We start from the raw sequence: 72,089 nt of genomic DNA on the forward strand, positions 1-72,089 counted from the left end.
TAATATAAAAAATGTTAGACCATCACATAATTAAGTAGGTTATGCTTACATATTAAATATCTACCAATTAGTTCGGTATATTTCTCACTTATTTTATTATTATTATTTAAAAAAATATATACTTCATTATTTTAAATACTAATTTTCTTAGTCACACAACTCTATATAAACATAACTAGGACTACACAAGTTTTCATTCCTTTTAAAAGAAAAAAAAAAGAGTGAGTGAGTGAGTTTAGAGCTTTTGTTAACATGAGGAGTTTTTCAATTTTTGTGCTTTCTTTTTCTCTTATATTGTCATTGAGCTTTTGTAGTGCACAACCTCTTGGTGGTGTCAACAAAACTCACGCGAGATGTGGAGAGTTACAACAATTACAACCATGCACAGCCAACATATTTAGTTTTCTCATTCAAAAGCAGCCTATCAACTCTACATGTTGCGATACTATACTCAACATAGCCAATGAATGTTCAGGTGATCGGATGCCTATTTGGTTTCTCAAAAGCCAAAAGTATTGCACTATTGTAAATATTACTAAATCGACACCACCACCCCCGCAGACACCGAAACAAAATTCTTTTTTGCTGAACTTTACATCTCCAATCGTTGGTGGTTTCAAGCAAAATTGTTTACATGAACTACGTCGCTTAACACCTTGTATTGGTGATATAAAGGCATATATGAGGACAAATAGTTCGATCAACTCTACATGTTGCACCACAATTCTCGATGTAGGCAACCAGTGCCATTGGGGTTCATGGCCATTATGGTTTGCACGAAGCCAAGACTTCTGCAAAAAGCACTAGGGATGTTCATCTCCATCAAATGATTTAACTAGTTTAGTTTTTTTTTAATAGTTTGCTTCTATGTTTCCTTAGTTTTATTTTTCATTTTTGTTCTTTTAGGGATTTTTTATATGTTAGATTTTTTGTTTTTTTACTTCAATGTTTAGTTTTTCAAGTTCAATATTAATGGATTGTTTCAGTGAGTGAATATAATTATGTTTTTATTTTAGACTTATATATGTTTCAATAATTCAATGATTATTTTGTGATAGGTGATAACTCGTTTTCAAGGTATTAAATAATTAAAAACACATAATTCTAATTTTTAAATTATTATTTTCAAAATAAAAAAGCTAGTTAAACAACTATTTTTTTTAATAAGTATATTACCACTAAACTATGTCTATAGGCACTAATTAAACATCTCAACTCATATGCTACAACCAAACATATATTGATATTCCACATAATTTAATAAAAATCAACATACATAATAAAACTTAAAAGTTAGGTATTTACTCTTTAGCCATAATAGATCACACTAAATTCTATACCTAACTTTTAATTACTATACAAGTGTCACTCTAGAACTTACGAGTTCAAAAGACATACTTAACCGTTTAAAAAGAGTCCCCATAAACAGTTTTCGACGCAATTTTTTTTTACGAGTGTATATATTGTAGTTATTTTGAGCATCTTGCAAATTTTCAAAATATTCCAAATAATTTACAATGTCGAAAACTAGTTTAAAAACAGGTTGTTGCACGCGTGACTAAATTTTTTATGCACATAGAAAATAACATGTTTGTACCTAATTTTCGGCACTATAAATTATTCGAAATTTTCTAAAAATTTACAGGATGCTCTAAATAACTACAATATGCACGATCATAAAAAAAAATCGCGCTGAAAATTATTCACGGGTCGGAAATACAAAAGAGCCCCACCAGTGGACTCTTTTTGAAAGCCCTACCATAGAATTATCCTAACTCTATAATGTAGTTTAGTGACATATTATTGTACTTAGAATCCCTCATTTTTCCTAATAGCTAATAGAATTTGCATATATTTATTAAGAGAGATGTAATATGAATCAACTCAGGTAAATTCTTTTCTCATAACTTCAGCACAAACAGTAACACCACAAGGTTCATGTAGAGATTTATTGACAAGACACATAACCTCAATAAAACGTATTGAAGATTATAATGGAAGATGCTCTGCTCTGCCTACTGCTGCTTACTGCTGGTACCGCTTCTTAAACTGTGACTCATGGCAATGTGGGTCAAGCCAATCTCTTGTAGTGTTTTTAGCCATGCTGCCATTGCTAACCTTCCCACCACCACCGACAAGCTCTCGAAGATTTTCTAGCTTGTTTTCTTGTCCCGTTCTGTCAACTCTCCTATCTGCTTCCTTCAGTTTCTGCTTAAACCGCTACTTTCGGCTAGCAGAAATGGGTTCTTGTTGTTGCATCCAAAGTTTCAACAATTCATTTAATATTTATTAATAATATACAAAAATTTACATATTCTTTATTTTTATTATCCAAAAAAAATTAAGTAATTAATATGGTTAGTTATTAATTGTTAATTAATAAATTAGCATAATTAGTGTTAATATAATAAAGAAAAATAACAAATTATTGTGTCAAATTTAGCACAATTTTTAGAATACCATTATGTTAAATATGTTAAAATATAGCAATACACCACAGCCCCTTGCCAATCATGTATTCCATTGCTAAAGTTTTAATTTCCAAATAATTTTAGTAACATATATAACCATAGATTAGATATATTAAGTTCATCAATATGCATACTGCAAGTAAACAAATCAAAATTAATTAAAAGTTTTTTTAATTAAATTAATAAATAAAAAAACTAAAAATGACCGGATCTCTATTGGAAAAGAAAACAAATAAGATTAAAGGAAGTATGGGCACTTAGCTATAATAGAGATCTCGTTTGAGAGAGATCAATAACCAAACATAGCTTATAAATAAATAACGATATGTGTACTTAAAATATATACCAAAACATGTTACTGTTTTAATGAATCTCAGTTTTCATAAATATGATTGATTAGGTTAAACTGTCACATTAGTATGTGTAATATTTAAATGTATATTTTAAGTACAAATATCATTATGTCGTTTATAAGTTTGTGTATCTCTAAAATAATGCAAACTATTCAATCCCTCAATGGCTTTTGAGGGATTTGAAACCTCAAAATGTTTTCAGCCATTCGATTGGATTTTAAATTTGTGTTTTGGCATCCAATGATTGGAATTTGCCTAGTTAGGGGTAAATAGTAAATGACAAACTGGTAACAAGCTGATTATTAATTTTTTTTTTGCACCATTTTTCATTATAAAATAATATAAATAGTTGTTGGTAAAGTAAAGAATTGTATACTTACACTCTCGAGTCTCAATTGCATTTGAAGTTGAAGAAGGTCCAAAACTCAGTTAGAATAACACAACCGTCAACTCTTAATAACCTCTTTGTCAAACAAAACATCAAACACTTGGTACTCAAAAAGAAAAAAGTCCTGCGAAGGTATTTTTTCTTTTCTTTTCTTGTTTTTTCTTTATTAAATTTCTGTGCTCTGTTACATTTCTGTTTCAGTCTCTATATATATATATATATATAATTTGATTTCTGATTTCTAATTTGATATAACTAATGGAGCAGCATAAAAGTAACAGTGTCTGAAATTAACTTAATCCTTTCATGTTTATGGCTATGGCTATGGCTCTCTTTTACTAGGCTACTCATGCTAGCAGTTTTTCATTATATTGTTTTTGGTGATAAGCTTTGTTAGTTAGACTGGTCTCCTAATTTGAATGAATACCACCATTCACTGAAGGCAGCGATATGAAAAAGAATAAGAATTGTTTTTGGGTTCATAATTTATAAATAATATATATATACGCTTCTGAAGATAGTTATCAATAACTATACTAGCTCTTACGTCAACTTAGTTAGATACAAATATTCAATATAGGTAAGCTTGATTACCAACCAATCAAGTTTTTTCTTTTTTTCTTGGGAAACTTCTTGAAACCATAGCTAATTGGCACCATTCAAAAGAAAGAAAAAAGGAAAAGCAATTGCCGTTTAATCTTATCATGAATATGCACCACTCATTTATAAACTTTTCCAAACACGTAAACTGTTACCAATACCACTTTGGTTCTAACCTTCTTACCATACACTTGTTCTTTTTCTCTCTTCTTTCATCTCTGAAAGTTTTCTTCTCCACATCCAAAAACTGAAACCATGGCTGACTTACTGGTGGGAGGAGCTCTTCTCTCTGGTTTCATCAATGTCCTCTTTCATAGACTAGCTTCTAAAGAGGTCCTCAACTTCATTAGAGGAAAGAAAGTTATTCCTAAGTTGCTTAAAGAGTTGGAGATTACATTGATGTCTGCTAATGTACTGCTGAACGATGCCGAGGACAAGCAACTTGGAGACAACAATGTGAAGAAGTGGCTTGAAGATCTTAAAGAAGTACTTTATAGAGCTGATCATATGGTGGACAAGATTAACACTAAAGCTTTGCAACTCAGGATGGAGAAAGACGAACGCAAAAGGGCAAAAAGTAAGTTCACAAACCTTATTCCAAACATGTTTAGTTCGTTTGACAATGCTGTGAAATCTGAATTAGCAGATATCCTCGGTACATTAAACCATCTTTTAGCTCAGACAAAATTCCTTGGTTTGAAAAAAGTTGACCAAAGAACAACATTACATAGATTACCTGCTCCTTTGCTGGAAGATTCAGAGGTTTTTGGAAGAGATGATGATAAGGAGGCTATCATTAAGATATTGTTGTGTGATGATGTTGGAGACCATAAGATATCTGTTATTCCAATAGTAGGGATGGGTGGTCTTGGCAAAACTACTCTTGCTCAGCTTGTTTACAATGATAGCAATGTCCAAGAACATTTTGACTTGAAAGCTTGGGTCACAGTTTCAGAAGAATTTGATGTTTTTAAAATAACTAAACTTATTTTGGAGACAATCACTTCTAGTGGGTGTGGAATTACAGATCTATATCAACTTCAGAATGAATTAAAGAAGGTTTTGACTGGGAAGAAATTTCTTTTTGTTCATGATGATGTTTGGAACGAAAAATATGAGTTGTGGGACTCTTTGAAAAGTTCTTTTCAATCTGGCGCACTTGGAAGTAAAATTATTGTGACTACGCGTAGTAATGTTGTTGCAATGAAGATGAAGACCGGAAATGTTCAACCATACGAACTTAAAGAAATATCTAATGATGATTGTTGGAAGCTGTTTGTAAAACATGTCATTGATAATACATGCATAAATGATTTCCGTCAAGACTTGCAAGAAATTGGAAAGCAAATTATTGAAAAGTGCAAGGGCCATCCTTTAGCTGTAAAATCAATGGCTGGTCTATTACGATCTATGTCAACTTGCGAGGAGTGGACACATGTATTGCAAAGTGGTGTATGGGAATTGCCCAACTCTCGCGATATTGGAATTTCATATAGTCAAGTCCTTTTGTGACCAATTTTTTTTACAGATTTTCATATAGTCAACTCTTTTCATCAAAGATGTATAGGAGTGGCGTACTATTTAGTTTGTGATTGCTATTATTATTGCTCCTGTTTTAGATGATTATGCTGCTGCTCTTGAGAAAAGTTATACTAGAATGAGAACTGTTCTTGTTAACAGATGACAATGTTTAATTCTTCAGTGATCATTTTTTATCATTTGATTATTGCCTTTGATCTTTGTTTTGATACCTTTTTTTAAAAACCTTTATTTCATGTCAAAATATGAAAATAGAGAGAAAAATGCAGCATGCAATGTAGTGTTGAATTAAGTAAATGTATCCATATATCTCAGGTAAAAACTATGTACGTATGTACATACACATATCTATCATATAAACCATGTATGTATATATGTATCTTATAATAATTGCATGCATTTTGAAAACATAACTGTCAACTCTAAATCGTCTCAAGTATATGTGTGTTCTTTGGTATGTGCATTTTGAACTATATATATAGTTATGTATATATTGTTTTCTTCTCTTTATGTTATAAATTATTCTCTATTCCTCTTCTCTTCACAATATGTGAGTACATCAAATGTATTCTTTTTTCATAACTAATAGACTTAATAGTTAGTTAGTGCTCTGAATATGAAGTTCTGAAGGTTCCTATATGTGCAACTTTTCTTGGCAACTTCTAGGAAATATCGCAATTTAATTGACAGTTTTCAAAAGGAGAAATTATGAGTTAGTCAATGAAGAAAAAGAAAAGTCTCTTGCCAGTAGGCTCTCGTTCATTTATTAATCCATAGATTATTTAAGTGTGTTGGGCCCATGAATAAGACTTAATTAGTTCATTTTAAAGTGATCAAATATATATTTTTTTCTTGACAGCTGAGCTTAACTAATAGACTTAATAGTTAGTTAGTACTCTGAATATGAAGTTCTGAAGGCTCTTATATGTGCAACTTTTAGGAAATATCGCAAATTAATTGGCAGTTTTCAAAAGAAGAAATTATGAGTTAGTCAATGGAGAAAAGTTTGTTGTCAGTAGGCTCTTGTTCATTTATTAATTCATAGACTATTTAAGTGTGTTGAACTCATGAATAAGGCTTAATTAGTTCATTTTAAAGTGACGAAGCGAGAAATTATTTTCAATGAGGGTTTGGTAATTAATTTTTTTTTAAATTGATTGGTTTTATTGATTATTTTATGTTTTTTAATGAATAATAATTAAATATTTGAATGTGTTAGATCAATTATTGAGTGAGCCTTATCTTCTTTACTCAATTCATGGATTTGAAACTCAAGGTTACTTTTGCAATGCTTGAACACGTGAGCTAGTAGAAGAGTCAAAGTCAGAATTACCACTACCCAACCCAGTTTTAAAACTTTACACTATGATTTTTTTTAAAACTGCAATATCATAATATTTTTCTTTAGGCAGGTATTAAATGTGATATTTCATATTCATTCAAACATTTTCTCGGTACTTTTTATTTAAGGTTGAAAAAAAGTGCAAAGAAGACCTATATTTATAGTAGAGCCAAGTGCAATTTTTTTAAAAAGAAAACTAAAAATTATATTTATTAAATTTGAGTATAGGCTAGAGCCTATAGACATCACTTTGTGGCTCCGACCCTTTTTAAAATAGTGTGAAAGCTGAACTAGATGAGATCCTTAATTGGTTCATTAAACCATCTTTTAACTAAAACAGAGAATATTAATTCTATGGTTTTGAAAAAGTTAACCAAAGAGCAACATTTTATAGATCACATGTTCGTTATTATACTGGAAGATTTAGAGGATTTTGGAAGACATGATGATAAAGAGGCTATTCCAAAGATATCTTTATGTGGTGATTTTAATTGTTTATTTTTTTTATGATTTTGTTATTTCTCCTTCTTTATCATGTAGTAATATATACATTTTGTATCTTTTTTTGTTTCGTAATAACTTGGATTGAGTTTTAATGCTCAGTGACCACTTAATATTTGAGATGAATCGTATTTGTGTGATGTGCGTGATTAAAGAGAAATGTGTGACTGTGTGATTTGAGTTTTAAAGCTCAGTGACCACTTAATGCATTCTAAATCTTTTTTTATAATTTCGGTTAAGTTTGGAACGTGTGAAATGGCGGAAGACTAAAGACTAGTCCAACTTCCAAGTGTCATGTCAACATAAAGATTTGACATGTTATTATCTATATTTAACATTTATAAGACTTTTCTTGCAAACACTTATTTATTACTTTACCAATATATTGGACATTCTTTCCTTGTTGTGTATATGTGTATGCCTCCATCAACTAAATAAAAGAATAATTAAATGAAAGTCGATATACGTAGTTAGAATTGAAAGGTTGAAAACTTTTCGGCCTTCTGAGTCTACTTCCAAAATTGCGTGTATTTTGTGCTAAAATAAATGAAAAGAAAAAGCATTTATGAAATGCAGGTATTTAAAATCTACTCATCTTTTACAACTTAATTTCACAACTCTCACAAACAATGGAAAATCGTTTGCTCTTCTTCATCATGTTTAGCTTCATCATGATCTTCATCACATGTTGCTCTGTGACAGCAGAACAAGCTCTGAATGCATCTTTCACTTCCTCTGGAGTGAGATGCCTCCCCCACATAAGCTCTGCTTTGTGGCAACTAAAGCAAGAGTTTGTATTTAAAAAGCCCAATTACACTGATCATCATTATTATTATTCTCCAATTCCATCCAATGAGACCCTTTCTTACCCGAAGATGAGGTTTTGGAAGGAAGGAAAGGACTGCTGTGAGTGGGATGGTGTCACGTGTAGCAGCAAAACAGGACAAGTAATAGGGCTCGATCTGAAATTAAGTTGGCTTCATGGGCCTTTGAGTTCCAATAGCAGCTTCTTCAGATTAAGTCAACTTCACTGGCTCAACCTTGCCTACAACAACTTCACTCTTTCCAATATTCCATCAAGCTTTGCTCAGCTTTCGAGGTTAACCTATCTCAACCTCTCTTACTCCTTTTTTTCTGGTCAAGTCCCTTCTGAAATCGCTTTGTTGTCCAATTTGATTTCTCTCGATCTCTCTTCTAATATTCGCTACAATTATGATCACTACGGTTATTATAAAGGTGAGATTAGCCTTTTATATAGTCCAATGGTGACATTTGCTCAAAACATGACAAAATTAAGAGAACTTCATCTGAACAGTGTGAATCTTTCTTCACTACTACCCGAATCTATGGCTAACCTATCCTCCTTGACATCTCTATCTCTTAGTGATTGCTATTTGTATGGTGAATTTTTGCAAAACATTTTTCATCTACCTAATATTCAAGTCATCGATGTGTCATCCAATCTAAACCTCAATGGAATATTACCATATTCCATTGGCAATCTTAGGTTCTTAAGTGTTTTAGATCTCTCATACTGTAATTTTTCAGGGACCATTCCATCTTCAGTTAAGAATATATCACATCTCTCAAGTCTTGACCTAAGTTCCAACAACTTTGATGGTCAACTTCCACCAGCTTTGTTCATAATGCATTCCCTACAGTATCTAAGGCTTGACTATAATCACTTTAATGGCCCTCTAACCATTCCATCTTCAACTAAGAGTTTATCACGTCTTTCATATCTTCACCTAAGGCATAACAATTTTGATGGTCAACTTCCATCAGTTTTGTTCATAATGCCTTCCTTACAATCTCTAAGTCTTTCTTCTAATCAGTTTACAGGCCCTCTAACCATTCCATCTTCAGTTAATAATTTATCACGTCTTTCATCGCTTGAATTAAGTTCCAACAATTTTGATGGTCAACTTCCACCAACTTTGTTCACAATGCCTTCCTTACAATCTCTAAGTCTTTGGTATAATCAGTTTACAGGCCCTCTAACCATTCCATCTTCTGTTAAGAATATGTCACATCTCTCAAGTCTTGACCTAAGTTACAACAATTTTGATGGTCAACTTCCACCAGCTTTGTTCATAATGCCTTCCTTACAATCTCTAAGTGTTTCTTCTAATCAGTTTACAGGCCCTCTAACCATTCCATCTTCAGTTAATAATTTATCACGTCTTTCATCGCTTGAATTAAGTTCCAACAATTTTGATGGTCAACTTCCACCAGCTTTGTTCATAATGCCTTCCCTACAGTATCTAAGGCTTGACAATAATCACTTTAATGGCCCTCTAACCATCCCAAATGTCTCGTTATCGTCCCAATTGACAAACCTTATTTTGGATGGGAATAAGCTAACTGGAAAAATTCCAAGGTCAATTTTTGAAATGCGAAAACTTGAAGATCTGGGCCTTGGCGACAATAACTTAAGTGGCATTATAGAGATGAGCATGTTCTCAAAGTTGAGTCAGCTTCGAAGTCTTTCTCTTTCACGTAATAGTCTAGTTGTAATGGAAAACACAACAACAAATTCCACTCTAATCTTCAAACTTAATTATTTGGGTTTGGCTTCATGCAACATTGAAGAATTTCCCAAGTTCCTAAAAACCCAAAATGAGCTACAAGAATTGGATCTTTCCAACAACAAAATTGAAGGCAAGATCCCCAAATGGTTCTTCACTATAGGGGCAAAGACCTTGGGGACTTTAAATTTGTCTACAAATTTCATCACCGGTTGGGAACAAGTGCCGAAAGTGCTTCCGTGGAAAGCGTTGTGGACTCTTGACTTAAGCCACAACATGTTTCGAGACACATTACCAGCTCCACCATTTTCTGTAAGGTGGTTTGACATTTCGAATAACAACGTTAGTGGGAAAATTCATCCATTGTTCTGTAACTTGACTAATTTGGAATATCTCGATATGTCCAATAACAACTTAAGCGGTGAGATTCTTCCATGTTTGGGTTCCATTAGCTCCCTTGATCAGTTGATATTGTCTAGGAACAAATTTGAGGGAACTATCCCATCATCTTTTGGGTATCTGACTTCGCTTCGTCTTTTGGACCTCTCTAAGAATAGGCTCTCTGGTAGAATTCCTCGAGTGGGAAACAACTCATCGTTCTGCAATTTAAGAGATCTTATTGTTCTCGATGTCTCGAACAATCAATTAAGCGGCTCTATTCCACAATGCTTGGGAAGTTTCAGCCATGCTCTTCAAGCGTTGATTATGAAAGAGAACAATTTTAGTGGAGAAATGCCTCAGACACTTCTGGATGGAAGCAGTCTAATTACTCTCGACCTCAGTCATAATCAATTAGAAGGAATGGTTCCACAATCTTTAACCAAATGCAGTGCATTGGAAATTCTAAATCTCGGATACAATCGACTATCTGGCACATTCCCTTTTTGGTTACAAAATTTGGCAAGTTTGCAAGTTCTTGTGCTGCGTTCCAACAAATTTCACGGTCCAATATGGGATCCCAAGAAGTTTATGGGCTTTGAGAAACTACTGATTGTCGACCTCTCTTTCAATAAGTTCAATGGAACATTGTCATCAGATTACTTTGCCAATTGGAGTGCCATTAATACACACAATAATAGTGTCAATAAGTCAAAGCCAGAGTACATCGATGACGACAAGTATTATCTTCTCGAGTCTGTAACTGTGACTAATAAAGGCTTTGAAATGGAATATGTCAGGATCTTAACCATCTTCACTTGTATCGATCTCTCAAACAATAATTTTTACAGCGAAATTCCAAAATCTGTTGGGGATCTTCAATCATTAATTGTGCTGAATCTATCGAGTAACAATTTTGAAGGCCACATTCCACAATCGATTGGGAATCTGAAAGAAATTGAATCATTGGATCTCTCAAACAACAAGCTCTCTGGAAGAATACCTCAGGAATTGGCAGCTCTCACATTTCTTGCGTATCTCAACCTTAGTAATAACCAACTTACGGGGCCGATACCACAACGGACACAGATTAGTACATTTCTGAATTCTTCATTTTATGGAAATGAAGAATTATGTGGCTTTCCATTATCAAAGGAATGTGGTAGCAGAGATGAGTCTCCAAGTACACTTGTACATGAATCTGAATTTGAGAGTGGTTTTGGGTGGAAAGCAGTGCTTGTGGGATATGGATGTGGCTTTCTTGGTGGACTGTTGGGTGGACATCTCTTCATTTCGAAGATATAAATCAGGTAACTAACTTATTATGTTTATGTTATTGAGATGACAAATTATAATTACTCATCTTTTCATAATGTTTAGTGTAGTTCACTTTTATTATTATTTTTAATGTTTATGATACAAATAAATATATAACTATATTAAAACAATACATAATTATATAAACCAAATATTAAAGAAAAAATTATAGAAGAGTATAGATTTGTATGTTATTTGATCACTTGGTGGACTGTTGCTGGTTTTATTATTTGAGACTCCAAATAGATTTGGTATAAAGTCATCAAAAAATAGTTTTGCATTTGCAGAAGACTAATCAAGGAAAATCAATGTCTCATGTCTAAATTCGTCTCTTTTTTTCCATTGTTTTTGCTTTTGCTGATTTTCTTATAGAGATTTTCTTTTTAGTATTTTGTTGAAGCATACTAATTAAAATTAGAATTACTGATTTCTTATGCATGATGCAGAGTGAATGAAGGGAGTTTCACATGGGAATGATGAGAGAATATTGTGACATACATATATACTTGTATATATATCAGCTTTGTTTAATTTGATTGATCTGACTCTTTGTTGCCATTATTATGTTAGAGTGTTTAATTTGTGAGAATGTCAGTGTTGCAATTAATCTTTCTCTTTTGTTTATCTATGTTAAAGTATGTAGCTTCCTTTTATTGCAGCAAATATTATTCCTTTTACTAAATTATTTTTAGTACTTTTTTTGTTTAAGAATTCTGATTAATAGATTTGGTGATTTGCTATATGCATTATTCACTCAAAGCCCATATCAACTATACTGATCTTCACCTAGCTACTTTTATATGCACATATATACATATATGTATGTGTGTTTACTCATGTATCTATTATATAAATTCTTGACTATAAATTTGTCAACAAACACACAAAACCAAAGAGAAACAGAATAGGAAGAAGAAAAAAAGGCAAAGTAGTTCCTTGGTTCCAAGTCTAATCCAATAAGAAGATCAAGTGTACACCCTCAAACACTCTCCAAAGAACACAATGAGCACTCAATTTCAAACTCAAAGAACCACCAGAGTTAACCCAGCAGAACTCACTAAAACACTCCTGTTTTCACTCACTAGAACACGTGCATATATCACCCAACCACAACCATCTCTTCTTGTCATTAAACACCCACTTGTTAATGGAAATGAATTACTCTTTCAAAGTAGTCCTAAAATGATTCAGAGTTGCCAACTCCATTCACAAAATGAATTTGAAACCTTCCATGCTAGCTTTCGTGTTATATTGTTTGTTATTCCTACTTTTCTTCTTTGGATCCACCTCATCCCAAAGTCATCTTCATTGTCATGTGTTTGGTTGCATAAGTCAGACACAGACAACCACCATGTGCTTGTATTATTCTCTTGAACTTCTTCAGAAGAGTGAGTATCAGCTACACCCTCCATGTACTCTTCTTCCTCCATAACAAAGCCATCAACATTTGGTTCATCTTCACCATCTGGTTCAGCAACTTCATGATAATTTTCTTTGTCATATACTGGAGGAAACTCAGGATCATCATTGTTATATATTGGGGCAACTCAGGGCTTTATCGATGGCTAAATCTTCAAATAGATGGCACCCATCAGCCACATCTGGTTCAATGATGCAGTTGTGTTGAGTCAAGTCTTGTAACACATGTGTTACATAAAGTGATACAGAAATAAGGTCAATAGTAATGAGATAAGAAAAAAGACAAAGCACACTGCCCAATCCATTCAGAGACTCCCTCACAAACTTACAACAAACCATATTCAAATAGACTTAAGAATTTCACATGCATTATAGTCAAACTTGAAGACTCACTTTTTAATACAAATTCTAATTGTGGCAACAACTGGTAACTACTACCCATTATACCAAATGCATAATACAAAGTTGCATATAATCTCAACAACCAAAAAAACCATATATATACTATTTCAAAACATTTCACTCCGTCCTCTAGTATTGAAGCTTTGATTTTTTTTCTTTTTTTTTTCAAATGATATTTTTTTTCTACTCTGTATTTCAATTTTTTTTTCCGATTGTAGGGATTTCAAACGTTTTATCACCTTTTTTAATTTATTCAAAAAATAATTTTTTTCCTAATAAACAAATATTTTAATTAAAATAAGTGTAATACACAAGACTCCAACATGGAAGTCACATGTCATCAAACACTTTCCATCTCAGGCCCATTAGTACGAGTAGGAACGAAAATCACCTTTTAAAAATATCAGTGATATTTACCGTGAATACAAAAATTTGGTATAAAAGTACAATATTTGAAGTCAATAAGTCATTATTTCGAGTCTTTGGTGATGGGACAATTCAACTATTGCTCAATAATGATTGTTGGATATCATCCGTAGTCGTAGACAAGTCAGATTTAAGTTAATTTAAAAAATAAAAGAGTTCCCATTGACGTCTTTCAAAGCCTATAAGTTTCTCTCCTTTAGCTTCATCATCATCATCATGTGGTGCTTCGTTACAACACCACAACATATAAATCAGATATTTTAAACTATTGTGCAATTTATTATTAATATATATATATATAAATCAGATATTTTTTATAACTAATTTAAAAAAGATATTTTAAATAATAATTTAAAAATCAAATTATATATACATCTTATTATATAAATCTTAATTAATTATAATTTTATTTTAAATGAGATATTTTTTTATAAATAATTTAAATAAGATATTTAAAAAAAATTAAAAATCTAGGAATTAACCAAATATGTTTAAAGTTAACGGAATATGTTAAAGTTAATATTAAAAATCATTAAACCTGATTTTGTTAGATGCACTTTTTTATAAATAAATAATAGTGTTTATTATTTAAACAAAAAATTCCACACTTTTCATTAGATGTAGCATAATATATATAAAGATATATTTAAAGAAAAAAGAGAGAGATTTAAAGAAACAACAAATAAAAAATAAAAATAAAACGACAAAAGGTTGCAATAGAGCATGCAAGGTGGGCTTAAAATTATTTGAAGTTTGGTGTGGTGTGGCGCATTATTCTTACCAAACCCAGACTAATCAAAACACCTTCAAAACTTAAACATTAGGGGAGTTTCTCATAAAAATAAACATAGTTTCTATATTTATAGAAAGAAAAAAAAATTGTATAAAATTTAGTAAGTTTTGAAAAAAAAAATGTTTAAAATATGGTAATTTCATATAATATAAAAAATTAATTACCATAATCATAAATACACAACTCTTTCTTTTCTCATTTCTTCCTCTCTTCTCTCTCATTTGATTCTCTTATCTCACCCATTCGCCGGCAATGCTATCTCCACCCCGACAACGACGCACCTCTGCCCCCACCCTTGATGACGACGTACCTCCCCCTCTAGTTCTTCTTCTTATCTCTCCCATTTGGTTCTCTCATCTCAGCCATTCGTCGGCAATGCTACCTCCGCCCCCGCCCCTGATGACGACGTACCTCCCCCTCTAGTTCTTCTTCTTCTTCTTCTTCTTCTTCAGATCTAGTTTTATTTTTATTTTTTTTGTTCTTATTCTTCTTTTTCACATCTGGTTTCGTCATTTCAAATCTGTTTTTGCACTTCATATTTTTTTTTCCTTCTAAACCTAACTGTAACCGAATACAGTCACGATCTGTTATGATTTCTGGATTTTTTTTTTCCAGAATTGTATAAGTAACCGGGTACAATGACGTCTGATTCTTCTTATTCATAACTGATATTTGTTTAGATCTAGTTGTAACTAGTTACAATAACGAATAATTTAGATTTAATTTTCTTTCCAGATCTAGATAAGTAACTAGTTACCGTCGTAATTTTTTTTTCAGATCTGATTTTTTTTTCAAACCTAGCTGCGACCAGTTACGATTATGATCATTTTAGATTTTTTGTTTGGATCCCATTTGTTTTTAGGTTTGGCTAGGTAACCAGCTACCATCGCAACTAGTTTTTTTTCAAACCTAATTATAACTAGTTACCTTCTCAATGAAGTTAGTTTATATTTTTCATATAAGTTTTCTTTCTCCAAATCTCACTAAGTAACCAGTTACAATTCAACTGGTATTTTGATAATAGTACATTACTAAAAAATCAAAATTATTTTTATAGTTGTAACCAGTTACTACAACACCACTTAATAAATAAAACAGATTTTTAAAGAAATAACTAGTTACCACACATCACTAAAAAATTGACAATGGCAAATGATCTACCACAAAAAAAATATCAAAAATTTCCTGATAATGGTAACTAGTTATAGCGGAGAAAATGTTGATTGAAGTTAATAAAAAAGAAAACAAAATGTTTTTCAATGTCTGAAAAAAAAAAATTAAAACTAATACCTACAATTACTGAAATACCCTCCCAAAAATTCAAAATTAGCCAAAATAATCTTATCTCTTCTATATAATAAGTGTGTAGATAACGGAAATTCTTAGTTTTAACGGTTTTTTATTTTTTTAATGTTAACTTTAATAGAATATTCTTATATTTAACGGTAGTTTGTAAATTCTTAAACTTAAATAAAATAAAATTAAAAAATTAAAATAGGATGTTTTTTAGATATTTTACAATGATAATTATTTAAAAATAATAAATAATTAAACAAATTAAAATATGATATTTTTCAGATATTTTACAATGATAGTTATTTTAAAATAATAAATAATTAAACAAATTAAAAAATAATAATATTTTTGAGATATTTTACAATGATAATTATTTAAAAATAATAAAATCATACATTTTATAAATTAAATAAAATTTAATTAAACTTAAACTCACTTTATTATAATAATATCATATTAAACATATAACATAATTTACAGTAAATTAGCAACAAATTGTTTTTTTTTTTAGAAAACTAGCAAGAAACTTAAATTTAAAATCCACTTATAATATTTAATATTACATTAAATATATAATATATAATCTCTTGTTGTAACTCACAAATTCAAATACTAGAACAAACATAAACTTAAAGAAAAATAAATAAATTATTTAATTAAAATAGGATATTTATTTCAAAATTTATATAACATTAATTTAAATTTAATAAATTCTATAAATAAAACTAAGTAAACGTGCATATTACACGTTGCTTGTATATAGTATAATTAAATATGATAAAACTAATAATTATTATACCAATATGAAAAAAAAAATCTCATAAAAAAAGTAAGAAAACATAAAATAATATATAAAATGCACACACAAAAAAATGTCATATTTAATGTAAATTCCTCTAAACATTATCATGCTATTTGATTATTTTTATTTTAACTAATAACAATAATAGTTTAAATAATAAATAAATCACGTCCATGTTATTTGAAATTTTATATTTAAATCTGAATAAATATTTAAAAAAATATTATCGTGTTATCATAAAATTTATATTTAAATTAAAAGATCTCAATCATATCACATAATTAATTAGTTAGGTTATACCTACGTATTAAATATCTACAATTTAGTTGGATATATTTATCACTTATTTTATTATTATTATTATTTAAAAAAATTAAAAAATACTTAATTAATTTTAAATGCTAATCTTCCTAGTCACACAACTCTATATAAACATAACTAAGACTACACAAGTTTTCATCAAGTTCTCATTCCTTTTCAAAACAAAAAAAAAAGTGAGTGAGTGAGTTTAGAGCTTTTGTTAACATGAGGAGTTTTTCAATTTTTGTGCTTTCTTTTTCTCTTATATTGTCATTGAGCTTTTGTAGTGCACAACCTCTTGATGGTGTCAACAAAACTCACGCGAGATGCGGAGAGTTACAACAATTACAATCATGCACGTTCAACATATTTAGTTTTCTCATTCAAAAGCAGCCTATCAACTCTACATGTTGCGATACTATTCTCAACGTCGCCAATAAATGTTCAGGTGATCGAATGCCTATTTGGTTACTCAAAAGCCAAAAATATTGCACTATTGCAAATATTACTAAATCGACACCACCACCTCCACAGACATTGAAACAAAATTCATCTTCACTGAACTTTACATCTCCTATCGTTGGTGGTTTCAAGCAAAATTGCTTACATGAACTACGTCGATTAACACCTTGCATTGGTGACATAAAGGCATACATGAGGACAAATAGTTCGATCAATTCTACATGTTGCACCACAATTCTCGATGTGGGCAACCAGTGCCATTGGGGTTCATGGCTATTATGGTTTGCACGAAGCCAAGACTACTGCAAAAACCACAAGAATTGAGATAGTTTATAATTTTTTTCTTAATTCTTTTGCTTTTATGTTTTTTAGTTTTATTGTTTATTTTTGTTTTCTTTTACGATTTTTTATACGTTAGATTATATGCTTTTATTGTTTTTTTTATATTTAGTTTTTCGACGTTAATATTACTGGTTGTTTTTATTAGTGAATATAATTATTTATTATTTTAGAATTACATGTGCTTTAATAATTCAATAACTAATTCATGATTGGTCATAATCTTGTTGTTGAGTTTCTAATAAGTTTAAACTCGTTTTCAAGGTATTGAGTTTCTAATTAAATTACCAAAATTTTGATAATATTGATACCAAACATAAACAGTTTTAACTACACAAAATATTTAATTCAATTGACCAATATATATACACAAAACAACTCAATTTCCACTAAATAATAATGGCTTAATTCTGGATTTGAAAACGATTTTTTAAATTTGAAAATTAAAAACACATAATTCTAATTTTTAAATCGTACAATTTAATATTTCAAAACTATTGCTACAAAAAAAAAAATCAAAAGTATTGTTTTCAAAATAACAAATAATTAGTTAGTTTCTAAAATTTTATCTATTAAAAACATAATTATCTTTGCAAGTCCAAAATCACATTAACATAAACCACTTAAATGACTATTTTTTTTTTTAATTAAGAGAGATTTGAACTTGTGAGCTCCTATGTCTACAAGTAAACATATCTATATTAAATTAAAATTTAAGATTTTTTTTTTCACAATTAAGCAAGCCTTGAAAATAATCAAGTGTTAAAATTCTCATTTTAAATCCAAAAAAATAAGGGATAATCATAGATTGAGAGCTCCAATATATGAAACCTTTTTTTAGTAACTTCTTATATTCATTCATTCAAGAATCACAACACAAAATCCCAAAGTTATTGGAAGGAACTTAGAAACTCAAACATCAATAATGATTTTCACAATGTTTAGTGTAACTATTTATAGGCTAGTTCTAGCTAATTAAACACATAAGCCAATTAAATAAAATATTCTATTGACTCCTAGAGTATGTAATTAATGATCTGTGTTTCTACATTTCTTAAGGATTCTATGAAAAAAAAAGCTATGTTGATGTCCAAAAAAATTGTACTTTTTAATTTTCACTAATTATGATAGGGTATGATTTTTATTGTAATAGTACAATCCTAACCATTCATCAATGATGGTACGCTATGATTATATTCATTTATCGTAATCGTACACTTTAGATGAATAGTCAAGATCGAATCATACGTCCCTATAATCAAAAAAATATTAATATGACACTAATATATCTCTTCTATATAATAAGTGTGTAGATAATGAAATTTTTTTGTTTTAACGGTTTTATATTTTTTTAGTATTAACTTTAACGAAATATTTTTATATTTAACAGAAAATTTGTCTATGTAACTGTAGTTTATAAATACTTAAACTTAAATAAAATAAAATAATTAATTAAAAAAAATTAAAATATGATATTTTTGAGATATTTTACAATGATAATTATTTAATAATAATAAATAATTAAACAAATTAAAATAAAATATTTTTCAGATATTTTACAATGATAATTATTTTAAAATAATAAACAATTAAACAAATTAAAATATGATACTTTTTAGATATTTTACAATAATAATTATTTAAAAATAATAAAATCATATGTTTTATAAATTAAATAAAATTTAATTATACTTAAAATCACTTATTATAATAATATCATATTAAATATATAATATAATCTTCTGTGAATTAACAATAAATTACTTTTAAAAAAACTAGCAAGAAACTTAAATATAAAATCTACATATAATATTTAATATTACATTAAACATATAATATATAATCTCTTGTTGTCACTCCCAAATTCAAAAAATAAAACAAACATAAACTTAAACAAAAATAAATAATTTATTTAATTAAAATAGAATATTTATTTGAAATTTATATGACATTAATATAAATTTAATAAAAATAATTAATAAATTCTATAAATAAAGCTAAGTAAACGTGCATATTGCGTTGCTTGTATGTAGTATATCTCTTCTAAATAATAATTGTTAATTTTAACGGAATATTCTTATATTTAATGGTAGTTTGTAAACTCTTAAACTTAAATAAAATAAAATAAATAATTAAACAAATTAAAATGAGATATTTTTGAGATATTTTATAATGATAATTATTTAAAAATAATAAATATTTAAATAAATTAAAATAATATATTTTCAAATATTTCACCATGATAATTATTTTAAAATAATAAATAATTAAACAAATTAAAATATCATATTTTTCATATATTTTACCATGATAATTATTTATAAATAATAAATAATTAAACAAATTAAAATATAATATTTTTGATATATTTTACAATGATAATTATTTAAAAATAATAAAATTTTTATAACTTAAATAAAATTTAATTAAACTTAAACTCATTTATTAGAATAACATTATATTAACATATAATATAATCTACTATGAATTAGCAGCAACTTGTTTTTTTTTTAAACTAGCAAGAAACTTAAATTTATAATCCACGTATAGTATTTAATATTATATTAAACATATAATATATAATATCTTGTTATCACTCCTAAATTCAAAAACTAGAACAAACATAAACTTAAACAAAAATAAATAAATTATTTAATTAAAATAGAATATTTATTTCAAAATTTATATGACATTAATATAAATTTAACAAAAATTATTAATAAATTCTATAAATAAAACTAAGCATATTGCTCTATTTTCAATTTCCCTTTGTAAAGAAAGTAAGATTTTTTTTAGGTGATGTATTAAAATAAATATAGGGGATTTTTCATAAATATGACTTTCATGTCATTAATGTGCAAAATATAGGCTTATATTTTTCTTAATTTGTATGGGAAAATTTATTAAAGAAAAAAATAAAATATGGAATACAATTAGTAACTAACTAAATATGAAAAACTTAATTAAGAGTAAAACTATGGCATAAACCAACTTTTATACAAAAATATGAAACTAAACCCATAAAAAGTGAAAATTCTTAAAAAAGCCATAAAATAACTTTTTTTTTAAATAATATTTTTGCAAACTTTATTAAAAAAAATCTTATAAAATGTAATTTTCTCGTAAATATATTTGTTAGTGAAGTTAAAAAAAAAATTGCTTTTCTTTTTTTCCTTCCTATGAGTTTCTTAATTTAAAGTATATATTAGTGTATATTATCTTAACAAAAAAATCCCACACTTTGTATTAGATGTATCATAATATATATAGATAAATAAAATAAGTAGAGATATCAATAAAATACAAAACAAAAACAAAAACAAACAAACAAACAACAAAGCTTGCTATTGATCATTCATGGTGGGCTTAACATTATTTTAAGTTTGGTGTGGTTCGGCCCATGATCGCTACCAGGCCCAGCATCTCTAACACAGACTACTCAAAACTCAAACATTGTCATGCTATTTGAAATTTCGAATTATTAAATTTGAATTAGTTGATGATAATAATAATAATTTAAATATTAAATGAATCAAGTCTGTTATTTGAAATTTATATTTAAATTTTAATAAATATTTTTAAAAAAAATATTATCATAAAATTTAAATTTAAATTAAAATATCCCAATCAGATTTATGAATTATTAATTAATATAAAAAATGTTAGACCATCACATAATTAAGTAGGTTATGCTTACATATTAAATATCTACCAATTAGTTCGTTATATTTCTCACTTATTTTATTATTATTATTTAAAAAAATATATACTTCATTATTTTAAATACTAATTTTCTAAATCACACAACTCTATATAAACATAACTAAGACTACACAAGTTTCATCAAGTTCTCGTTCCTTTTAAAAGAAAAAAAAAGTGAGTGAGTGAGTTTAGAGTTTTTGTTAACATGAGGAGTTTTTCAATTATTGTGCTTTCTTTTTCACTTATATTTTCATCGAGCTTTTGTAGTGCACAAACTCTTGGTGATGTCAACAAAACTCACGCGAGATGTGGAGAGTTACAACAATTACAACCATGCACGGCCAACATATTTAGTTTTCTCATTCAAAAGCAGCCTATCAACTCTACATGTTGCGATACTATTCTCAACATCGCCAATGAATGTTCAGGCAATCGAATGCCTATTTGGTTTCTCAAAAGCCAAAAGTATTGCACTATTGTAAATATTGCTAAATCGACACCACCACCTCCACAGACACTGAAACAAAATTCATCTTCGCTGAACTTTACATCTCCAATCGTTGGTGGTTTCAAGAAAAATTGTTTACATGAATTACGTCGCTTAACACCTTGTATTGGTGATATAAAGGCATATATGAGGACAAATAGTTCGATCAACTCTACATGTTGCACCACAATTCTCGATGTAGGCAACCAGTGCCATTGGGGTTCATGGCCATTATGGTTTGCACGAAGCCAAGACTACTGCAAAAAGCACTAGGGGTGTTCATATCCATCAAAGGATTTAACTAGTTTAGTTTTTTTTTTTAATCGTTTGCTTCTATGTTTCCTTAGTTTAATTTTTCATTTTTGTTCTTCTTTTAGGGGTTTTCTATATGTTAGATGTTTTGTGTTTTTTACTTCAATGTTTAGTTTTTCGAGTTAAACATTAATGGATTATTTTAGTTAGTGAATAAAATTATTTTTTATTTTAGCTTATATATGTTTCAATAATTCAATGATTATTTTGAGGTATTAAATAATTAAAACAAATAATTATAATTCTTAAATCATACAATTTTAAATTATTATTTTCAAAATAAAAAAGCAAGTTAAACAACTATATTTTTTTATAAGTATATTACCACTAAGCTATGTCTATAGGCACTAATTAAACAACTCAACTCATATGCTACAACCAAACATATATTCCACATAATTTAAAAAAAAAATCAACATACATAATAAAACTTAAAACTTAAAAGTTAGGTATTTACTTTTTAGCCATAATAGATCACACTAAATTCTATACCTAAGTTTTAATCTACTTGGTTACTAAGTTCTCCTAGTAACCAAGTAGATTATAAATTTCTGTTTCCTTAAAACATACAATATTTCATGGCAGATTCTTATAAAACGAATGTTGTGTTCTTTAGTTTAGCTTAATGAAGTTCCAATTCAAACCCCATTTTCATATGCAATCTAGTGTCATAAACTCTTCCACATTTGAGCCTGTAAGTAATTTCTAATTTTATGCTTATGTTTAACTTTATAATGTAGTTTAGTGACATAACATTGTACTTAGAATCGTACACTTTAAATGAATAGTCAAGATCGAATCCTACCTATAATAAAAAATATATTAATATGCTTAAAACAATTCTAGAGCACACCAATATATATATATAGAGAGGCTATTTTCAATTTCCCTTTGTAAAGAAAGTGATATTTATTTTAGATGATGTATTAAAATAAATATATGAGATTTTTCATAAATATAGATTTTATGTTATTAATTTGCAAAAATATACGTTTATATTTTTCCTAGAAAAATTTATTAAAGAAAAAAACAAAGTATGAGAACACAAATGCTAACTAACTAAATATGAAAAACTTAATTAAGATTAAAAATATGGCCTAAATCAATTTTTATAAAAAAAATATGGGAAACTAAACTCATAAAAAAATTATTAAAAAATGTCTTAGAATAACTTTTTTTTTTTTTTAAAAACAATATTTTTGCAAACTTTATTAAAAAATTCATATAAAATATAATTTCCTCATAAATAAATATATGTCAGTGAAATTAAAAAAAATAAAAAATTTCTTTTCTTTTTTTCCTTCTTATGAGTTTTCTTAATTTAAAGTATATATTAGTGTATATTATCTTAACAAAAAAATCCCACACACATAATATGTCTTTTATATAATAAGTGCGTAGATAATGAAAATATTTGATTTTAATGGTTTTCTATTTATTTTAATGTTAACTTTAACGGAATATTTTTATATTTAACGGTGATTTGTAAACACTTAACTTCAATAAAATAAAATAAATAATTAAAAAAATAAAATATGATATTTTTGAGATATTTTACAATGATAATTATTTAAAAATAATAAATAATTAAACAAATTAAAATATGATATTTTTGAGATATTTTATAATGATAATTATTTTAAAATAATAAATAATTAAACAAATTAAAATATGATATTTTTTAGATATTTTACAATAATAATTATTTAAAAATAATAAATAATTAAACAAATTAAAATATCATATTTTTTAATATTAACTTTAACGGAATATTCATATTTTTAACGGTGGTTTGCAAACACTTAAATTTAAATGAAATAAAATAAATAATTAAACAAATTAAAATTTGATAATTTTTAGATATTTTACAATGGTAATTATTTAAAAATAATAAAATCATATGTTTTATAACTTAAATAAAATTTAATTAAACTTAAACTCACTTATTAAAATAATATCATATTAAATATATAGTATAATCTATTGTGAATTAGCAACAAATTATTTTTTTAAACTAGCAAAAAAATTAAATTTAAAATCCACCTATAATATTTAATATTACATTAAACATAGAATATATAATCTATTGTTATCACTTTCAAATTCAAAAATTAGAACAAATATAAACTTAAATAAAAATAAATAAATCATTTAATTAAAATAGGATATTGATTTAAAATATATATATTTAATAAAAATAATTAATAAATTAGATAAATAAAACTAAGTAAAAGTGCAAGTTTATATCTAGCATAAATATATATATATATAAAATAAGCAGAGATTTAAAGAAACAACAAATAAAAAACACAAACGACAAAGTTTGCTATTGATCATTCATGGTGGGCTAATCAAAACTCAAACATTGTCATGCCATTTGAAATTTTGAATTATAAAATTTGAATTAATTGATGATAATAATAATAATTTAAATATTAAATGAATTACGTCTGTTATTTGGAATTTATATTTAAATTTTAATAAATATTTTAAAAAATATATTATCATAAAATTTAAATTTAAATTAAAATTAAAATATCCCAATCAGATTTATGAATTATTAATTAATATAAAAAATGTTAGACCATCACATAATTAAGTAGGTTATGCTTACATATTAAATATCTACCAATTACTTCGGTATATTTATCACTTATTTTATTATTATTATTTAAAAATATATATACTTCCCTATTTAAATGCTAATATTTGTAGCACACAACTCTTTATAAACATAACTAAGACTACAAAAGTTTTCATTCCTTTTAAAAGAAAAAAAAAAGTGAGGAGTGAGTTTAGAGCTTTTGTTAACATGAGGAGTTTTTTAATTTTTGTGCTTTCTCTTATAATGTCATTGAGCCTTTGTGGTGCACAACCTCTAAGTGGTGTCAACAAAACTCACGCCAGATGCGAAGAGTTACAACAATTACAACCATGCACGCCTAACATATTTAATTTTCTCATTCAAAAGCAGCCTATCAACTCTACATGTTGTGATACTATTCTCAACGTCGCTAATGAATGTTCAGGTGATCGAATGCCTATTTGGTTTCTCAAAAGCCAAAAATATTGCACTATTGCAAATATTACTAAATCGACACCACCACCCCCACAGACACTGAAACAAAATTCATCTTCGCTGAACTTTACATCTCCAATCGTTGGTGGTTTCAAGCAAAATTGTTTACATGAACTACGACGCTTAACACCTTGTATTGGTGATATAAAGGCATATATGAGGACAAATAGTTCGATCAACTCTACGTGTTGCACGACAATTCTCGATGTAGGCAACCAGTGCCATTGGGGTTCATGGCCATTATGGTTTGCACGAAGCCAAGACTACTGCAAAAAGCACTAGGGGTGTTCATCTCCATCAAAGTATTTAACTAGTTTAGTTTTTTTTTTTAATCGTTTGCTTCTATGTTTCCTTAGTTTTATTTTTCATTTTTGTTCTTCTTTTAGGGGTTTTCTATATGTTTAGATGTTTTGTGTTTTTTTGCTTCAATGTTTAGTTTTTCGAGTTAAACATTAATGGATTATTTTAGTTAGTGAATAAAATTATTTTTTATTTTAGACTTATATATGTTTCAATAATTCAATGATTATTTTGTGATAGGTGATAACTCGATTTCAAGGTATTGAATAATTAAAAATACATAATTCTAATTTTAAAATTATTATTTTCAAAATAAAAAGCTTGTCAAACAAATATTTTTTTTCATATGAAAAAGGACTTTGGAACTTTTTTTATAAGTATATTACCACTAAATAATTAAATAATTAAAAACAAATCATTCTAATTTTTAAATCATACAACTTTAAATTATTATTTTCAAAATAAAAAAGCTAGTTAAACAACTATTTTTTTTAATAAGTATATTACCACTAAGCTATGTCTATAGGCACTAATTAAACAACTCAACTCATATGCTACAATCAAACATATATTCCACATAATTTAATAAGAATCAACATACATAATAATACTTAAAAGTTAGGTATGTACTTTTTAGCCATAATAGATCACACTAAATTCTATACCTAACTTTTAATTACTATACAAGTGTCACTATAACTTAGGAGTTCAAAAGACATACTTAACCGTTTAAACTACCCCTCTTGGATCACTAAATTCTTCATAGTAACCAAGTAGATTATAAATTTCTGTTTCCTTAAAACATATAATATTTCATGGCAGATTATAAATTTCTGTTTCCTTAAAACATATAATATTTCATGGCAGATTCTTATCAAACGAATGTTGTGCTTTTTAGTTTAGCTTAATGTAGTTCCAATCCAATTCCCATTTTCATATGCAATCTAGTGTCATAAACTTTTCCACATTTTAGCCCAAGTAATTTCTAATTTTATGCTTATATTTGTCTTTAGGGAAATTTCTACGGTAGGTCCTTCAAAAAGAGTCCAGGGTAGGGCTCATTTGTATTCTTAACTCGTGAACAGTTTTTGGCATTTTTTTTTGTTGCACGCGTAACTAATTTTTTCGACACTTTATAATGTAATCTAGTGACATAGCATTGTACTTAGAATCCCTCTTTTCTCCTAATAGCTAATAGAATTTGCATATATTTATTATGATTTATGAGAGATGTAATATGAATGAACACAGGTAAATTCTTTTCTCAGAACTTCAGCACAAACAGTAACACCACAAGGTTCATGTAGAGATTTATTGACAAGACACATAACCTCAATAAAATGTATTTCCAAATGTGTACAACCTTTGGAGTAATAAACAAACCTCTTGAAGATTATAATGGAAGATGCTCTGCTCTGCCTACTGCTGCTTACTGCTGGTACCGCTTCTCAAACTGTGACTCATGGCAATGTGGGTCAAGCCAATCTCTTGTAGTGTTTTTAGCCATGCTGCCACTGCTAACTTTCCCACCACCACCGACAAGCTCTCGAAGATTTTCTAGCTTGTTTTCTCGTCCTGTTCCGCCAACTCTCCTATCTGCTTCTTTCAGTTTCTGCTTAAACCGCTGCTTTCGGCTAGCAGAAATGGGTTCTTGTTGTTGCTTCGATTGAGATGGGGGCGCCCCGTGTGGTCCGAGGTAGATGTCTTCTTCTACTTTGGCCTACACATGAAGCCATAAACACTTAAATAAACAACTTGTTTTAAAATTCAATATCCCAGTATTATTCATCGATTTGTATTGTTAACACCCAAGAGGTAGCTCAAATGATAAAACATGTAGTTTGCTCTTACAAATTATGAGGTTCGAGTCCCTCTGGGTATCTGACTTCCAAATATTACAGGGTTAATTCATTTGCATTATTAACATGTTTTTGTAACCATTTTGATATTAGAAACTTAGGTATTGACATGTGCAAATGCAAAATTAGCACTTGTGGCTAGTTAACCTTAGGAGAAGGTGGTTTTGAGGATTCTACTTTTGGAGCATCATCAGGATTGCTTTGATTCGACTCTTCAATTCCCAAGCTTGGAATTACAAATCCATCAGTGTCTATTTGCAAAAAGAAAAGCCGTACATTAGGGTCAAAGATTATCAAGACACAACTCCAACAAACAACATTGACTTGCTCACCAAAAAAAACCATGCAAGTAGCCAAGTAGATAACAAAAGGAACATAGTCAGCAAATACTCGAGTTCATAGACAAGAACTTTACTTGAATCAAAAGTTAACTACAAAAACTATATAGTACATTCAAAATTAAGAAGATATCAAATCAAACTTGAGCTCATAGATTAGTTAACGACCGACATTCTATTCAAGAACCACGTGTCTGTGTCCACTGCTTAACAACGTGGTGACACATGAAAATGGCATCTAGTTCAGTTTTGTGCCCTGATAATTTCTGATACAACTAGAGGATGGAACACACATTATGTCTTAAGATAGACCACGTGTAAGCACCTAAATATGCTGTGACATGTTTAGGTCTATTATACTGATTTGACGGTTTGCCATATAATCTTTCACAGCTTTTTGCAAACAATAATATCATATCACAACAAACCCAGATCCCCATTTCTTATGCACCTCCACTTATTGTTGACAATGCTTATAGATATGAATAATCCCAATTGAGGAACCCACTTCAAAGCTGCAACTTGCATCTAACATTTTGTTTCTTGTTATAGAAAATGCCAATATTTGGATATGCGTAGACAAAGGAAGCTTCAAAACATATATAACCCCAAAAGGAAAAAACTTTGTTTAATCAGAAACTAAATCTAGCTACCTTGACCCTTACTTACTTCTATAGATGTTAAGAAAAAATGGGAATTCACTCAATTTTCATTTCCAACTTTAGCTGGAAAACTAACAGATTGTTTCATCATATAACATCACATTAAGAATGGTAAATGCATACTCAAAATCAGAAAACTCAGGGGAAACAAAAATCTAAACCTAAGATTTTAATGCAAGGCAACTCATTTAACTGGCCATGAATCAAATATGGCAACTATGAAACAATCCTTTGGCATTTGCAACACCAACCAATCACTTAATTCAAACAATCAATGTCCAATTCTTATGCAATTATCCTCTAATAGTGCTGAGAAAAGAATATCAAATCTGTATATAATGCAATACATACATAAATTGAGCTCATTCAACCAAATGAGTCACTTGGGCTAATATATCACACTCAATACAAACCCATTACAACTTGCGCAATAAAAAACCAAACTTTGACACTTATTTTGCATTTTTTTCAGTAATTTTCTGGGAAACCAAACAAGAGGGTTACTTGGGAAAGTTCAAATTAATACATAAAAAGTGAAGAAATGAAAGTGTCAAAAGAATACATTACATACCCCACTCGTCTTTTTCTTCTTCTTCTGCCTCTAATGAAGGAGAGTTTTGCACTAGAGATGGGTCCATGGAACGCTGATGATCATGGATATGAACGGCCAGGGGCGCTAAAGCCCTGAAAGTTTTAAATCAAACGGCGAAAACCCAATCAATCAACCCACCACACAAATCCCAATTCCCCAAAAATTGAGTGGAAAGAAAGTGTATGAAGCACTTTACTTGAGATGAAACTCAAAATCGAGATGAAACACAAAATCGCAGTAGAAGCTCACAACAATTTTTTTTTTTTTTTCTGGAGGAACGCCCCAAACTAGGGGCGCTCACAATTATAAATAATACTAAGACAAAGCCCCAAATAGCAAAGTAATTATGAACCCTAACCCTAGCTAGCTATATTCTCTACAATACTAAAAAAAAATCACCATTTATCATTATTCCGAAATTACCCTTCTGTAAAGGATATTCTTGGCATTTTAAAATTTTTGCCAAAGTAAGTAATATATGCATTTCGGTCGGTGGAGAAAAATAGTAACTTTTTTATATATTTTTTAATTTTTTTTTCTATGGTTTTCTTTAATTTCCTATTTATTTTCCTTGGTATATTCTTAATTTGTTAAAAAGGGTTTCTTTTTCTTCTAAAAAAAATAATATCTTTCTCATGTGATTTTATGCAAATTAGAATAACATTAAAAAGCAATACCCCTAAACTTTATATACTTTTATTTTGTAATTTCCAATTTTTCTTGACATGTCCTTAATTTTGTTAAAAAGGGTTTCTTTTTCTTTAAAAAAATGTAATCTTTGACATATGATTCTATTCAAAATTCTAACTAAATAAACTTTATACTTTGGAATAACATTAAAAAAAAGCAATAAACTTTATATACTTTTAGGCTATACCAAGGGATGAGACCAAGCATTTTGAAAAAGATTATTCTCATCTTTTCAAAAAAGAAAAATAAACAATTTAGTATTTTCAATGAAAATAGTACCAATATTTCAGTATAGTATTAGACCATTTTAGTCTCAAAAATCTATGTGACAAAACAAATACATTATTATTTTGTTACCACCTGATTTAACCATTCCAATGATCCCATAATGAATAAATAATAATGTTATCTTATTTCAAGAAAAACATTTCTGCAATAAATATTAAATTACTTGAGTGATATAAATAAAAATATATATATAAATATTTTATATAAAAATCTTAGTCAAAGTCTCAAAATTCAATGCTCTATGTTTGGTGATGGTGATAGCATGCCAAATATAAAGTTTTTGGTGCATAATTACATCATATGCACGAGTTCATGATTAGTCCCTTCCTTGCTATTTTACTTTCTCAAAATTACATTAACAACTCTTTTTTCTCCCAAAATCAAAATATTACTACCAAATTTTCAAAATTCATTCACTACTAGTCTACTACTAATAGAGGTGAAAACAAAACCTTGTATTAGGGTTTTAAATACTCAAATAATAATAACAAAAGTAAGAACTCAAGTGATATATAAAATTAGTAAATTATGTTTAATCACAATTTTTAAAAGCAAAATTGTTAAAATAATACTTATCACCACTCACCATATTTGCTAGACATACGTTATTAGTGTAATTTAATATTAAATCTCATATGTTTTAACAACACAATGAAATAACATATTGTTATTTGTATAATCAAATATCAAGTCTAGTATATTTTAGTTTAATAAATATTATGTGATACTGTTAACTAATTATACAAATCACTTTATATTGTATTGGACATTTTAAAATATCAAATAATAATACTCATATTCTGATACCAAGAAAATTATAATTAGAAAACAATATATTGTAGTTACTATGATTTTTATGTATATATAATTTTTAAGATATGATAAATTTTATTGATAATGTATTTTTAATTAAATATATGAGAGCCTTAATCCTATATTATTGCATAATATTTTTTTCTTAATGTCATTCTTTTTATTAAGATGTAGTTATTTTTATCAATAAATAAAAATTATATGAGATTTTCTTTTCATATTTTTTTCTATAATAATTGAAATTCTCATATATTTCATGACCAAATCATTTTTTTCTCATTTTTTTAAATTTCTAAACATACTAATAAATAAATAAATTTCATATTTATATTAATTGTGTCCCCCTTAATATTTTCCTAACCTTATATCATACTATGCTAATATTTGTCATGGTGCTATGAAACAAAAGTGATTTGAAACCAATGTAATAATTGATTTGGTTTGGATCTAAGCAAACACACAATAACAATATATGCTCTGAATCTGAAGCCATTATTATTGCTTAGCAAATAATGGGTACCTGGCAAATCAAATCAAAGCAAAAGACTCTTTCAAGGTAATGGGTTTCCATCAGTAGCACCTTTGATGTAACTCACAAGCAAAAAAATTGAAGACTCAAAAATATTAAATTTAAATTTATTTCAAAATAGATATAGAGGATAATTTTTATATATGGCTTCACTTTAAGTTTTATTGGTGGGCTCTTTTTCGTTCTCGACATACAAACAGATTTTAGCATGATTTTTTTTATGATCGTGTATATTGTAATTATTTAGAGTATTCTGCAAATTTTTAGAAAATTCTAAATAATTTACAGTAGTGGTGAGCATCTAAACTGGAAAACTGCGGCGACCGACCACACCGCACCATACTATACCGCAAACCGCGGTGTTAAAAGTGGAATGGTTCAGTATGGTGCGATGCACGGTTTGGCAGTATGAAATTTTTGTTTGTACCACACCGCACCATATACTTACAAATATATTAAAAAAAATTAAACTTTACATGTATACCATTTTTTAGTAACCCAGTGTGAAACTAGGAGCCCACTTAAATTAAGGTATAACATTATTCTTTAACACATTATAGTATCATACACAACAACAACTCCTTCATCTCTCATCTTATTTGCGCCTACTCTTTATCACCATCTCTATCTCACATATTTTTTAACATACTTACAATGTGGAAAACCACCCAAACCACACAGGAAAAAATAGTTTGGTGCAACGAAATTACACCGCACAATGTGTTCTAGCTACTTAACCGTACTTGTGGCATGGTGTATTAAAAAAATATTCAAACCGCCCAAACTACACCGTACACACCCCTAGTTTACAATACCGAAAACTAGATTCAAACATGTTGCTTTCCACGTACATAAAAAAAAATTAATCACATGTGTAATAATATATCTAAACTTAATTTTCAATACGATAAATTATTCATAATTTTCTAAAAATTTACAAAATAATTTAAATAGTTATAATATATACAATCATACACCCAAAAAAAATCACACCAACAAATACTGAGATTGCACTGTAAAAGTTTAAAGTGAAGTCTCTGCGAAAATTGTTTATAGGCAATATGAAATGGGTCATTATGATTAGTACTGTGCCTTTTTTATTTTATTTTTTAGTAGCTGACAAATTGCAGGTGTAGTAATAATTCATTGACAACCACACTTTGTTTACTTTTTCACTGTTCGCAAAGTTTGGTTTTAGATGAGAGTTTTAAATAAGCTTGAAAAGAAAATGAAAGGGTTTTTTTTTTTTCTTTTCTTTTTTATTTAATAATTAAGGTTCTCTCATTTTGAGTATTATATTAATAGTTAGAAGATTTGTGTTATTGGGATTTTGTTTGTGTTGAAAAAATTTAAATAAAAAAGGCCATGTGGGGAGCAGAGATGTGGTGCACATGGATTTGGCAAATTCCAAAGCCTTTGAGGTTTTGAAAAAAATGATATTAATGGGAAACAAGACCTTTGCTTTTCTCAAGGGAATCATCAGTTGCAGATAAGAACAAGGTGTTTGGTAGCTGAGAAAACACAAGAAAAAATAATTCCCTTTCAAAGTCACATATCAATCAATGTAAGTTCATCATCTTAACAAGTTTTCTTTTACTTTTTTTTTTCAATTATTTTTTGTCTTAATTTTCATTTTATGTCTTTCTTTTTGCAGAGGCTTCTTCTTTGATAATCTTGGATCAACAAAAATCACAAAAATAGAAAGCTAAAGGTCAGACCTTTTTTGTGCTCTAAAAAAGGTCTCTTTTTGGCTCTAAAAAAACCACTCTTTTCACCTTCTTATATATCAAAAACACCCTTCTTTCTCTCTTTCTTATGGAAAAAACACCAAAAAATCACATATTTCACTCAATGCTAAACCTACTAGTCCTTTTTCCTTCACTATGTTTAGGTTGGTTTCTAGGGTTTGGACTCACTCCACTCCTCATAACCTTCCTAATTTTGATTCTCTCAACAATTTTTCTCCTCAGCTTGACCAAAAAAATCATAACTTTAGATGAAAACCCAACTGGGATTTTACTAGAAAAAGAGCTAAAAACCCAAGTAGTGGAGTTTGAGAAGCTAAAAAGGTATGATTATGAGCCAAGTTTAGAATCCATATCAGAAAATGGTCAAATCCAATATGAAGAAAGTGAAGGCAGTGTTGACTCAGAAATAAGTCAAAGTTTTGAGCTCAATTGGATGTGTTCTTCTTCTCCCAATCTTGAACAAGATTTTTCAATCTCAGACTCTTCTTTCTCAGATGAAGAAGAAGATTATGATAATCTTATTGAGATTAGTTTGCCAGGGAGAGATTCAAGTGGCCTTTTAGAAGAAGATGAAGAAGAACATGAGTCAAAGCAAAAATTGCAACCAAATTTTTCAGAAGCCATTTTCAATCAACAAGGTCTTATGGAGCTTTTGGCAGATATTAATGAGATGAATGAAGAGGAAAATCTTATTGAGATTGACATCTCTATGGGGTCTATAAAGTGTCCAAGGATTGAGATCAAGGCATGACCTTTTCAAAGTTCTTGAATCAAGTAATCAATTCATATATTTTTCTTTTTTTTTTCTAAGTGTATGTTTAAAGCTAGTTAAGAAAAGTTTTTAGGTTATTGGAATTTTATTTTATTTTTTCACTTTTTGTGATGATAAATCATAAGATTGCTCAGCTGACTTCTTTTTTCATTTGAAAACATGGGCATTTCTCTTAAGTTTTTTAGAAAATAAATAAATGAAATCTAAGAGAATATGTTCATTAATCTTATCTTCACTTGTTCAGATTTGTTTTTTTTGTTTAAAGATTTTTTATTTATTTAGTTATTTGTTTATAGGGTCAAATCCAGATATTACCCTAGTACATATAATATTAGAATGAGCCAATGAGAGTGTCTTAGTCATGGCATGGGAATCTCAATTTTGACTATGCTATCAAGATTTTGTTTTTCGTTTTTTTTTTTAAAAAAAAAATAATAATTTTGTAAAGTGAAAAAGGCATGTTCTTTCGAGTGCCTTCCTTTGGCACTACTAGGCAAAGTTAAATGTTTGATTTGGAGGGAAATGTAGAATATGTATAAGTTGAAAAATTCTTGGAAATGATTAATTTATTTAAAAAAAATTTAAATTGCAAAAATCTCACTTAATATTGCAATTTTTGAACAAATCAAATAATGAGTCAAAATTAAAATAAAAACTCTTGTCAAATATATATACTTTTTTTAACAACAAAAAATTATATATAAGGGTAAAAAGCTAAAAAAAGAACTAAAGAATATCAATTTTGTAAGAAAATGTCTCAAGTTGAAAAGCAAATGGTAGGTTTTCAATTATTGCAATTAAACATCTCAAAGTTTTATTTGGAAATGTTAGTTTTTAAAAAAAAAAACATTGTAACTTATCTAACTAAACATTTTTCACTAAATAGTATGATATGGCATCTTAAAAATTTGGTTATATTTTTACTTTTTTAGTAAATTTAGTGCAAAATGATATGATAATTGAATATAAGAGAAATTATAGTAAATGATCAAAAATAATAACATCAATAAGTTAATGCCTACACAATGTACTTCCAATAAAAATTTAAATTAAAACTTTCATAATATACTATAATCTCACATTGTAATGGAGAGGTATAGGATGCCTAAACAATGTACTTCGAATAAAAATTTAATTTAAAACTTTCATAATATACTATAATCTCACATTGTTATGGAGAGGTATAGGAGAGAATTAACTAGTGAGGATAATTACATGTTTAAATTATACAAATATTAATTCTCCGACATTTTAAGATTTTTTTTATTCATTTTAACAAATACAAATTTTATAAAAATATATATAGCGAATACAAATATTGGAATTGGATTTATTATTTTAATATGTAGAAAACATATATATTTTTACTAATTATTATTAATTATAGTTTTTCTATCTTTTTTATTTTCTCAGGTCAACCTCTTTTATATAAAATTCTAAAATAAAAAATTATGTGCTTAAAGGTAAAAAATGAAAACAAATCATAAATAAATATACACAACACACCTTACTACTAAACTTTGGCATTCTCAATAGTTAACTTTCTTTGAATGTTTGTTGATAGCCCAAAAGCGATTACTTTTAAGCCCGAGCCCAAATTAAGTCTCAACTCTCAAGGTAATTTTTTGAGTGAGATGAGAAAATTATTCCCTAATGGCAGTTATTTCTTTAACTTTTTCGATGGAATTTTTTCAAACAAATATGAGAATTTGAAAGAAGAAGAAGACACACGAAGTGGTATTTTGTGAAAATATGAGATAATATTTCATATCCATCTCATCAAACTTATGCATATTAAAATTATTTCATGTTATAAGAGCAGCCTCAATGCAAGTTGCCTTCAAGATTGCTTGTTGACCATTTTCTGACGGGCCATCACTTTCTGCGTTGGAAGGGTTGAAGACTTAAAGAAAATTAAAGCACCATTGCCACTGTGAGGCAACGATGCTTTCTCCTTTTTTTTTTAATTGTATATATATAAATAAAACATTTTACACACATATATATAACAGTTTATATATATAAAATTTGTTACCGTTTTTTTTACTATTTTTTAATTATCGTTTGTCACATGATTTTTTTATTATTATTTTTTCTATAAATACTCATTTATTTCATTCAATTTTCACACCATTACATACATCTTCTTCCAAATTATCAATATCACAAAATTTCTTTTCTTACCAATGGATTCCCAAAATTCTCAAAAAATTTCAAATTCTCCAAATACCAACTCCCAAAATCTAAATTTTCAAAATTCATCATTTTCTCCACATACCAATCCCCAAAATCCAAATTTTCAATATTCTCATTTCAATCAAAATTTTCAAAATACTCCCTCTACTAATCCTTAAAATCCAAATTTTCAATATTGTCAATTTAATGTCCTCTTACCCTTACCAAAATTTTGGCTCTATTGAGACACCCCAACAAGTTCCATTCTTCACACCAACAAATTCACTACCATATGCATTTCATATGCCTTCCCAACACCAACCCGAAATGGTTTCAAGAAATTATAGGCTAAGTATGGAAAAGTCTAGTATTGATTTGAATCGTGAAACATCATCGACATCTGTCTCTGAAACCCAATCTGAACATAGTGTTGAAGGATTGGAAAATGTAGTTTTACACAATGAAGATGAATCAAGGCATAAATGTAAAGTCAAATGGAGCAAGGAAGCCATTATACTTCTGATAAGTGGATGGCTTAATACATCTAATGATGCCATTGTGGGGAATGACCAGAGTTCTACACATTTCTGGGCTCGGATCGCAGAATACTACAACACCAACCAAAAAGGCAAGCAAGCAAGAATTGGAAGGCAATACAAAGATCATTGGAACAAGATGAATCAAAAGGTGGCGCATTTCAATGGGTGTTATAAACGAGTACAACAAGCACATCACAGTGGTTGGTCTGATGAGCAAATTCTTGAGAATGCACATCAATTGTACAAATATGAAAATAACAACTCAAATTTTCTGCTTGTGGACTGTTGGAGATTGCTAAAGGATGAGCCGAAATGGAATACAATGTACCAACCAAAAGGTGGTAAGAGAACAAAGGTGTCAGATACAGGGGCATTTACTTCTTCTTCCAATGCAGACATTAGTGATGATGAAGTACGTGAAGTGCGCCCTATTGGCCAAAAGGCAGCAAATAGAAAAGGGAAGGAAAAAAAAGACACACATGCTAGATTTATAGAGATTAGTGAACGGAAAGCATCTGCATTGGAGAAATTGGTGACGATAAAGGAGAAAGAGGCAGAAGATAATAGGATGACAAAATACATGGATTATCTCATCATGGACACGACGCATATGACTCATGAACAAAAGAAAGATCATGAAAACTTGTGTACTTATATTAAGAATAATATCTTGAAGTTGTAATTGCCATATATTTTTATCAACCGCATTATTATGTATTTTATTTTATTTTATTTAAATAAATTATCCTTTATGTCAGCGGCTACATTTTAACGGCTAAATTTCAACGGCTGCATTTCAACAGCTACATTTTAACGGCTATATTTTTAACGACTACATTTCAACGCTTATATTTTAATGGCTACATTTTAACGGCCACCATGTCTATAAATACCAAATTTCAATATTGCTTTTGCTCAACTCTCCATTCAATCCTTCATTTTTTTTCTTTCATTCATCTTTCATTCCCAAATATCATATTCTCTAAGCTCAACAATGGATTCGCCAAATTCTCCGAATCCATACGACAATATGAGTCTAGAGGATATCATAATTGTAGAGTGTACTGATGATCATGATGATCAATATTTCAAAGCGCTCATGGATGGGGGTATCTCAACAAGACAAGGAAGAAAGAGAGCCCACATTGATAGGGGTCATGTAGAAGGACACCAACGTTTGTTCGATGACTACTTTTCTGATGAACCGGTGTATACAAAATATCAATTTCGAAGAAGATTTAGAATGCGTAGACATGTATTCCTACGTATAGTGCAAGCTCTAGAAAATCATTCAGAGTATTTCCATACGAGGTTTGATGCAGTCGGTAGAAGGGGGCTTTCGCCATTACAGAAGTGCACTGCTGCTATGCGAATGTTGGCATATGGAGCGCCTGGCGATTATGTTGATGAGTATGTTCGAATTGGTGAAACTACCGCTATTGAATGTCTAGTCAATTTCGTTCGAGGAGTGAATGATATTTTTGAGACCGAATATTTAAGACGGCCCAATGCTGGGGACATTCGTCGCTTACTTCAAATGGGGGAGGTGCATGGTTTTCCAGGCATGTTGGGAAGCATTGATTGTATGCACTGGGAATAGAAAAATTGCCCAGTTGCATGGAAAGGTCAATTCACGTGAGGTGATCACGGCAGACCAACAATCATGCTCGAAGCAGTTGCGTCACAAGATCTTTGGATATGGCATGCATTTTTTGGTGTTCCAGGATCCAATAATGATCTCAACGTGTTAAATCAATCCCCAATATTCACTGATATCTTACAAGGGCAAGCTCCGAGAGTTGAGTTTACGATAAATGGCACACAATACAACAATGGGTATTATCTAGCAGATGGTATCTATCCTGAGTGGGGTACATTTGTTAAAACTATCCCACTGCCTCAAGGAGAGAAAAGAAAATTATTTGCCCGATGCCAAGAAGCGGTACGCAAAGATGTTGAGCGAGCATTCGGAGTACTTCAATCTCGTTTTGCTATTGTACGAGGACCAGCACGTTTTTGGCAAAGAGATGTTCTCAAAGATATTATGTATGCATGCATCATATTGCGCAACATTATTGTCGAGGATGAAAGAGATGCATATGAGAGTTTGTTTGATTTTAATTATGATGACGACCCCGCCAACACCCTAATGGTTGAAGTATTGCATGGACCTATTTCTGACTTCCCGACAATGCTTCAAATAAATGCTGAAATTCGTGATAGAAACATTCATCGCAATCTTCAAGCGGACTTGGTAGAGCACATATGGTCAAAATTTGGAAATCATTTTAATTAGCATTTTTTTAATTATGTTAGATTGATTAATTGTGATTATGTCATTTTATAAGCTCCTTTAAATTTCGTCTAATTTAAATTTGATGTAATATTTATTTATATTAATATATGGATTTAAAAAATTTAGTGTGACAATATTTATAATTACAAAATAATATATTAAATAATAATATGTGGAGCCATAGTTGACAACTTTTGGGGTGGCTTAGCATTGGAGCATTTTTATGAAAAAAGTTGCAAAAAGTGATGTGGATGAGAGAGAAAATAAAAAATTATATTTTGGGATGATTTGGACATGGTAAGTCACCATTGGGGTAGCCACCATTGGAGTTGCTCTAATAGGAAATGACCTCGTAAGAGGAACTCGCAAAGTGAGTCCCAACGAGTCGACACTGGCCTAAGGACTTTGTGTAGAGGGTTCTTGCAAGGCAATATTGATGAAGCAATCCCTTTCTTCAAAGGAAGAAGTCTCAAGTCATTTTATCGGTAGATGGTAAGTTCTTCCAAGAACCTCTTAAAGAAAACTCCTCTGCAAAGACAATTCTTCTCGAAGAAGGCCCTTTGCAAAGGATATTGTTAGAACCATCTCATGAAAGCAAGAACCCTAATAGAGTGCAATCTCACGAGGAACATTGCGCCAAGTCAGAGAAATGGTTACAAAAGAAAGTTGTTGTGGTTTCTAGTGTCCCCGACATGTAGGAAAGCTAGCAACAGTACATACATGCATCATCATTACCTACACAACATTCTAATGGTCCTATTATGCTACCACAAAGGATAATGATAGAAGATTTCATCTCATATAAAGAGGGAGATACCTCTATTATTGAGAATACAATTGCGTCTCGCGCGGTCTTTATAATAAATAAAATAAATATCAATACAAAGCCACTTCTTGCACTTTTTTTTTTACGTTCTTTTATCTTTCTTACCCCTAAAAACTTACGTCATATAGCAACTACACCGAACCGATAACTAACCAAATATAATTGACGCATTCTCACTATCAATAATTGTGATTTGAAATTTTGGAAACTTAATCTAACCATGTTAATGTAAAACAAAAAAAATGGAATGATAAAAAACTAGGAACTAATTAACAATTACAATCATTAGTAATATTATTTAAAAGTGTCAAAATTAAAACTAAACCCTATCAACAAAATAATATAATTAGAAATGAAAACTAACAAGATTTATAGCCAGTTACCAAAAAAAAATCACTTAAAGTTTACAAGGAGTTCAAGTTAGAACTAAATATTAACACCAAAGCGATAACATTAGTAACCAAGAGTTAATTAATAACTAGCATCATTAGTAATCAAAGTAACTAATTTCTTAATCATAAATGTAATAGTAATTAGCTTTTAAACCATAACCCATATAAAAAGCATAATAACTTTGGTTGTGTTTGGTAACATTTTTGTTTTTGAATTTTTTAAACACAAAAATGGAAATATTATTTTTATTTTTGTTTCTTAATTTTTTTAAAATAAAAATATGTTTGGTAACTATTTTTGTTTTTTATTTTTAAAAACAAAAAAATGATAAATGCGTTTGATAATGTTTATTTTTATTTTTTGTTTAACAATATAAAATGAGGTGTTGATTTGAATAATAGAATAAACAAAAAGTCGAAAAACGGTTTAAAAAATTTTGAAAGTGAAAAATTCTATTTTCAAAATTTAATGAGTTTCATATTTAATTGTCAAATTTTTAATAAATTAAATAAAAAACTATTTTGTTAAGAATTACCAAACAACACCTTTGTTTTTAAACAAGTACAATGCAAATAAATAGTTTCTGCACCAATAATATGACAATATATGATGACTAAACTAGTAACATGACAAGAACTAGTTTCTACACCAATAAATCTAAAGCTTTTTACATAAAATAATGGCAAGCCAAAGAGAAGTTAAGAAATAGAATTCACAAATGGAACAATTGGAAAGCTTGAATTTGCCATTCTTCACCGCATGAATGCATCTACTTAAGAAGCCACTTTTAAGAAGGAAACTATTCATGATAATATTGATCAAATAGTAACTAGTAACTAGATAGTAGTAAATAAATAATAAAAAAGCATATTTTAACTTATTTGCCTTTAATGGAGTATAAGACTTAGCCCTAATTAAAATGATTTTAAAAAAAAATTAACAAAATACAAACACCAATCTTAAATTAGATACCCAATCTTAAAGATTGGGTATTAATTCATAATAGCGGCAAAAGTACTCAATGATTTGAAAATTTTATGAATTAATACCCAATCTTTTTTTTGTGGGAAAAGTACACAATGTACACTTATGTTGGTATCCGTTGGTACCCAGCCCATTAAGTTCGTTAAAAGTTGACCTTGGACCCATGTGTCAGCTCCTTATTGACCTATTTAATTATTAAAAAATAATTTAATCAATAAAATTTTTTTAAATATATTTTTATAATAAGTTGTTAGAAAAATATTATTAAAAAAAATTAAATCAAAAAAATTATTAAAATATTATTTAATCAATAAGAAAATAAAAATTTATTTTTATAATCAGTTTTTTGAAAAAAATTATTAAAATATTAATTTAAAATATAAACAAATTATTAAAAAATTATTTAATCAATAAAGAAACTATACTATTCATTACTATGATCAAATTTCTAAAAATCAGGATCTTCTACATCTGACCCTTATTCTAACATATCATCAGCTATTTTCTTATAATCATCAGTATCATAAGCCTCGAAACTACCTCAGAGAATATTTATTAGGATATTATGCTTTTGTTCATTGGTGAAATGAAACTCAAACCTATAGGGAAACCTAAGTATGAGAAAATAATATCTCATTGCTGCTGGTAAATCATCTTCATCATTCATAGTCTCCCATAATTCTTCAAATTTTGAAACTACAGAAGGAAAATTCTTAAAAAGATTAATTACTAGGACATAGTGTTCCATGACTCTCGTCATAATTTGCCTAACGATTTGAAGGTGAACTATCTCCTTGCGAAATATGATCAATCTTTGAGTGATTTTTTCTAGCAATGCTATTGTATCCATTGACTCTCTAACCCTTTTCAATGCCTTAATAGCTCGGATATCATGATAGGTCAAAGCTCCATTCATTTTGACTGAAAACATAATGACTAAAATGTTAACTATTAACATAAACATAAACATAACATAAATACTTATATTGGCGGTTAGATTAAGAGCTTTTGCGTGTGTATTAAGGAGAACTTTATGCATATGAACTGTGTCTCTGATACCAACTGTAATGACCTGACTAACTTAAAGACCTCGGATCATTAAAAACTACTGAACATAACTACTATTTTGGAATACATACATAAAATAATAGAACTTTATTATAAAAAATCCAAACTATAGGATCCTATTGTTATTACATAAAATCATAAGGAAAACAAAACCTTTAATTAATTGCTCGAATACTAAATGAAGAAAAACATAAATACATAATTAAAAAGACTTGAAACAAAACGTCATCCTCGTTCTTTCCCATCAGTCCATTCATTCAGTTATCGCCCAATACACATGCTAAAGCTGCCACGAATTCTCCCGTCTTCCAAACTCATTTTCCTGCACCATCAAAAATAAAAAGAAATGAGCCTAATGACAACAAGGAAAAACTACTCAAGCATATCATAAATAAAAACATAAATCATAAAATGTAAATGTATTTTGGTCATATTTGAAAATAGTTTGACTAAAATTAGGCTCAATGTATCAAATTGATATGATTTATTATTTAACAAAACAAACAAGTGGATTGAGTATTTGGACAAAATATAGAAATCAAACAGACATTTTTCCATAAATTCAGAAAAAAAAGCTTTATTGTTTACAATTTATTTTTACCACTTTAATAAACTAATGACCTCGAACAAGGTTTTAAAGAGCTATCCTAGACCCAGTACGGAAATAATAATTAAAAAAAAATTCAAATCTTAGATGATGATCTAAAAATATAATTAAATTTGTTTAGAAAAAAAAAACAATATAATTAAATATATTGGTTGTTAATTAGTTTATAAGTTAGTTGCTGAAAGAACACCTACAAAATGTGGGGTCACCAAAATATTAAACATTATTGTTACACAAATATATAAAAAAAATAGCATTAAAATAAATAAAAAATAATAATTTTAATATAACAAATAATATAAAATTGTTTTAGTGGGCCTGAGGCTTGGCCCAAAAACAATACGGATGTGATTCTTCTATTTAAAAGAATATCAAAAGACAACCGTCGATTTCTCACGCACCGTAAGTCAGCAGATCTCAACCGTTGATTCACCTCACGTCTCGAACTTCGTCCCACACGTTCCGACGTGGCGTTTAACTGTATTTAAAATCCGGATTTCAAGTCCGAGCTATATATACCCGCATCACTCTTTAAATCTCAAAAAATATATTAAAATTATTTATTTTTAATATTAAAAAGAAAAAAAAGCTAAAAGAAAAATGCCTGAGAGAGAAGAACACTGAGACTGAGACTCGAAGACTTTCTCTGTATGAAGCTCCAAAATTTTCCCGAGAAAATAACCAGGTTTTTTTTTTCTTTCTTTTTTTACGTTTCTAAGTCTTTTATTGTGAACACTGCGTTTTGTTTTCAATTTGATTTTTGGTGTTGTGGGTAACTCGGTTAGGTTGAATTTTGAGTTTGGGTTGAGGTACGGTGAGAATTTTGGTGCGAAGTTAGGGTTTTGGAATTGTTGTCGGAGAAATTTGTCAATTGTGGTTTTTGGTGAGTTTATTTTATTTCATTGTTGGTTGTTTAAGTAGGAAAATTTCTGAGCTTTGCATGGTGTTTGGGAAAATGTGGGAAACGAAGAGAAACTAGGAGTTTTGGTTTTTGATTTTTTTTTTTTAATTTTGGGTAAAGCTTAGGTTTTGGTGAGTATTTGGTTTGTAGAGTTAAGGATTAAGGTTTGAAATTCAAATTTAGTTTCAAGTATTGCACGCCCTAATTTAAAGTGATTGCCTTTCGGTCTTATTTTGTCTTGTTTTTCACTTTCTATTAAATTACTTTGTTGTTGATATGCGTCTTTGATCTTGTTCTGAATATGTTATTTGGTTCTAAGAGGGGTTCTTTTAATCCTCACACCTGAAAATAAAATTTCTTCAATTGTCATTCTTGTGCGGTTTCCCCCGCAAATACTCAATTTTTTCCCCTTGGTTTCAAGAGAAGGGGCTCTCTTAATATGATAAGTGAAAATTTACAATGTTTTTGAGAGATAAATTAAGCAGAAATTAGTTTCATTGTTATTGCTGTGTGACAATTTGTGTTTTAAGGTTTCTAGGGTTAGGCATTTCAGTTCTCTTATAATGCTTCCCACGTTTTGCAGCCTTTTGCAATCCTAACTAGATAAGCATTGTTAGCTGGGGAGTAAAGAGTTTACATTTCAGAACTTACTTTGAGATTGTTTGGTCATGGGAGAGGAAGATACGGTGGCTGAGGGAGCTGAGACTGTGGCAAATGGGACTAACCCGCTGGAAAAAACCAGTGACACTGTGACTGAGAAGAAAGTGGAGGAGGTAAATGATAAGACAAAGGAAAAAGATATAAAGGTGAATGATGAGCCAAAGGAAAAGGAAAAGGAATTAGAGGTAAATGATGAGCCAAAGGAAAAGGAAAAGGAATTGGAGGTAAATGATAAGCCAAAGGAAAAGGAAATGGAGGTAAATGATGAGTCAAAGGAAAAGGAAGTGGAAGTAAATGATGAGCCAACGGAAATGGAGGAAGATAAAAAAGATGTCAATAAAGATGAAGCTGAGAAAATGGATGAAGACCCCAAGGGAGATGAAAGCATAGATGAGAAAGAAAAAGAAGAAGCAGGGGAGCCTAAAGCTGAACTGACGAAAGAAGAAACTCCAGATAAAAAAGAAGAAAAGAAAAAAAAGGACAAAGTTAAAGAAGCTGCAGATGAGAAGATTGGTGTGTCCAAGGAAGAAGAGCAGGATAAGGATGAGAAACCTGAAGAACCTGAGGAGGAAAAAGAATCAAAGAAGCGTGTCAAAGGGAAGAGGTCAGAGAAAACTAAGAAGGAGAGGAAGGTGGTGGTGGAAAAGGAGAAAGAGCCAATAACTCCTGTAAGTGATCGCCCTGTACGAGAGCGCAAATCAGTTGAAAGGCTGGTGGCGACTGTTGATAAAGAATCTGTCAGGGAAATCCAAATTCCAAAGGTTTTGTTTATGTTTTTCCCCCCTTATTCGCTTTTGGTGCATGAACTTCATTGTTTGCTTTTGAAACATCATTTGATTTATTTAAACTTGTGCTATTTCAGGGCAAGGGTACACCACTGAAAGATATACCCAATGGTATGGTTCCTGCACTTAAATTAATAGTTAATTTTTGGGAATTATGTGAACAATGTTTTTTCCTCAAATTGGGAACCTAGCGGGTGGATCGTTTCTACTTGTTGTTGCTTCTTCCTGGCATGTGTTGCTACTTTTTTAGGATGTATATTCCTTCCAAGTCTGTGCACTAGGTTTATGATCTGAGTTTACTTATATATTAACCTTGGAATACCTTTACTGCTACAGTGGCTTTCAAATTTTCAAGGAGAAGAACAGATGACACTTTCAAATTACTTCATTCGATTCTTTATGGTAGAAGAGTAAAGGTATTGACTCCCTTATCTCTTGCTGTTCTCGTGTTACTTTTCCTTCCGACTCCCTTGGGTGGTGGAAAGATTGTCTTTGAGGGCGATAAGCTTACTGCCAAAGGTTACATATTAAATCATTTTTTCCAAAGTCTAAATGTTGAGAATCTCATGTGATACATTGTCACCCTGAATCATAATTTTCTCTTACCTTTCTTCGTCTTTCTCACTTCATTCACTCCTTCCTTTTTTTTGCAGGCATTTCAGATCAAGAGTAATATATCTCGGTTTTCAGGTTTTGTGTGGCATGAAAATGAGGTAAAGGATTTAAAAAACTAAAAGAAATTTGGGATGCGTTTAAGAGATCATTGCTTGACATGTAGTACATTGAAAAGTTATTTTTCCGATGCATTCATTACTTATTTGTTTAAACTGATTATTGTGAGGAAATGGGATCTTGATCTTGAAGACGCCAACACTCATGTGTTGCCATTGTTGTTGCAGGACAAGCAAAAGAACAAAGTGAAGGAAAAACTTGATAAATGCGTCAGAGAGAAATTGCTGGAATTCTGTGATTTGCTTGACATACCAATTACCAAAACTACAACTCGTAAGGTTTGTTTGTATACTGCTGCTTCTCCATTTAGCATTGATAGTCATTTCCTTTTACCAAGGATAACTGGTTGTTTGCTCGGAGCTTTTTTCATGGTGGTTCACAAATAATAATATTACATATGATACAATCAAATTAGAGATTATAACTATCATATGTTGTTAATGATTTAGTGATAGATGAGCAAAGAATATATAAGATAAGTCTAAGACTGAGAGAACCATGGAAGTAGGCAATTCAATTGATGCATCGTTTCTTCCAGGAAAAAGTAAATGTTGTAAAGTGTAGAGAAAACGTGCCACTTTACCCTAGCTCAAGTTTGGGTGGTTAAGAGTTTGTGTGGGTGGTAATGTTTGGGTCTCCATAGGTGTATTTTAATTAAAAGTAAATAAAAACAAAAGGTGATGAATCATGTTGTTTCATTCACAGAAGAAAAAGTCATTCTATGGTAGATTGGAATCCTCCAAATTAATTTTGACCTTAATTAAAGTACTATTATACAAGTGTTTTTTAGTGTTTTGGTGAAAGTGAAGATGCTAATAATGAGGTGCGTATGGCATTTACAGGAAGATATTGTTGCAAAGCTGATAGAATTTTTGTTGGCCCCTTGTGCTACTACAACTGTGTTACTTTCCGAAAAAGAGAAGGTTTGCCAGCGTAACTGCATTCAGTACCTCAAAAGCATGCAAAGTTTCAACCATCAGAATTTCTGTGTAAACTAAAGCATTTTATCTTCTGTTTCTCAGTCAGATAAAGGGAAAAAACGTAAGAGAGTAGCGAAAGGAAGATCGTCGAGGGGCTCATCTGCAAAACGCTCAGTTAAGGTGTTATTTTAATCTTACTCACAGCTTGATTCAAGCAATATTAAAACTTTGTGTTGGTGCACAACACTTTCTCCATCTGCATCAATATCACAACTTCTTATTCACATTACTGCAACTTTGTAAGAATGTTTATTCATTTAATGGAAGTTTGCTGGTATATGTTGCTTTCCCTTGTCCATATTCATACATGTATAACCCGATGTGAACGACCTCCGGGATCTGTTTTGATTTACGCTTGCCAACATAATTTGGCATTGTTAAGCTTATGCTAATATCATTTAGCATTTATAGTTTGAAATAGCTTTAACTCTGAAAAGACTAGCTTAATTCTACTGCTTGCAGGTGAAATATAATTTGCAAAAATGTGTGGGAATTATTTGAGATTTTACATGACTGTTTCCAATATATTATATTGTGTTCATACTTCCTCTTATCAGTCTGTACATGAAAATGTTTATCTGTTTGGCAATTATCAGAGAAAGAATGAGGACACTTCAAAAGCAGAAGCCAAAAGTCATGGATCTGATTCGGAAGATGAATCTGAAGATGAAGAAGAAGAAAACAAAGAAGAAGAAGATGAAGAAAATGAGGTGGAAAACGAAAATGGTGTTCCGGAAAAATCTGAAGATGAGGTTAGTGAGCATTCTAGAAGTGAAGAGAAAGAGGAATCAGAAGAGGAATCCGAAGAAGAGGTAAAAAAACGTAAAAGAAGTTCTAAAAAAACTCCTCAAAAGAAAGAATCTGCTGGAAAAGCTAAAAGCAAGAAAATAACTGCTTCACCTAAGTCCAGCCCCCCACCTAAGAAAACACCAAAGAAATCATCAAAGCAGTCTAAGGATGATGATGACAGTGATGCAAGTCCAAAGGTATTCTCAAGGAAGAAAACAAATGAAAAGGTTGCAAAAGCCCCGTCTACAGCAAAAAGGACCCCGAAGGAGAAACCAGGTAGAAGAGAATTGTTACATTTTTGCTACATTGTTATTGCTAGGCATAATACTCTTACTGCATGATCTTCTCTTTTTAAGTATTGTGAAGTTGTGAGCTTTTTTTCCTCTGTGAAGTTTACAAATCATGAGCTTAAATTCTTACGAGGAAGCTACTCACAAATTAAGGAGCTTGTATACATTGTTTGTTGTCAGTTACGTTGCATACAGCATGCTAAAAAGAAAATCTTTTGTTTATTCAAAGGGAAAAAGACTGCTAAGGGAAAGGACAAGAGCAAACAGGATAAATTGAAGCCAACTGATGATGAGCTGAGAGATGCAATATGCGAAATCCTTAAAGAAGTCGACTTTAATACGGTAAGCTGTCAGTGGAAGCCTAATTAATCATAGAATCAGTTTTCCATAACTGATGATATGCCTGCTGGCTGCTCTACTTTGAAATCTGTAGTTCCAAATACAGTGTATGAATGCTTAACTATGCTATTATAGTATTTTCTCTGATAGCCTTCTGTGTATAGATTCCTATTATATGGTGACATAACCTTCAAAATTATTGCATATTTGTTATATATATATAAGTATATATATATATTCATAAAGGTTTTCCATTGTGTACAGACATCAAAGTAGGTGAAATGTAACAAATTGTGCCAAGTATATCGCCTTTCTGTCTGATATTCGTCACTTTTTTTTTCCAACTGTAAGTTTGATTCTTTCTTTTTCATTTTTGCAGGCTACTTTCACCGACATTTTGAAGCTACTCGGTATTCTCTCTCGCTACTATGTTTTGTTCCTCTTTCTGGTGCTTGTGTGGGAAAAGATTTTAGCCTTTTCTTTGTCCTTAGCTTTATTAGAGCGACTCTTCAAGAGAGTTCATAGTTTGATTAAGAATCTTGTGTGTGTGAGTTGAAACGATTTTGGCATACTGATCCTAACTGAAATTTGGCCTAATTTCAGCTCGGCGATTTGAAGCGGATCTGACACCGATGAAGTCGTCTATAAAGCTGATGATACAGGAGGAGCTTACAAAACTAGCTGACGAGGCAGACGAAGAAGAAGAAGAAGATGGAGAAGGCAATGCAGAGAAGGATAAAACTCAGTCTGGTGGGCAAGAAGTAGAAGCCTGATATGAACAAGATTGGAATAGGAGTTGGTGGGGACTATGAAAGTAGTAGTATAACAATAATTTTATTTCCTCTTTTGTCCTTTTGACTTATTTGTGGATGACATGCATGTTAGTGTATCAAGTCCCTTTGAGTAGTCTTGTCTGTAATCTCTTTGTTTAGTATTTTTATTTGGTACAACAAGCAAACTAGTGAGAACTAAACTAAGCCTGTGAAAGTGTAGCTTTTCAATGTAACACATTTAACATATTTTGTAGGAATTTTTATTTATTTTTAATAGAACTACTGACACTTTGTGGAAGAAAGGGTGTGACAAGTCAACCAAAAGTCTTCTTTTTAAAACTAAGTGCACACAATCTCTTTAAAATTTTAATTATTTTTAAAGTATTTATAAATTTATATTAATATTAATATAATTATTAACTATCTGATTTTGTATTATATATTGTTATAATAATGATATTTTATAATATTTGAATTTATATTAATATAATTAATAAATATTTATTTTTAATTTATTTTAAAAGTATATTATGTTAAATATTTAGAATATTCAATTAAAATTAATAAAATATACAGTTAAAACTAAGAATTATTGTCATTTATACACTTCTTAAATACCATTGATAATAACTTCTTTTAATCTTTTATGTTTTGTATTTTAATTTGTGGACTAATTCATTTTACATTTTTTTAAGGAACTATACCATTGGCATCTGATTTGCTTGAATATTTGTTATAATAGTGTTTTACAAATTAGTATAATGATAAACCTTTTTTTTTCTTTGACAAAAGTATAAAGTTAACTTTTAAAGTTTGACTTAGTCAAAATTAATTTAAATGATTAAGAAATGTTTTGATATTACTTTAATTATCTGGGTCATTTGGCATGCAATTTATTATTATTATTAAAACAAGTATGGAGTGTAATTTTAGTAGGGAAATTTGACTTTTTATACTTAATATGGGGTTGTAATTCAAAAAAATGCTAAATGATTTTATCATTACAAAATAATAGCAATTCATTTTAGGATACCCAAAATACCCCTCTCACAACTATCTCCTCTTTTCCCTCCTCCTCTCTTCCTTCTTCTTGTTTCTTCCTCACTCTCTTTCACTTACCTCACCTCACACCACCACTAAGAGCACCACGGTAGAACCCCATCGAGCAAGGGACCGCCACTAAGAAAGCCATTTGTAGAGGGGATCAAGATCAAAGTAAGGGTTGAGAAATCTTGGAGAAAAATTTCACAGGCAAGCAATTTTTTCTTAAATACTTAGATTAGTGATGTTTCCTTTAAACTTTTTGGGCATTTCGAATAGATCTGAGCAATATTTGCACATTTTGGGTTTTTTCTGGTTTTTTGTCGATCTGCGTTTTCTGGGTTTGGGTTGTGCTCGATTCAGGCTCGATTGCACATCAATTTTGTAAGGTTGCATGTTCTGCTCGATGGTTACTCGATACCTACTCGATGGGTGCTCGATGGTAATGTGCATTATCACTATTTCATGCATGCTCGATGGTTGCTTGATGCAGGCTCGATGGCACATCAATTTTTAGGGTTGCATGTTCTGCTCGATGGTTACTCGATACCTACTCGATGGGGTACTCGATGGTAATGTGTATTATCAATATTTCATGCATGCTCGATGCAGGCTCGATGGAACATCAATTTTTACGGTTGAATGTTGTGCTCGATGGTTACTCGATACCTACTCGATGGGTACTTGATAGTAATGTGCATTCTCACTATTTCATGCATGCTCGATGCCTGCTCGATGCAAGCTCGATGGCACATCATTTTTTACGTTGCATGTTGTGCTCGATGGTTACTCGATACCTACTCGATGCAAGATCGATGGTAATGTGCATTCTCACTATTTCTTTCATGCTCGATGGAGGCTCGATGCCTACTCGATGCAGGCTCGATGGTCATGTTTTTCAGCATCGTTAAAATACCATTTCCTACCATCTGTTTTTCAGCTAATCGTATTTGTGTTTTTTTATTTCAGGTTCTATTGTTTTATTTAAAGCCAAAGCTAGGAGGGCCAAGGACAAACCGTTGGCCATCCGGCGGGGAAAAACCAGTTGCAATGCGTTAGTGCAGTAGATGTGGTGGCCGTGGCCACAACAAGTCCTCATGCAAATCTCGACTTTGAGTTTATTTTTTGTTGTATTTTATTTAAACTTGAAGTTGAAGGTTATTTTTTGTTTTGTTTTTTTATTGTCGTTAATGAATTTTGGTCGTTAATAAAAAGATGCTCGACTCAAAAAAATATCTTAATAACCTAAAGTTTAAGCAAATAAATATAACAACAAGAGAATGTTCAATGTCTAACATTCTGATACCATAAGTCAACTGTCCATTTGTTTCTGAACAACTCCATGTTGTCATCGCAGATCGTGTCAAGTGGTAGCCTACCCAAAAAGTGTCCGATGTGCTTGATGGCGTAAACACCACAATCTCTACTGTGAACGAAACATAAATTGCATTAGTAACAAAAATCAACATAGAATTTAATTTAAAAAACTTGAATAAAAACTAGAATTTTGATTACCTGGCTTTGGTTTGGGGTACTGAATCAACTGGCATGCGGTGCACGTTGAACTCTTTGCATCTTTTAGCTCCAGGTGGAATTGTCAACCGAGGGTCAGCCTTGAAAAGTTGTGACTGCAATAACAACGATGGGAACAAAGTAGACCATGACTTCATAAACAATTGCAGTTGTTTATCACTTATCACTGTCACATCCGAATCATAAACATTCAGAGTCCAAGTAGAAATGGAGGCTTCAACTGCAAACCAATGCGCTTGAAGGTAGTTCTGGCACCAATATACAGTGTCTACTCCCTTCCACGATGCCAGAAATTGATTGTCAATTCCCGTAATCATTGATATCACATCTGCATCCCACAAAAACCTTTTCTTATCCGCTTCCTTGGCATTCTGATATGCATCATAACGGGCCGGTACCACTTGTGAGAACATAATATTCATCACAACAGCATCTTGCTGATACGCCCCGGGATAGAACTGTCGACGCCTACGTAGCATATGCTTGGCCGCATCAATATGCTGCAAAAATGATAGGAAAACAATTAATCAGCCTATCGAACCACTATCGAAACCCTCATCGAAACCCTGTGAAACCCCTATCGAACCCCCTCGAACCCCTATCGAACCCCATGAACCCAAACCATTTGCCTATCGAACCCCTATCGAACCCCCATCGAACCACTATCGAAACCCCTATCGAACCCCATCGAAACCCCTATCGAACCCCTATCGAACCCCATGAACCCAAACCATTTGCCTATCGAACCCCATCGAACCCCATTTAATGCTACTACAACCTACATAGAACCCACATCGAACCCTATCGAACCAACATCGAACCCACTGTTTATACCAGATAACAGATATTAATAAAATTACTTCCCCATCATCGATCCAAAACTGTGGTGTCTTCATCGTCAGAAATCAACTCGGACCATACACACCAGTTTGGACATCCCTCTTCGTCTTGTTCGGAATATCTCCAAGCAATCACTTGCCGACCGTCATGTACTGTGTAGCAAGTGGCTTCTTTAGAGGGTCGAGGACTAATGACACGTCATCAATCGCATCCAAAAGAGCTTTCTTTCTGGTTTGGTCGGTGTAGTCTTCAAATTTCTTAGGTTTGCGGCTTTTCCTCTTGGCCAATTCGAACTCTACACCAGTAACATCCCCAGGTTCTATAATAGCAACATCTGGGGTCTTAGGATTTGCTGTGAGTACTATCAGGGGAGGAGTGCCTATGTCATGTATGACAAAATCATCTGGGAGGTCAAGTGAGTTGGAATCAGAATCATTTGGAAGATCTTGTACGAATGTCAAGATCTTATTGACAGCATCCATAATGACTGCCTGGTTCTTTAGGATGGTATCCTGACGACTCCCGACTCGCTCCAACCTCTCCAACACCTCCCATAAATCAGGTTGATCAGGACTGGGGTGTACCGATGGGGTTTGGGCCGAGGGTGTGGGGCTGATGGGGACTGGGGTATCCTCATCATCAAGGCCATCAACAAAAATATTGGCTGCCTTCGTAACCTCAACGGCTACCTCCGCCACCTTCTCAAAATTAGTGGGAGCTTCTACCTCTTCTTCTTGGCCCAACCCGGGATACAAGGGAGCATCACCCTCCGTCAGAGCGCTATAATAATCTATCTCCAAAGGCCGGGGCTTCAACATGGACAACACAATCAACTGCATCAAATACAAAGCATTAAGTTAGTTTGAAACCACCAAAGAATACTCTATTTTTACATAATATAGCAAAACTTACACTCGTCTTCTTGAACATCGGTGCAAGGTCGACCTTCGAAATAGGACGCTCCTTATTGCTAGACCAACTCAGCATTCTCGGAAACTGGTTTCCATGGTTAATACCATACTCTCGTGCAAACTGCTGGATGGCTTCGTATGCCCAATTGTAATGCCCCGGATTCCCTAATATGGTTTAATGGACGGATTAGTAGGCCGAGAGGGCCATAACTGTTTAATTATGCTATTTAAATGTATTTATGCATGTTTATGAGAATTATATTATAATATAATGTTAAATGCATGTATATGGGTCCACATTTGTTTACAAGGGTGTTTTGGTAATTTGGCCCGTTGAGGGCATAATTGTATACTTGATTTCATGTCAATGATATATTATGGGACCACATTATAATGTGGATTTGTGTGAGTATTTCGGGATGAGACGATCTTTATTCATGATTCATCGGTTTGGTCATAACAGGTTTGAGCTCGGGGCTCGGGGTGAGTCTCGGGGTGGTTTTAGTGATTATAGCGTTACCGGGGATTTTAGGGTAACGGGATATGAATTATTGGTGTTTGAGGATATTGAGATTAGCGGGAATTGGGAAGCGTTAATTATGATTAGCGGGTTAAGCGGAAAGTACCCATTTTACCCCTAGAATAGCTTGAGAAGCTTTAGATGACTCAAGGGCATTTTGGTCATTTTAGGGGTGGATATATATGACTTAAGTGGCTGTAGAAGGGGTAGAAAAACAGAACAAAACAGGGGCAACCTTCTTCCTTCCCGTACACTATCTTCCCTTCATTCTTCCTTTGGTGTTTTTGAGTTCAAAGTGGAGTTTCAAGCTAGGAAATTCAAGGGTTGAGTTGGTGGACTTGATTCAGCCATAGAAGGAGGTTCAAAGAAAGTTTTAAGGTGAGTTTTGATCATTAAACTCAAGTTATGCTCTGTTTTCTCTTTTGGTTTTTAGTTCTTGAATTTGATGTGGGAAGTGAGAATCAAAGGGAGTTTTTGTGTTGTTTTGGTTGGGATTTGATGAGGGTGAGCTTAGGGTGTTATTTGGGGGTTTAATTATAGGTTTGGAGGAGGTTTAGAGATGGTTTGAGGGGCTGGTTTGAGAGGAAAGAACATAGGGGAAAAACTGGGTTTGTTTGAGGTCGGTTGCTGGTTTGGGCTGGGCGTCGCGGCGCAGCAGGGGAGCACCGCGGCGCTGAAGGGAGGGCGCACCGCGGCGCTGCAAAGGAGGGCCGCGGCCCTTAAGGCCAATTTTGCCAAAATGTGGTTTTTAGCTTGGGGATTCAAACCTTAGGCCTCGGGGTTGGACCTAATACCCGGTGGGGTAGTATTTGATGTCTCGAGGGCTGGGATTTGGTTTGGAAACCCTCAGTTAGCATTTTATTAATGAATCCTATAATTTGGTTATGACCAGGTGACCGTCAAGGAATTTAAAGGTTGATCGTTCTCAGGGGTCGTTCATATAATAACTTTTACTTGAACCAGAGGTAAGAAAACAGTGTATGGATACAGTTGCACCCTGTATATGTATATGACATGCATGGTTTGTTATTAAAACATGTTGGTTGATATATGTGGACTTGGAATGCATATTAAATGCTAGTGAACGCTGATTATCTGTTTATGGCACTGACTAGTCAGGGACCGGCTCTAAAGTCGATGATCACGTATTGAATAGCTCCATGGCATTAATGCGGGACCGACCCTAAGGTCGAAGAACTTATAAGCGCTTGCCTGGTCTAAGACCAGATGTTTATAGCTAGGGTGTATGACCCCGATGACTGTTTGTCACGTGGCTAGGGGACGCTGTCCATAGTTACGACTCTAGAGTTGAGAGGAAGGTTATGTTGGTGATTAATCACCATGCACCTGTCCTGATCAAACTTATGAAAGAACCACTTATCAGTTAAGCCCTGGTGACCTTATAGTCACATGGCTAGAGGGAACTGTGCTCATTATTGTGACTTTTGGCTATTGTCACCTATGTGTTATGGACTGATAGTCCTGAATTGTTATTATAATTATTGTTATGCTTTATTATGTTTTCTTGCTGGGCCTTGGCTCATGGGTGCTATGTGGTGCAGGTAAAGGGAAAGAGAAGTTTCACCAACCCTGAGTGGAGAGCTTGGGCGATTTTGTGTACATATTGGGCCGCCTGACCACCACGGTCAGGGAGTTCTCAGAGGGACTAGGGGTTTATCCTATTTTTGCCGCTTAGGCCGGCGGGGTTTGTAAATTTGAAATAGTAGCAACCCTTTTGTATTAAGAACAACCTGTAAATATTTTGAAAGGCTCATGAGCAGTTTATTTACTTAATGAAATGTATTCTTTCTTTTATTGGTTTTTCACCTTCACCTGATAATAAACCTTAGATCACGTTTTTAACCAAAGGACTCGGGTAGCGGGTCAAATTTCCGGTTCACTGTTCACCGTAACTGTTCTGGGGTAGCCAGGGCGTTACAACTTTTCCCAGGAAGTGTGCGAGTGAGGACAAAGCATGCTGGAAAGACTTGTCTTGGTTTATAGGGCCAGTCGTCATTCCAGAAAGCGGCCATAGTGATGTGGGGCATCACATAATGGTATCAGAGCCTTGACCCAGCCGGAAGTGTGGCCGACGGGGACGTCGGGCCCGTAAGGGGGGGTGATTGTGACAGTCAGAATCTCGTGATCCGTAAGGGGAAAGACCGGGTAAGCTGTGCAATCCCACACCGCCTGGGGAAGGTCAAGTGTAATGATTCTAAGACTGTGTAGGTATGGGACTACACAGTTGAAGAGGGCTTAAATGGATTAATGGGTACTACCTATATCAGGAAGGTGCATCTTCTTTTCGGTAGCCCATCACTTGAGAACTCCATGGTTAAGCGTGCTTGGCCTGGAGTAATCTAGGGATGGGTGACCTCCTGGGAAGTTTTCCCAGGAAGTGTGCGAGTGAGGACAAAGCATGCTGGAAAGACTTGTCTTGGTTTGTAGGGCCAGTCGTCATTCCAGAAAGCAGCCATAGTGACGTGGGGCGTCACACCAATACTGCAATGCAGGGACATAACCATACAAATTGTATTTTGCTTCTTTCTTTTTCCCCTTAACTTCCTTCTTCTTCTCATAGTTCTTCTTTTGATTATGCATGTCTTTTTTACATGAATTCATAAGCTTGTTAAAAGACACCTTCCCCCATGGGTAAGTAAAGAAGTACTCAGTGTCCTCCACCATCTTTAGCGAATCTATCCAGACATTTAACTTGCCTTCTCGTGCAAGTAAAACCCCCTCAACAAAGAAACATAGGCCCAACTTGTAGGCATCTTCAACTACAGTGCAGTTTTTTAAAGCAGCCTCCAAATGCATTATCTTCACTGTTTCTTCATCATTAAAGTACTCCTTGATTAGGTGGTCACTAGTCAAGTGTTTCTTCAAATCAGTCTCAGATGGCTCTGAACTGAAGTTCAACCCCGTAACCAAAGCAAACTCGCCTCTACCAAATCTACAGGGTCTAGATCCCAAATGTAAATGCAACTCGTCCTCTTTGATGCACTGGATCTTGCGCAACATTAATTGATGTATGAGAGATGCAGAGAAGTCTAACTTCTCAGCAATGAAAAATTGTTTGAAAGGGGATTCCTTCATCCTTTCTATCAACTCGAGCTCCTCAAACTTGTCCTTGATTGTTTTAAAGTAACCATTGCCCCTATATGTGACTCGTCCACGAAAGTGATCTGTCAAGGGTAAAAGAAACTTCGACAGTTGCAAAAAATAAAGATAAAAATAATACAGTTAAACAAAGTCGCGTGAAAAATCCATCAATAAACATACATGCAACCATCGAACCCCTATCGAACACCCATCGAACCCCTATCGAGTACCCATCGAATCCCTATCGAACAACCCTAGAGCATGCATCGAACCACCATCGAACCCAACATAAATCCCAATCCATCGAGCATGCATCGAACCCCCATTAAGCATGCATCTAATTTCTTAGGTTTAAACCTGGAACCCATAATGGGCCTACCCCATCGAACCAACATCAAACCCCTAAGGCCTACTCTATCGAACCAACATCGACAACCATCAAACCCAACAAATACCCAACCCATCAAGCATGCATCGAACCCCCATCGAGCATGCATCAAACCCCCATCGAACATACTTGAAACCCATAAACCTGGAACCCCAAATGACCTAACCTATCGAACCCAATCGAGCATGCATCGAACCTAAACTTGAAACCCTTCACGACTTAACCTATCGAACCCCTATCGAGCATGCATCGAACCACCATCGAAGCCCCGTCGAACCACCATCGAGCAACCTTACCAGACCCACAAAAATCCCAGACTTCACTCTCAACATACCCACACTAATCCATACCCAAAACAAACCATATTCAAACCCAAAACCAGACATAAACACACAAACAATCCTAAAATATAACACTACAAACACAAATTCAATGTAATAAAAAATAAGAGCTTACCTTTGTTTTGGGTATGGAGAAACTCGAACCTAGAGGCCGTGGGTTTTGGATGAGCTTGTGAAGGGGAACAACAAACACGGACGGATGGCGAGAGGCGAGAGGGAGAATCTTTCAGGCGAGAGGCGAGACAACGATTGGGACAGAGGGCTTCGACGGTGGCAGCAGTGCGGCTTCGATGGGGGCTGCGATGGGGTTTCGATGGGTTTGGATTCTGGTTAGTTGGTTGGTCGAGGGGAGATGAAGGGAATGAACCGAGAGTTTGAGAGAGAGAAGGAGAATCAAAAGGGGGATTGGGGGGAATTGTGACAGGGGCATTTTGGGTACTAGCAATACTTTTGGCATTATTTTGTAATGATAAAAATGATTAGCATTATTTTGAATTACACCACCCCATTAAGCATAAAAGGCCAAATTTCCCTTTTAGTATGGGAATGACAAATTTATAATTATAATTTTTTAATTATAAGTTTCGATTTGTTTAAGTGGTTCCTATGAAATTCACTTTATTTTTCAAGGATCATAGGTTTGTGTAACAAATATTTTTTATATAAAATAGGGGGAGATTGTGGCAGTACTAGTATACCCCTATTATTAGTGCAATATCTTTGACCATTTATCTGGATTGTATTATTATTAAGAATAAAAAAATCATTAATATCAGTGATATATCGAGGGAAAAAATGGTGTTTATTTTCAAGTAAAAAAATATGTATGTCTAAATTTCTTTGATGTAATGGCCTAAATTACATGAAATATGGTTTTTTTTTGTTGCTCTAAGTTTGATAAATATAGGGTTTTTAACTTTGTGCATTTTTTTATGGTTTTTTTTATATATACTTTTATGGATTTTTTCCCCATATTTTGGTAAAATTATTTTTGTTTACTATATTTTTTTTTTTCGAACAAGTTTTTTTTAAAAAAAAAAATTATGTGGTAATAGCCTTGGTTACCACCATCATTTATATATATATATATCTTCTATATAAAAAGTATGTAGATAACAAAAAATTTTGGTTTTAATGATTTTTTTTGTTAACTTTAACAGAATATTACAAATATTTAACAGACCACAACCCGAACTTCTACCGGCCACACACCCTTTGCGCTCACCTATGGCTGCGAGGCTATGCTGCCCGTTGAAGTAGATATCTTGTCGCACAAAAGAATGAACTACAATCAGGAGCGAAACGAGGCACTACTTGTCGAGTCCCAAGATCTTGTTGAAGAAAGGCGTGAGCAAGCTAACTTATGGGTGGCGACCTACCAACAAAGGGTGGCGAAATACTTCAATGCTTAGGTCAAGGATAGAAAGTTCTCCATTGGCGACCTCGTCCTGCGCCGTGTGTTCCTCAACACGCGAGACCCTTCTGCCAAGGTCCTAGGTACGAACTGGGAGGGGCCCTACTTTGTAAAGGGAGTCATGCTACCAGGAACGTACAAGCTAACGAGGCTCAATGGCGAGGTGGTCCTGAGGCATTAGAATGAAGAGCACCTTAAGAAATACCAATAATAGGGTCAGTGCCCAAATTTTATAATCAGAGACCAGCCTTTAGGCGTTCGCTCTTAATATTATTATTTTGAGTTTTTGGCGTCATATTTTGGTGATCTCTATGTAATGGCCCATAGGCCTCAATTATTAGGAATCAAAATAGACATCCTCAAGACAATATTGATTTCTCCAAGTCCCCTATAAGGTTTAATATCGAATGGAAAAACCCGTTGAGTCAGGCCAACTGATCAAGAGAAAATGACATTTACAAAAGACCTAAGGGGTCGAGATTCGATCTCAGGTCCGATTGTGGAAACATGAGAGTCATTGCAGGCAATCAAGTTAACATTAGAAACTTTCCCTCCATGCTAGCCACTACAAGCGACCGAGCAAAATAAGCAGTTCGCTCGAGATTCACGAGAGCCGTCACTGGCGCGGGAGGGACCCCTCGCAGGTCCCCTCGTCAATCAGAGGGTTGGTCGCATCACAAGTGACTAGGCGCCCTCGTTTTCCTAGTCACTTGGGGGGCATAAGGGATATCATGCGCAGTGAACATCCAAAGTTCATGTAAAGTGCTTATGGAACAAAGCAGAGTGCATGTAAAGTTCGTGCAAGGCGCATACAGAATGAAGCATGCAAATAAACAACAGCAAAAAAAAGAAAAATTCATAAGCTTTTGCAGAGCAATATCAAGCATGGATGCGAAAAGTAAGCAGAAGTCACCATCAACATACATAAAAATGCGGCCTAGGTAAGACCAACGTTCATATAGACATGAGCAAAAATCAATGTGATGAACAACAAAATTTATAAAAAATAGCGATGAGAAGACTATGCAAGATCAGTGGAGCGGTCTCTGTCGCCGGGACACCCTCGCCAACGATGCTCTCTCCAACGCCACCCTCACTAGGGGCCACCTCGTCGATAGGGTCCTCGCTAGGAGCGACCCCCTCTGCACCACCTCGCTCTGAAGCATCCTCACCAGCGACCTCGACAACAACATTTCTCGAACCCTCAGCGATGCCATCATCAACCTCGCCCTCGTCTGTATCCTCGGCTAGGCGAGCCTTGCAGTATGTCAAGATATTCGTGGCAGTTGGCTTGCCCATGAAGCTGAAGTCGAGATTGCAGTTGAATCGCTAGAGAGAAAACAACATGTTGTTAGTCTTCTTGCTACCTGATAAGGGCATTTTGGGTTATATATTTCTTGTCTTTTCTCACTTAGATAATGTTGATTTCTAGCATATTTTTGTGTTTCTAGCTTTGTTTTACAAGTCTTTGATTTTTAGGCCATAAAATATTTTATGAAAGTTTATTGATGAATTTTGTGTACTTTGTGGCTAGATTTTGGTGAGAGACGATATGAATCGAGAAAATGAAGTTTAGGACGAGTTTGAAGTGTTTTAGAAGTCCCTAAACCCGAGGTTCGAGGATAAAAATTGAAGATTTTGAAGAAAATCGATGCATGCTAAAAATGGCCATTGGCTGCGACCAACGCAAAGGCCGGCTGCAGCCTCCGAGGTAGGACCCAGCGGGTGAGACCACCAAGAACTACTGGCCGCAACTGGTTTGCCATATCTGGGCAAAATAGCTTCCATCGGCCACGATAGCCATCAATACTGGCCACTGCGGTCGGCGATAGAATTTTTTCTTAATTTTAAAATTTTAAGTGTATTTTTCAAAGGGATATAAAAATGATTAGGGTTAACTTTTAAAATAACTTTAGATTGCGAATTTTAGAGACTAAAGCGGCAGAGGAGAAGAAAAGACATCATCATCTACATTCTTCAATCTAGTTTTTCTTTCTTCTCTAAAACTTCTTTGTTTTCATTGAAAATTTATGTTAGTGATCATGAATTTGATTATGGAGTAGTTTTCTTTTAGGTTAAGGGTTATTTAAAAACCCTAGACAAGAGATCTTGAATGCATTGATGAATTTTGTTCCTTCTATTCCCTTATATTAAATTGCTTCCATTTTTCTATTTGAATGCTATGAATCTTGTAAAATCTTGCTTAGATGGCCACTAATTAGGGTTTTGGATTGTCTTATTCTCATCTTAGGATTGCTATTCACCTAATAGTATAGGATTCTAAGAAGAGTGATAAATTGCAATGAAGTATTGTGACGGGTATTTTAATTGTGATGAAGAATAGAAACTAGGTTAAATTAATTGCATGCTTGATGAATTTGTTGCTTAGATTAACTTGTTTCCATTGAATGTAATGCTTTTCCTGGGTTAAATAGATCACATGCTTAATGAGTTTATTGTTTGGTAAAAATGATTAATTATGAGCGCTTAGTTTTAATTAATTATAATAGGGAAACTTGGATAATTGATTACTTAAGTGTTATCTGTAGGGTTAATAGTTTAATTGGGAGTAGGGAATATTATTTGTCATTGTTGATAGATTGATTGTCGAATGTGGAGAATAATTCTTAACTGCTTCTTTAAATTGTATTATTGTAACGCCCTACTACTTTAGAGCCATTACCAAGTGATTTATAAATGTGCCATTAACTCGCTAATCGATGTTTTAGGTTAAAAAGTGTGATTAAATAAAAATAAAGACCCAGTTAATGAACATTAAGTAAAAAGAGCTGGCCATTCAATAAAATTCGTAAAAATGTTACATTGGGATCCCAAAATATTATTTTGAAAGACATTTACAATCCAAAGATATGATATAGTCGACCTAAGTGACAAAATCGAATGTTTTCCTCGTGTTCCTGGCGGCCAGGTAGGCCAAACATGTACACACCACTCTATGCCCTCCAACTCATGGTTGTTAAACCTCTTTCTTGCTCTTACCTGCACCATAAAGCACCCGTGAGCCGAGGCCCAACAAAAGAACTTCAAGCACAACATACAATAATATACTTCACCAAATATGTACTCAATCAAAACAACTAACAGTTACTAGTTCCTATCGGAATACATAACAACACAACAATATAACATCACAATAACACAATGGCATAACAACCTAATAGTACAGTAGCACAGCAGTACAATAACACAACAGTACAGTAATACATTAACAACACAATATAATAGTTGCACAATAACACAACAGCACAGTAGTGTAGCTGCGGCCTTCGCCGATCGAGGTGCACTATGAGGCACTAAGTCCGCGGCCTAGCCGAACAGGTGTGTACAACAAACTTGAGGGTCTCTCCCTAGTGGCTTGCATTCAACATGCTTAACGCCGATCTTGGCCCCTTGTCGCTCCTGAATCTTGCCGCTTCTGGCTCTTGCGCTTCCAGCTCTTGCCAATCCCGACTCTTGTCGATCATTCATAGTCACATGTATGACATAACAACTATAAAAAATACATACAATGCTATACATCACATAGCTCTATGGGCACAAATAGATCTCTTACCTAGTGTCCCAAGATGACAGCCCAAAGTGATCCCGAGCACGACTCCTAATCCTGAGCCTGAGCGGTAAGACCTAGTCACAACGTATTAATAAATATCCATCATGATATAAATCAATTAAAAACCTTTGAAATAACATACTAGCCTTCAAAACCTCGAATTCTACTAAACCGGGTAGTAGAATCCTTCCCGAGCCTTAACATTTGGGTTCCCGAGCCTAAAACCTTCATTTGGCCAACATTGCCTATTTGAGCTGCAATCTAGCCCTTAAGGGCCGCAGGGGGCTTAAGTCAGAGAGCCATGGGCTCTCGCCAAGGGGACACGAGTCGTGGCGCACCTCAGCATGTGCCGCGATGCCTAGGCAAAGTCAAAGGCTCCCAAGCCTTTTGTTCATGCGGGCCGCGGCGCCTGAAGAACAGGGTCGTGGCTCGGACCTACGAACCCATAAATCCTTGCATCTTTCACGAGCTAAACTTCCTGAAATTCAATCTAAACATACTCAAATGCCATAATTGAGTCCCTCAATAATTCCACTACACTTTAGATAGTGCCAGCACCTTAGAAAGCTAGCTAAATCATTCAATTCAAACCAAATTCAACTTAAGCCTTTAACTTAGCTAAGCTTCATTCTCAACAGAATTTACCAAAGCAAACATGGAAATAAACTTACCTCAATTAAGGAATTCGGCTCTTAGCTATGCCCCAATTACTCCAAGCTTCAAGTCCTTCAAGCCTTCAACCAATTTACCCAAGAGTTCTCCCAAAGTTTCCACTGAATTTCCAAGCCCCCTAGAGAGAGAATGTACCGAGAGAGAGAAAGAAGCTGAGAGTTTGTGTGTTGTGATTTCCCCTGTTTTCTGGTTAGTTCTACAAACTTAGACCAAAACCAAATCTATCCTCCCAGCTGTAAAATGACCATTTTATCCCCAAGACCAACCCTAGCTTCCTAGTATCACCAATGGCAAAGTCGTTATTGCCACATCCTGCTAATTCCTTGAGTGTCCTATATATTCCCAGCTAACCCCGACATACCCAAATAATTACTAAAATAATTACCCGTTACCCGGTAAACCCCAAGCACATGCCAAGTTCTCAAAATACCCCTAGGCTCACCCCGAGACGGGTATCTGACCCCGTTGTGGCTATTCTGCTAATCCGCTCCCTAGGATCGTCTCGGACCACACATCTCAAATATATCCCTATAACACTGGGGTCTTACTCGTAGCACACACAAAATTACATTTATGCCCTCAACGGGCCAAAAATAAAAACATGCCCCTATTCACATTGATGGGCCGACATGCATATTTAATACACACAAACATGCATGTCCAATCACATTACCACACAATTCATTTATATCACATAATCATGCATATAATTCAAGGCACTTAGCCTTAATAACAAGTTCGGGAATTTACAATTATCCATTATCCATTGTTCTTTGATCTTATTCTATTATATGTTATTATTTCTTAAATCAAAATCCCCTTTTTAATTCTTGTTTTTATTTTGAATGATAAACTGAATCATATTCCTCGTGGGTTCGACCTTTATTTGCCGATATACTGAAGTAGTTCGTATAAGTTGTTTAAACATAAACATGTTTCTTAAGTCAACTGGCATGTTAGGGTGAAAAGATTTTGATTGTAAAATGGTTGACTTTCATTAAAATAAGATTTTGATACACGGGATCCCAAAAATAATATATACAAGGTGGTTACAACCCTCAAAAGTAAATACAACCGCAGCCATCCTAATTGGCAAAATACAAATTTTGGGCTCTAGTCCCTGTAAATCCCTCGGCCAGGGTGGTCGAGCAACTGCCGATGTACACACCACCCCCAAAGCCCTCAAACTCATGGCTGGCCCAACTTTCCCTTGCTTTTACCTGCATCACGTAGCACCCGTGAGCCAAGGCTCAGCAAGAAAACCATATTAAACAAGCATAGATAACAACAGAGCGTACATAATAAACCTTAGATCAATCAGTTCAATTAACAGTAGAATACAAGCGCTAAACTAGGCAACAATCATAGTTTGATTCAAACATACAAATCAATCTTAATACAACTAATTAGGTGTCAGCGCCCTTAGGTGAGCTCTCTAGTTATTTAGCTGACCCCGACTCGCTTAGGTCAAGCTGCGTTCAGTACGTATAACATCAGCTCTGGCTCCCTTAGGCTGGACTTTCACATCAACACAACATAAATATAAGTTGCGAAGCACACACCCGAAAGTGGCACGTACTAACCTGCCTATCCAAAATTTTCCAATCACAATACATTCATGATCTCACATATATTTATTTACAAGGGATATCAGCCCCAATCAGAACTCAGGTGCAGTTTTCTTACATCGAGTCCTGGGCGAAGGATGTGGAGCTGTCTCGAGCACGATCCTTAATCCCGAGCCTTAATTGTAACCTTAGTCACAAGTGACAATGGATAACTATTAAAATCTAATCCAATTAAATGCTTTGGAATAAAATACTAGCCTTCGGGACCTCTAAACTGGGTAGTAGAATTCGTTCCGAGCACTTAGGTTTAAGTCCCCGAGCCTAAAAACCAATATTGGCTAAGGCTGCCTAGGCGGGTCATGACTTGACCCTAAGGGTCGCGGCGCTCCCCCAAGTTAGAGGCGTCAACCTCAAGTTCTAGGGGTTGGCGGGCCGCGACTCGCCCTATAGGGTCGTGGCGCGCCCACAAATCAGCAAACCCCCCAAGGCCTTTTAGGTCACGCGGGTCGCGATGCCCATGGTCGCGGCGTGTCCCCGTGAACCTAGAATTCCTTGGGTTTGTCTGCATTTTTCCCCAACTCACAACCTCAGAATTCAACCCTAAATATATACCCAAGCCAAAACTAGGTCCAGAATTCCCAATATTACCTCATAAACAACACATATATCCTAAAACACCAGTTCAAACTTCCCTAAATCCCAAACTCAGACACCAATTCAAGTATCCATAAGCATGCTCATAACCCAGCTAGAAATTCAATAGATTAAAGTTTGTAATCTTACCTCAATGGTGACATTGATCCTCAGCTGTACCCATGACTATTCCTAGCTTAATTCCCCAAATTTCCCAACTCAAATCCTAAGCTTTTCCTTCAACAACTTCCTTGAACTTCAAAGCACAAGAGAGGGAGAGAGAGAGAACGTGTAAGAGAGAGAGTGTGTGTTTGAGAAATGTTCCTAATGGTTCTGGTTATTTCCTGGAGTCTTATCTGAGTATATCCTTTAACCAAAAGACCAAAATACCCCTAAAGATAACTCAACCCCTTTGTTTCCCTTAAGGGAAAAATGGTCATTTGCCCAATTTCCCGCTAATTCCTCGAGTCGTCTTACAAATTCCCAATTAACCCCGCTATGCCCAACTAACTACCAAATACTTACTCATTACACGGTAAATCCCAAATATACGTTAAACTTCCCAAAATACCCCTAGGCTCACCCAGAGTCGGGTATTAAACCCTGCGGTGACTATTCCGCTAATCCGCTCACTAAGATCGCCTCGAGCCGTATGCTGCAAATATATCTACATAATAATGTGGTCCCAACCATTTAACACATATACTCACATTTATGCCATCAACGGGCCAAAATTACAAATATGCCCCTAAAAGCAAGAACAAGCCTACATGCATATTCAATACCCACAAACATGCATATAAATACATTCATATTATCATGTAAACATGCATGCTACGTAGTCACATATTTAATCAATTAATCACACATATATCCAATTATGCTTTCCTGGAAAGCTAATCAAGACACTAAACCCTATTAGCATTTTTGGGTCGTTACAGTGCAGCGTCCCCAAATTCCCTAATATGGCTTAGTGCCTTGATTAGGGGGTCAAGAGGGAAATAACTGATTAATTGCATTATTATGTGCTGACATGCATGATTATATTAATTATGTGGGTTATATTATAATGTGATTGTATTTGCATGCATGTGGGCCCATTTCTAATCATAATGACATTTTTGTGATTTTGGCCCGTTGAGAGCATATTTTAGTATATATGTGTATATATTGATTGAGAACACATTCTTATGTGGTTATATTTAGGTTATTTTTCATGAGGTGATCCGAGGAAGCAAGTTAGTGGTCTAGTCATAACAGGATCAAATACACGGCTCGGGGTATGCCTAGGGGTATTTTGGTAATTTAGTTCATTACCGGGATTTTTCAGGTAATGGGAATTTTTTTAGTGATTATTCAAGGATATTAGTGATAATGAGAATTTTGAGGCATTAATTATGATAAATGGGAAAAAGTGGCAAAAGACTGATTTGCCATTGATGGGCTTTGAGAGAGATATTTGGCCCTTTGGGCACTTTGGTCTTTTTGGACCCTTAGGTTAATTTTGGCAGCTGAGTTTACTTACTCAAGGGATAGGAAAACAGAGTAACAAAGTAGCTCTCTCTCTCTCTCTCTCTCTCTCTCTCTCTTTCTCTCTCTCTCTCTCTCACCCGTTGCTCTCTTTCTCTCTAAGTCCTCTTGTTGTGCCTTGGAGTTTCTTGGGAATTTTGGAAGCTAAGGCTTGGAAATTGAAGACTTGAGGTGTAGAGTTTAATTAGCTGCAACTAGGAGGTTGAATTTTATAGTTGAGGTACGCTTCAATTCTTGTTTTGATTAAACTTTGCCCTGGTTTTCTACTGTTCTTGAGCTTTGTGGTTCAAGGTAGTGATTTTGTATTTTGGTGGGGTATTGATCAAATTTAAGCTTGGGTTTTGATGGTGTTAATGTGATGATGATGTTTGGGGGATTGAATTATGGCTTTGGGATTGTTTGGGAAGGATTTTTGGAGGAAATTGGCTTGAGGAAAGGCTGGGTTCGTAGGGTCGCGCTGCGACCCTGTTCTTGGGGTGCCGTGACCCGCGTGAACCTAGGGCCCAAGTATTTCTAATTTTTGTAGGCGCACTACAACCCATCAGGGCTGCACCGCGACTCGCGTCCCTGAGAATGTAAGGGCTGGGGGGCTCTGACTTGAGGCGCACCGCGACTCATAAGGGGAGTCTCGACGCACATGGGGGAAATTGGCCATAACAGATTTTGAGTGACCAAAACTCAAAGCTAAGGGCTCGGGAAAGATTCTACTACTTTAGTAGAATTTGAGGTCCTGGAGACTAGTACTCGGTCCAGAAGTATTTATTTAATCGATATTAATGAATATAATTTATTATGGTTATGACTAGGATACTGTAAGGGCTCGGGAAAGGATCATGCTCGAGGGTTGTTTATATTTAACTTGTGATTGGACCAGAGGTAAGAAAAATGTACCCAATACATGATGTATGTGATTAAGGCTTGGCCCGATTGTTAAATATAGATTTGATTAGGGCTTGGGCCCCTGTAAATGAGCATGAATATGATTATGTTTGTGATTGTTTGATCAAGAATGTTGAATGCTCTGTATCTGGATAATTGTTATATAATGTATGCCTGGTTGCATTATGTGATTGAGAAAGGCTTGATTTATAAGTCAATGACGACAATAGCGAAGAACGCTGGTCGAGAGCATTGACTTGTAAGTCAAGGACGACAATAGCGCGTTGAACGCTGGTCGATATGGTTAGGCCTAATCAGGAGTGCATTATACGCTTGTCCGACCCAATGGTCGTGGAAAATTAAAGCGTCGGGTACGCTAAGTCAGCTCCAAGGCTGGTTATACAAAGGATAGGGCAATGGGGTCCGAGGTGACTTATTAGTCCCATATTGTAATGCCCCAAGATCCCTAATGCGGGTTAATGGTTGGATTAGTAGGTCGGGAATGCCATAATTGTTTTATTATGCCATTAAACTATTATATGCATGTTTATGTGAATTATATTATAATATGATGTTAAATGCATGTGTTGACCGCGTTTTTGGCCAACGACGTGAGAACGTCAAAAACGACATAGACCTTCAAGAGAAATAAACAACACAGACGATTTTGAAAAGAAAGTAAATAACACACGTAATTTTTATAGTGGTTCAACCCCAATATGTTGGTAATAGCCTAATCCACTTAGAGTTGTGATTATAATTCTGCACTCAAGATCAGATGAACCTGAGTCAACTGAGTTTCTTCAGTGTAGATTACAAGAATACAAGAATTCTCTCAAATACAAGTACTCTCTCTCTCTAGAAAATTCGGATCCAAACTTTCCCCCAAAAAAGGCTCAAAAGAAGAACCCCCTAAAAATGATGCCATAAGCCTTGTATTTATAGGCTTAGGATCACACAAATGATATCCCTCATAATCGGTATATTTATTATTCACATTTTATTTAAATTACAACAATATTCAAAATGTAACAGTACACCATATTCGTGGGATAAATGAGAGATTCCCGCGTATGCCAAGACCGATTCTTGTTGAAGTCGTTTCTGGGAATCTTGACGTAGTCCTGCTCTATCTAGTTGATCCATATCACCTTCAGTCTGGTTAGCCACACCTCTACTGGGCAGTCACGCACTTGACTGGGCAGTCATGCACTTAGCTGGGCAGACGTGCACTTAGCTGGGCAGACTTGCACTTGACTGGTCGGACATGGTCATGACTGGTCGGACTTGGTCATGACTGGTCGGACCTGGTCATGACTGGTCGGACCTGGTCATGACTGGTCGGACCTGGTCATGACTGGTCGGACCTGGTCATGACTGGTCGGACCTGGTCATGACTGGCCGGACAAGGTCATGCCTGGGCAGGCAAGATCATTACTGGGCAGACAAGGTCATTCCTGGGCAGACAATGTCATTCCTAGGCAGACAAGGTCATGCTTGGGCAGACAACCATATGACTGGTCGGACAAGGTCATGCCTGGTCGGTCATGACACTTGACTGGCCAGTCAAACTTCTTCATTGGTCTACTGGGCCACTCCTAAGCCAGATCACTTCATCACAACTCTGAGGAGCCAATATATATTAAATGATTATTAATGTGTCGTTTATGGACCATGTACTGCCACTTGTCACCTCTATCGCCACGTCATCGATCTCCAATTTTTTGGGATAACAGCATGCATGTGGGTCCACATTTTATCACAAGGGTATTTTTGTAATTTGGCCCATTGAAGTCGTAATTGTATATTTGTATGCATGTCGGTGATCTAATGTTGAGGCCACATTATATTGTGGATTTGTTCAAGCTATTCGGCATGAGACGATCGTTGAGTGCAGGTTAGTGGTTTAGTCATAACAGGATTAAGTTCGGGGCTCGGGATGAGTCTCGGGGTGATTTTTAATGATTAGAGCATTGCCGGGAATTAAAGGGTAACGGGATATGAGTTATTGGTATTTGAGAATTTCGAGAATAACAAGAATTGGAGTGTAACGACCCAACTATTCTAAACTTGGATCATTAGAAACTACTATACTAATCTTAAAAAAACGTACATAAGAAATAACCATAACTTCATTTAAAACTGTAAAGTAAATGTTCAAAAACTACATAAATTCATAAGTAGGATATGGGATCCCATTGTTTTTAAAATCAAAACATAACATAACTTTAAATAATTGGTTTACAAATTAAGTGCGGAAAATACATATAAAACATAATTTTTAAAAAGACTAGAAAGCGACTTCATCCTCGAATCGAACACTCAATCCACCAATTTCATCATGCCTCAATACACATCCCCAAGCTGCCAAGAATCCTCCCGCCGCCAAAGCTATTTTCCTGCACATACAAAACATAAAGGAGTGAGCCTAATGCCCAGCAAGGAAAATCTACTACAAGCATGAAACATATCATACACATAGCTACAAACTATAAACATATAACATATATCTATAAAAACATACATCATATAAGACTATACTATTAATGGCCATTAAAACATGTGATAAACCATCTACTTCCCCTTTCTAATATCTGAGGTAGGTTAGATCACACGGTAGGTTTATGATAACCCATCTACGTCCCCTGTCTAATATCTGAGGTAGGATAAATCATAACCATGAAACATAAGAAAACATAACATAACATACTATAGCATAACTTATCATAACATATCAACATAGCATATAAGCATATAAAACTATCCTATTTTCCTCACCAATATATCGGGATGATGATAACAAATTCGGGATTTTGGAACACTCCTAAATACCATAATAGAGATGAAAAGAATAACTACACCATCAAAATGATACTTACCAACAAGAATCTTACGTTCAAGATCTTAGGTGCCTAACCAAGAATCGAGAATACAAGTTAGGATTTGAGTAGAAAAACTATAAGAACTTAAAGAAACAATACAGAAATGATCTAGAATTTGGAATACCTTGAATGCTTCTATGACCGAACTACACCTCGAACTCAGCTTGATGAATGAAGAAATGGTTGGGTACTAGGTCCTATTTATAGAGTTCAAGAATGAAAAGATCTTCATTTAACTTGAATAAAATAATGGTTTTTTAATTGAAAAACATTCGAATAATCGTTCAGCAGAGGCTGAAGACTCGGTCAAAAGGATGCTGGACTTATCAAGAGGTTAAGGATTAAAATGAGCTCGGTTTCAACATAGTTCAAAAATCATGCTCATGGGCCGATATATCGCCCACTATAGGCGATATATCGCATGGCTTCATATGCCCGAGGCTCGTCGAGGTTGTCGTGCGAAACTACGTCTTTTCGTATCCCCGTATGGCGATATATCGCCCCCTAGAGCTGCGATATATCGACATATGCTGAAATATTATACACATAATTATACTTTTTCAGCCTAATTTGAATTGAGTAAACAGCCTTGACTAAGTCCTTTAACGAATTCAAAGCTGCTGGCAGACCCTAGGATGTTCAAATATTACTCTTAATAAACTTATTCCTCAAAAATACTTAATTGTCATTAAACATGCACAAGACAAGTGTTAATATCTTATTGGGTCTATCTAAACCTTATAATATAATAAATATCACCTTCATAATCAGTCATATTAATCAAACCTTAGGTTATAATTAATATTCTTAAACTATAGGCTAAACTTAAAAAATCTACAAGTGTTACTACGAGTGTCCAACTAAGTCCCGGCTTGAACCAAAATCCACAGTCATAAACATACTACAATTATTACTACTACTATCTAACTAGCTAAGTAAAGTTCTTGGACTCTACAATTCTCCCCTACTAAAAAGAATTTCGTCCTCGAAATTTACTTACCAAATAATTCCGGATACCGGCTGTTAGGTTCATTTTAGGTTTGTTTTAGAGATTGTTTTATGTTATGTTTTTAGTTATTTAGGATTGTTTAGCGCAGATTTATGCTTGTTTTCTTCTTGTTTCAGGTTTTAATGGTCAATTACATAATATGGAGTGAAATGAGAAGAAACATGTTAAATATGATAAATAAGATGGATTTCGTGTTGATTGTGGAGTTTCAAGACATTATGTGTGGAAAATACTACATTGAAGATGCTCAACACACGTCGTTTATGCTTTATAATGCAAGTCTGAAACTTC

At 32.9% G+C, this 72,089-nt stretch overlaps 7 protein-coding genes across 8 annotated transcripts; 6 read left to right on the plus strand and 1 right to left on the minus strand.

Moving 5' to 3' along the window:
* Positions 1 to 3,951: 3,951 nt before the first annotated feature.
* Positions 3,952 to 5,546, plus strand: LOC133783295 (putative disease resistance RPP13-like protein 1). The gene has a single exon (XM_062222874.1). It carries the CDS (start codon positions 4,068 to 4,070, stop codon positions 5,322 to 5,324), a length of 1,257 nt encoding a protein of 418 aa, XP_062078858.1. The 5' UTR covers positions 3,952 to 4,067; the 3' UTR covers positions 5,325 to 5,546.
* A 2,177-nt stretch (positions 5,547 to 7,723) lies between these two features.
* LOC133783296 (receptor-like protein 43) lies at positions 7,724 to 12,166 on the plus strand. Its single transcript, XM_062222875.1, has 2 exons — positions 7,724 to 11,410; positions 11,864 to 12,166. Exon 1 carries the CDS (start codon positions 7,824 to 7,826, stop codon positions 11,403 to 11,405), a length of 3,582 nt encoding a protein of 1,193 aa, XP_062078859.1. The 5' UTR covers positions 7,724 to 7,823; the 3' UTR covers positions 11,406 to 11,410; positions 11,864 to 12,166.
* Positions 12,167 to 26,774: 14,608 nt separating this feature from the next.
* Positions 26,775 to 29,331, minus strand: LOC133783297 (uncharacterized). Of its 2 annotated transcripts, XM_062222877.1 has the most exons (4): positions 29,184 to 29,331; positions 28,967 to 29,079; positions 27,543 to 27,646; positions 26,775 to 27,256 (listed from the first exon to the last, which is right to left on the minus strand). In XM_062222877.1, exons 2-4 carry the CDS (start codon positions 29,031 to 29,033, stop codon positions 26,966 to 26,968), a joined length of 462 nt encoding a protein of 153 aa, XP_062078861.1. In that variant the 5' UTR covers positions 29,034 to 29,079; positions 29,184 to 29,331; the 3' UTR covers positions 26,775 to 26,965. The 2 variants fall into 2 exon arrangements, with proteins under 2 accessions (XP_062078861.1, XP_062078860.1); XM_062222876.1 differs by having other exon boundaries at positions 28,967 to 29,307.
* A 3,179-nt stretch (positions 29,332 to 32,510) lies between these two features.
* On the plus strand, positions 32,511 to 34,054 carry LOC133784502 (uncharacterized). Its single transcript, XM_062223822.1, has 2 exons — positions 32,511 to 32,871; positions 32,962 to 34,054. The coding sequence occupies exon 2, from the start codon at positions 33,123 to 33,125 to the stop codon at positions 33,804 to 33,806; it is 684 nt and encodes a 227-aa protein (XP_062079806.1). The 5' UTR covers positions 32,511 to 32,871; positions 32,962 to 33,122; the 3' UTR covers positions 33,807 to 34,054.
* A 2,302-nt stretch (positions 34,055 to 36,356) lies between these two features.
* LOC133786067 (glutathione S-transferase T3-like) lies at positions 36,357 to 37,223 on the plus strand. Its single transcript, XM_062225282.1, has one exon. It carries the CDS (start codon positions 36,357 to 36,359, stop codon positions 37,221 to 37,223), a length of 867 nt encoding a protein of 288 aa, XP_062081266.1.
* Positions 37,224 to 37,535: 312 nt separating this feature from the next.
* LOC133786068 (uncharacterized) lies at positions 37,536 to 39,535 on the plus strand. The gene is made up of 3 exons (XM_062225283.1): positions 37,536 to 38,103; positions 38,266 to 38,809; positions 39,298 to 39,535. Exons 1-3 carry the CDS (start codon positions 37,536 to 37,538, stop codon positions 39,533 to 39,535), a joined length of 1,350 nt encoding a protein of 449 aa, XP_062081267.1.
* Positions 39,536 to 43,250: 3,715 nt separating this feature from the next.
* LOC133783298 (DEK domain-containing chromatin-associated protein 4) lies at positions 43,251 to 49,266 on the plus strand. The gene is made up of 12 exons (XM_062222878.1): positions 43,251 to 43,400; positions 44,200 to 45,037; positions 45,139 to 45,172; positions 45,398 to 45,477; positions 45,715 to 45,774; positions 45,961 to 46,071; positions 46,636 to 46,716; positions 46,816 to 46,893; positions 47,370 to 47,838; positions 48,082 to 48,194; positions 48,571 to 48,601; positions 48,795 to 49,266. Exons 2-12 carry the CDS (start codon positions 44,285 to 44,287, stop codon positions 48,962 to 48,964), a joined length of 1,980 nt encoding a protein of 659 aa, XP_062078862.1. The 5' UTR covers positions 43,251 to 43,400; positions 44,200 to 44,284; the 3' UTR covers positions 48,965 to 49,266.
* Positions 49,267 to 72,089: the final 22,823 nt, after the last annotated feature.

This window comes from Humulus lupulus, chromosome 6 (assembly GCF_963169125.1).
Source record: "Humulus lupulus chromosome 6, drHumLupu1.1, whole genome shotgun sequence".
NCBI classification, from domain to species: domain Eukaryota; kingdom Viridiplantae; phylum Streptophyta; class Magnoliopsida; order Rosales; family Cannabaceae; genus Humulus; species Humulus lupulus.

Bases quoted from the DNA above. Each gene is read 5' to 3' on its own strand.
- LOC133783295 (XM_062222874.1), top strand. From the start codon at position 4,068: ATGGCTGACTTACTGGTGGGAGGAGCTCTTCTCTCTGGTTTCATCAAT.
- LOC133786068 (XM_062225283.1), top strand. From the start codon at position 37,536: ATGGATTCGCCAAATTCTCCGAATCCATACGACAATATGAGTCTAGAG. The intron at 38,104-38,265 runs GCATGTTGGGAA...TTGGTGTTCCAG, and splicing joins GGAGGTGCATGGTTTTCCAG to GATCCAATAATGATCTCAAC. The intron at 38,810-39,297 runs GTCAAAATTTGG...CTTTCTTCAAAG, and splicing joins GACTTGGTAGAGCACATATG to GAAGAAGTCTCAAGTCATTT.
- LOC133783298 (XM_062222878.1), top strand. From the start codon at position 44,285: ATGGGAGAGGAAGATACGGTGGCTGAGGGAGCTGAGACTGTGGCAAAT. The intron at 45,173-45,397 runs GTATGGTTCCTG...TTACTGCTACAG, and splicing joins ACTGAAAGATATACCCAATG to TGGCTTTCAAATTTTCAAGG. The intron at 46,894-47,369 runs GTGTTATTTTAA...GGCAATTATCAG, and splicing joins CTGCAAAACGCTCAGTTAAG to AGAAAGAATGAGGACACTTC.
- LOC133783296 (XM_062222875.1), top strand. From the start codon at position 7,824: ATGGAAAATCGTTTGCTCTTCTTCATCATGTTTAGCTTCATCATGATC.
- LOC133783297 (XM_062222877.1), bottom strand. From the start codon at position 29,033: ATGGACCCATCTCTAGTGCAAAACTCTCCTTCATTAGAGGCAGAAGAA. The intron at 27,647-28,966 runs GTATGTAATGTA...TTTTGCAAATAG, and splicing joins AGAAGAAAAAGACGAGTGGG to ACACTGATGGATTTGTAATT. The intron at 27,257-27,542 runs GTTAACTAGCCA...CTTCATGTGTAG, and splicing joins CAAAACCACCTTCTCCTAAG to GCCAAAGTAGAAGAAGACAT.
- LOC133784502 (XM_062223822.1), top strand. From the start codon at position 33,123: ATGGAAAAAACACCAAAAAATCACATATTTCACTCAATGCTAAACCTA.
- LOC133786067 (XM_062225282.1), top strand. From the start codon at position 36,357: ATGGAAAAGTCTAGTATTGATTTGAATCGTGAAACATCATCGACATCT.